The sequence below is a fragment of the Salmo trutta genome, unplaced genomic scaffold (assembly GCF_901001165.1).
Source record: "Salmo trutta unplaced genomic scaffold, fSalTru1.1, whole genome shotgun sequence".
Taxonomy (NCBI): Eukaryota; Metazoa; Chordata; class Actinopteri; order Salmoniformes; family Salmonidae; genus Salmo; species Salmo trutta.
In genome coordinates, this window is record NW_021823412.1 from 264,145 (window position 1) to 333,898 (window position 69,754).

At 45.1% G+C, this 69,754-nt stretch overlaps 5 protein-coding genes and 2 non-coding genes across 9 annotated transcripts in view; 4 read left to right on the forward strand and 3 right to left on the reverse strand.

Moving 5' to 3' along the window:
• Positions 1–1,099: 1,099 nt before the first annotated feature.
• Positions 1,100–19,654, forward strand: LOC115190836 (protein NLRC3-like). The gene is made up of 11 exons (XM_029748895.1): positions 1,100–1,162; positions 7,665–7,836; positions 12,159–12,325; positions 12,428–14,228; positions 14,312–14,485; positions 14,565–14,738; positions 16,271–16,444; positions 16,964–17,010; positions 17,139–17,685; positions 19,163–19,198; positions 19,648–19,654. Exons 2-11 carry the CDS (start codon positions 7,718–7,720, stop codon positions 19,652–19,654), a joined length of 3,246 nt encoding a protein of 1,081 aa, XP_029604755.1. The 5' UTR covers positions 1,100–1,162; positions 7,665–7,717.
• A 3,251-nt stretch (positions 19,655–22,905) lies between these two features.
• LOC115190790 (NACHT, LRR and PYD domains-containing protein 1b allele 3-like) lies at positions 22,906–27,931 on the forward strand. 2 transcript variants are annotated; one of them, XM_029748867.1, is made up of 9 exons: positions 22,906–22,933; positions 23,032–23,069; positions 24,520–24,584; positions 24,717–24,931; positions 25,120–25,376; positions 25,533–25,658; positions 25,839–25,971; positions 26,060–26,089; positions 27,566–27,931. In XM_029748867.1, the coding sequence occupies exons 1-9, from the start codon at positions 22,921–22,923 to the stop codon at positions 27,898–27,900; spliced, it is 1,212 nt and encodes a 403-aa protein (XP_029604727.1). In that variant the 5' UTR covers positions 22,906–22,920; the 3' UTR covers positions 27,901–27,931. The 2 variants fall into 2 exon arrangements, with proteins under 2 accessions (XP_029604727.1, XP_029604726.1); XM_029748866.1 differs by lacking the exons at positions 22,906–22,933; positions 23,032–23,069 and having other exon boundaries at positions 24,195–24,584.
• Positions 27,932–36,169: 8,238 nt separating this feature from the next.
• Positions 36,170–38,895, reverse strand: LOC115190806 (cysteine-rich hydrophobic domain-containing protein 2). The gene is made up of 6 exons (XM_029748889.1): positions 38,554–38,895; positions 38,109–38,163; positions 37,444–37,599; positions 37,247–37,303; positions 37,092–37,151; positions 36,170–36,997 (listed from the first exon to the last, which is right to left on the reverse strand). The coding sequence occupies exons 1-6, from the start codon at positions 38,688–38,690 to the stop codon at positions 36,947–36,949; spliced, it is 516 nt and encodes a 171-aa protein (XP_029604749.1). The 5' UTR covers positions 38,691–38,895; the 3' UTR covers positions 36,170–36,946.
• Positions 38,896–41,852: 2,957 nt separating this feature from the next.
• LOC115190797 (OCIA domain-containing protein 1-like) lies at positions 41,853–52,984 on the reverse strand. Of its 2 annotated transcripts, none has more exons than XM_029748878.1 (9): positions 52,718–52,984; positions 52,356–52,440; positions 52,124–52,177; positions 51,755–51,802; positions 51,527–51,653; positions 51,329–51,416; positions 44,839–44,932; positions 43,098–43,262; positions 41,853–42,354 (listed from the first exon to the last, which is right to left on the reverse strand). In XM_029748878.1, the coding sequence occupies exons 1-9, from the start codon at positions 52,766–52,768 to the stop codon at positions 42,317–42,319; spliced, it is 750 nt and encodes a 249-aa protein (XP_029604738.1). In that variant the 5' UTR covers positions 52,769–52,984; the 3' UTR covers positions 41,853–42,316. The 2 variants fall into 2 exon arrangements, with proteins under 2 accessions (XP_029604738.1, XP_029604737.1); XM_029748877.1 differs by having other exon boundaries at positions 41,853–42,357.
• A 1,255-nt stretch (positions 52,985–54,239) lies between these two features.
• LOC115190873 (U1 spliceosomal RNA) lies at positions 54,240–54,403 on the forward strand. Its single transcript, XR_003877455.1, has one exon. It is a non-coding gene; the product is annotated as a U1 spliceosomal RNA (small nuclear RNA).
• Positions 54,404–60,558: 6,155 nt separating this feature from the next.
• On the forward strand, positions 60,559–60,722 carry LOC115190868 (U1 spliceosomal RNA). The gene has a single exon (XR_003877451.1). It is a non-coding gene; the product is annotated as a U1 spliceosomal RNA (small nuclear RNA).
• An 8,599-nt stretch (positions 60,723–69,321) lies between these two features.
• Positions 69,322–69,754, reverse strand: part of LOC115190795 (NACHT, LRR and PYD domains-containing protein 1b allele 3-like) — a 10,323-nt gene continuing 9,890 nt past the window's right edge. The window contains exon 9 of the mRNA XM_029748873.1: positions 69,322–69,696. Coding sequence (XP_029604733.1) covers positions 69,362–69,696 — 335 coding nt within the window. The 3' untranslated portion in view covers positions 69,322–69,361. The remainder of the gene's footprint in view (positions 69,697–69,754) is intronic.

The following is a 69,754-nucleotide window of genomic DNA, read 5'->3' on the forward strand; positions in this document are numbered from 1 at the left end:
GTGTGTGTCCCCGTCTCTCTCTCTCTCTCTCTCTGTCTGTGTGTGTGAATTGTTGAGATAATAAATAATGAGTTAATTTGTATCACATTGTTCTAGGTCAGTTTATTCCGAACCTCTCCTCTGGGACCCCCAAGGAGCTGTATATTTTAGTTGTCCTTTAGAACAACTGATTCTGATTCTACTAATGAAGTCATCATCAAGCCTTTTGATTGGTAGAATCAGGTGTGTAAGTGTTAGGGGGGCAACAATAAGTTTAGCTAGCTGGCTAAATCTGTCACATTTACAGAAATGTTGATTGATACGCAGTATCCCTGTCAAATACATTTTCGATGAATGGAATGTATTTATGTGTGTGTGTTTCTGTGAATGTGTGTCGGTCTGTGTGTGTGTCTACCTGTGAATGAGAGTCAGTCGGTGTGTGTGTGTCGGTTTGTGAATGTGTGTCGGTCTGTGTGTGTCTATCTGTGAATTTGTGTTGGTCTGTGTGTGTGTGTGTGTCTGTCTGTGAATGTGTGTCGGTCTGCGTGTGAATGTGTGTCGGTCTGTGTGTGTGTGTGTGTGTCTATCTGTGAATTTGTGTTGGTCTGTGTGTGTGTGTGTCTATCTGTGAATGTGTGTCGGTGTGTGTGTGTGTGTGTGTGTGTGTGTGTGTGTGTGTGTGTCTATTTGTGAATGTGTGTCGGTCTGTGTGTGGTAATGTGTTTTTGATAAGTGTGATTAGTTCACTGTAACTTCACATTATAAATAGTATATTTTTAACTTCATATGCTATATATTATAATACATATTTTTGGGGGTTTGCAGAATCATTGTATATCGTTGGTTACCCAACCTATCATGTTACCATAACAACACAGATATGACCGTCTAGCGTCCTTCTGCCAAACCTGGTTGTTGTCCCACTGCCCTCTGCTGGTAGCACTGCAAAACATCACCCAACCAAATCCTGAAATAAAATCTAAATTCACTTTTACCAGAAATTCATATTATATGGGCTGAATACGTACATGAAGTGTATGGAGACTTTACATAACATAAATATGAATATATAATATAAACTTATACGTGTTGAACCCGCCTACCGTGTTGAAACAGGAAGTACATTTATAAGGAAGTAGAAGAAGCACTGGACACCATCGGTCGTAAGAAAAATGTTTCTGAGGTTTGTAGCGTTCTTTTACAATGTTATGTAGAAACGTGTTTTGGAGAAGTTAGGCCATCGCAGAGAAAGGTGATTTAGGGGGTAAGACATCGGCAGAATTCTTATATTATAACATGACTGATTTCAACTTTCAATAATGATATTTTTAGGCTTCCTTACATTGATGCAGATTCATATTGATCAGCCTCGTCAATGTTATATTATAGTCTACAGGGTTATGAGGTAAGGTATGGGGTTATATTATAGTCTACAGGGCTATGAGGTAGGGTATGGGGTTATATTATAGGCTACAGGGCTATGAGGTAGGGTATGGGGTTATATTATAGTCTACAGGGTTATGAGGTAGGGTATGGGGTTATATTATAGTCTACAGGGTTATGAGGTAGGGTATGGGGTTATATTATAGTCTACAGGGTTATGAGGTAAGGTATGGGGTTATATTATAGGCTACAGGGCTATGAGGTAGGGTATGGGGTTATATTATAGTCTACAGGGCTATGAGGTAGGGTATGGGGTTATATTATAGTCTACAGGGTTATGAGGTAGGGTATGGGGTTATATTATAGTCTACAGGGCTATGAGGTAGGGTATGGGGTTATATTATAGTCTACAGGGTTATGAGGTAGGGTATGGGGTTATATTATAGTCTACAGGGTTATGAGGTAAGGTATGGGGTTATATTATAGGCTACAGGGCTATGAGGTAGGGTATGGGGTTATATTATAGTCTACAGGGCTATGAGGTAGGGTATGGGGTTATATTATAGTCTACAGGGTTATGAGGTAGGGTATGGGGTTATATTATAGTCTACAGGGCTATGAGGTAGGGTATGGGGTTATATTATAGGCTACAGGGTTATGAGGTGGGGTATGGGGTTATATTATAGTCTACAGGGCTGTGAGGTAGGGTATGGTGCTGTGAGGTAGGGTATGGTGCTGTGAGGTAGGGTATGGTGCTGTGAGGTAGGGTATGGTGCTGTGAGGTAGGGTTTGGGGCTATGAGGTAGGGTATGGGTCTTTGAGGTAGGGTTTGGGGCTATGAGGTAGGGTTTGGGGCTATGAGGTAGGGTATGGGGTTGTGAGGTAGGGTATGGGGCTATGAGGTAGGGTGTGGGGCTATGAGGTAGGGTATGGGGCTATGAGGTAGGGTGTGGGGCTATGAGGTAGGGTGTGGGATGTGAGGTAGGGTATGGTGCTGTGAGGTAGGGTATGGTGCTGTGAGGTAGGGTTTGGGGCTATGAGGTAGGGTATGGGGCTATGAGGTAGGGTTTGGGGCTATGAGGTAGGGTATGGGGCTATGAGGTAGGGTTATGAGGTAGGGTATGGTGCTGTGAGGTAGGGTTTTGGGCTATGAGGTAGGGTATGGTGCTGTGAGGTAGGGTATGGTGCTGTGAGGTAGGGTATGGTGCTGTGAGGTAGGGTATGGGGCTATGAGGTAGGGTTGTGAGGTAGGGTATGGGGCTGTGAGGTAGGGTGTGGGGCTGTGAGGTAGGGTTTGGGGCTATGAGGTAGGGTATGGTGCTGTGAGGTAGGGTGTGGGGCTATGAGGTAGGGTATGGGGCTGTGAGGTAGGGTATGGGGCTATGAGGTAGGGTATGGGGCTGTGAGGTAGTGTATGGGGCTGTGAGGTAGGGTTTGGGGCTATGAGGTAGGGTATGGGGCTATGAGGTAGGGTATGGGGCTGTGAGGTAGTGTATGGGCGATTGACTGCACATGATTGTGATTATCCTTTTTATTTTTTTAGCCTTTTTTTTCTTCCCAATTTTGTGGCATCCAATTGGTAATTAGTCTTGTCTCATCGCTGCGTCTCCCGTGCGGAGTCGTGCGTTCTCCGTAATCACAACCCAGCCAAGCCTGAAATTTCCATCCCTAACTTTAACATTTTCCGACAAGATAGAACTGCCAAAGGGGGCGGAGTTGCAATCTACTGCAGAGATAGCCTGCAGAGTTTTGTCAAACTATCCAGGTCTGTGACCAAACAATTTGAGCTTCTACTTTAAAAAATCCACCTTTTCAGAACAAGTCTCTCACAGTTGCCCCTTGCTATAGACCACCTTCTGCCCCCAGCTGTGCCCTGGACACCATATGTGAAATGATTGCCCCCAATCTATCTTCAGAGCTCATGCTGCTAGGTGACCTAAACTGGGACATGCTTAACACCCCGGCCATCCTACAATCTAAGCTTGATGCCCTCAATCTCACACAAATGATCAATGAACCTACCAGGTACAACCCCAAATCCGTAAACACGGGCACCCTCATAGATATCATCCTAACCAACCTGCCCTCCAAATACACCTCTGCTGTTTTCAACCAGGATCTCAGCGATCAAATCAAATTTTATTTGTCACATACACATGGTTAGCAGATGTTAATGCGAGTGTAGCGAAATGCTTGTGCTTCTAGTTCCGACAATGCAGTAATATCCAACAAGTAATCTAACCTAACAATTTCACAACAATTACCTTATACACACAAGTGTAAAGGAATGAATATGTACATAAAAAAATATATGAATGAGTGACGGTATAGAACGGCATAGGCAAGATGCAGTGGATGGTATAGAGTACAGTATATACATATGAGATGAGTAGTGTAGGATATGTAAACATATAAAAGTGCATTGATTAAAGTGGCTAGTGGTACATTACATCAAGATGGCAAGATGCAGTAGATGGTATAGAGTACAGTATATACATATGGGATGAGTGATGTAGGGTATGTAAACATTCTATGAAGAGGCATTGTTTAAAGTGGCTAGTGGTACATTACATCAAGATGGCAAGATGCAGTAGATGGTATAGAGTACAGTATATACATATGAGATGAGTGATGTAGGGTATGTAAACATTATATGAAGAGGCATTGTTTAAAGTGGCTAGTGATACATTTATTACATCAATTTTTCCATTATTAAAGTGGCTGGAGTTGAGTCAGTATGTTGGCAATAGCCACTCAACGTTAGTGATGGCTGTTTAACAGTCTGGTGGCCTTGAGATAGAAGCTGTTTTTCAGTCTCTCGGTTCCAGCTTTGATGCACCTGTACTGACCTCACCTTCTGGATGATAGCGGGGTGAACAGGCAGTGGCTCGAGTGGTTGCTGTCCTTGATGATCTTTTTGGCCTTCCTGTGACATCGGGTGCTGTAGGTGTCCTGGAGGGCAGGTAGTTTGCACCCGGTGATGCGTTGTGCAGACCTCACTACCCTCTGGAGAGCCTTACGGTTATGGGTGGAGCAGTTGCCGTACCAGGCGGTGATACAGCCCGACAGGATGCTCTCGATTGTGCATCTGTAAAAGTTTGTGAGTGTTTTTGGTGACAAGCCGAATTTCTTCAGCCTCCTGAGGTTGAAGAGGCGCTGCTGCACCTTCTTAACCACGCTGTCTGTGTGGTTGGACCATTTAAGTTTGTCCGTGATGTGTACGCCGAGGAACTTAACTTTCTACCCTCTCCACTACTGTCCCGTCGATGTGGATAGGGGGGTGCTCCCTCTGCTGTTTCCTGAAGTCCACGATCACCCACTTTGTTTTGTTGACGTTGAGTGTGAGGTTATTTTCCTGACACCACACTCCGAGGGCCCTTACCTCCTCCCTGTAGGCCGTCGCGTCGTTGTTGGTAATCAAGCCTACCACTGTAGTGTCATCTGCAAACTTGATGATTGAGTTGGAGGCGTGCATGGCCACACAGTTGTGGGTGAACAGGGAGTACAGGAGAGGGCTGAGAACACACCCTTGTGGGGCCCCAGTATTGAGGATCAGCGGGGTGGAGATGTTGTTACCTACCCTCACCACCTGGGGGTGGCCCGTCAGGAAGTCCAGAACCCAGTTGCACAGGGCGGGGTCTCGAGCTTGATGACGAGTTTGGAGGGTACTATGGTGTTAAATGCTGAGCTGTAGTCGATGAACAGCATTCTCACATAGGTATTCCTCTTGTCCAGATGGGTTAGGGCAGTGTGCAGTGTGATTGCGTCATCTGTGGACCTATTGGGGCGGTAAGCAAATTGGAGTGGGTCTAGGGTGTCAGGTAGGGTGGAGGTGATATGGTCCTTGACTAGTCTCTCAAAGCACTTCATGATGACGGAAGTGAGTGCTACGGGGCGGTAGTCATTTAGCTCAGTTACCTTAGCTTTCTTGGGAACAGGAACAATGGTGGCCCTCTTGAAGCATGTGGGGACAGCAGACTGGGATACGGATTGATTGAATATGTCTGTAAACACACCAGCCAGCTGGTCTGCGCATGCTCTGAGGACGTGGCTGGGGATGCCGTCTGGGCCTGCAGCCTTGCGAGGGTTGACACGTGTAAATGTTTTGCTCACGTCGGCTGCAGTGAAGGAGAGCCCGCAGGTTTTGGTAGTGGGCTGTGTCAGTGGCACTGTATTGTCCTCAAAGCGAGCAAAGTAGTTGTTTAGTCTGTCTGGGAGCAAGACATCCTGGTCCGCAACAGGGCTGGTTTTCCTTTTATAGTCCGTGATTGACTGTAGACCCTGCCACATACCTCTCGTGTCTGAGCCTCTGAATTGCGACTACTTTGTCTCTATACTGACGCTTAGCTTGTTTGATTGCCTTGCGGAGGGAATAGCTACGCTGTTTGTATTCGATCATATTTCCGGTCACCTTGCCCTGATTGAAAGCAGTGGTTCGCGCTTTCAGTTTTGCGTGAATGCTGCCATTAATCCACGGTTTCTGGTTTGGGAATGTTTTAATAGACGCTGTGGGTACGACATCGCCGATGCACTTGCTAATAAACCCGCTCACCGAATCAGCGTATTCATCAATGGTGTTGTTCGCCGCAATGCAGAACAGATCCCAGTCCACGTGATCGAAGCAATCTTGAAGCGTGGACTCCGATTGGTCGGACCAACGTTGAACAGACCTGAGCGCGGGAGCTTCCTGTTTTAGTTTCTGTCTATAGGCTGGAAGCAACAAAATGGAGTCGTGGTCAGCTTTTCCGAAAGGAGGGAGGGGGAGGGCCTTATATGCGCCGCAGAAGTTAGAATAACAATAATCTAGGGTTTTGCCAGCCCTGCAGTGCAATCGATATGCTGATAGAATTTAGGGAGCCTTGTTTTCAGATTAGCCTTGTTAAAATCCCCAGCTACAATAAATGCAGCCTCAGAATATGTGGTTTCCAGTTTACATAGTCAAAGGAAGTTCGTTCAGGGCCATCGATGTGTCTGCTTGGGGGGATATATACGGCTGTGATTATAATCAAAGAGAATTCTCTAGGTAGATAATGCTGTCGGCATTTGATTGTGAGGAATTCTAAGTCAGGTGAACAGAAGGACTTGAGTTCCTGTATGTTGTTATGATCAGACCACGTCTCATTAATCATAAGGCATACACCCCCGCCCTTCTTCTTACCAGAAATATACTTGTTTCTGTCAGCGCAATGCGTGAAGAAACCAGGTGGCTGTACCGACTCCGAAAGCGTGTCTCGAGTGAGCCATATTTCCGTGAAACAAAGAACGTTAGTCTCTGATGTCTCTCTGGAAGGCTACCCTTGCACGGATTTCGTCTACCTTGTTGTCAAGAGACTGGACATTGGCGAGTAGTATGCCCGGGAGCGGTGAGCGATGTGCCCGTCTACGGAACCTGACCAGAAGACCGCTCCGTCTGCCCCTTCTACGGCGTCATTGTTTTGGGTCGCCGGCTGGGATCCGATCCATTGTCCTGGGTGGTGGGCAAAACAGAGGATCCGCTTCGGGAAAGTTGTATTCCTGGTCGTAATGTTGGTGAGTTGACGCTGCTATTATATCCAATAGTTCCTCCCGACCGTATGTAATAAAACCTAAGATTTCCTGGGGTAACATTATAAGAAATAACACATAAACTAAATACTGCATAGTTTCCTAGGAAAGCGAAGCGAGGTGACCATCTCTGTCGGTGCCTCATTGCCTGCGTCCGTAATGGGTCTGCGGTCAAACGACCACCCCTCATTACTGTCAAACGCTCCCTAAAACACTTCAGCAAGCAGGTCTTTCTAATCGACCTGGCCCGGGTATCTTGGAAGGACATTGATCTCATTCCGTCAGTAGAGGATGCCTGGTTATTCTTTAAAAGTGCTTTCCTCACCATCTTAAATAAGCATGCCCCATTCAAAAAAATGTTGAACCAAGAACAGATAGCCCTTGGTTCACTCCAGACCTGACTGCCCTTGACCAGCACAAAAACATCCTGTGGCGTACTGCATTAGCATCGAATAGCCCCCGCGATATGCAACTTTTCAGGGAAGTTAGGAACCAATACACACAGACAGTTAGGAAAGCTTAGCTTTTTCAAACAGAAATTTGCATCCTGTAGCACAAACTCCAAAAACTTGTGGGACACTAAAGTCCATGGAGAACAAGAGCACCTCCTCCCAGCTGCCCACTGCTCTGAGGCTAGGAAACACTGTCACCACCGATAAATCCGTGATAATTGAGAATTTCAATAAGCATTTTTTCTACGGCTGCCCAAGTCTAGCAACTTGCCCAAGCCTCCCCATTTCTCCTTCACCCAAATCCAGATAGCTGATGAGTCTCTCTGGGGAGAGAGAGGAGGGGGACCACTGCCTCTGAAATGAGTCTCTCTGGGGAGAGCGAGAAGAGAGGCACTGCCTCTAAGAGGAAGTATTCTGACCGAGAGGAGGGGGCCACACCCTCTAAAAAGAGTCTGCCTCAAGACACCAGTTCTAAGAGGTAAGAGATCAATTGTAAATATAGTTATTTTAAAGATATACAACAAATTTTAAGAGAAGTGTTTCCAAATTACATAACATGTAGGCCTATATCATTAAGTTAAAAAATCCTAGGACCACCTGCAAACACAAGCTAGGTTTCTTTCCAGCTGGTGAAACATATTTTAATGTCAATATTCTAAAATCAGCAGAAAAATTACATAAATATTTTCCCACCAGGGATGTAGACTCCCTACGTGATGACATTCCTGTTATGGTGCAGGTAGACTACCTACATTAATAGATTCCTGTTATGGTGCAGGTAGACTACCAACATTAATAGATTCCTGTTATGGTGCAGGTAGACTACCTACATTAATAGATTCCTGTTATGGTGCAGGTAGACTACCTACATGATGACATTCCTATTATGGTGCAGGTAGACTACCTACATTAATAGATTCCTGTTATGGTGCAGGTAGACTACCAACATTAATAGATTCCTGTTATGGTGCAGGTAGACTACCTACATTAATAGATTCCTGTTATGGTGCAGGTAGACTACCTACATTAATAGATTCCTGTTATGGTGCAGGTAGACTACCTACATTAATAGATTCCTGTTATGGTGCAGGTAGACTACCTACATTAATAGATTCCTGTTATGGTGCAGGTAGACTACCTACATTAATAGATTCCTGTTATGGTGCAGGTAGACTACCTACGTGATGACATTCCTGTTATGGTGCAGGTGGACTACCTACATTCCTGTTGTAGAAACAAGAGGAATATAATTTTTGGGGTCAAACAGCAGCCAAGCATCGATCTTTGTGGGATAATAATGATGACAAAACCCTGTGAGTTTGAATCTTGTGGTCACACATTGAGATTCTTGGTTGCAAGTACGATTCACAAATCTGTCATTTGTATCATGTTGTGTTGTTTTTTTACCCCTTTTTCGTGGTTTCCAATTGGTAGTTACAGTCTTGCCTCATCGCTGCAACTCCCGTACGGACTCGGGAGAGGTCGAAGGCCGAGAGTCGTGCGTCCTCCGATACCCAGCCAAGCCGCACTGCTTCTTGACACAACGCCCACTTAACCCGGAAGCCAGCCGCACCAACATGTCGGAGGAAACACCGTACACCTGGCGACCGTGTCAACGTGCACTGCGCCCACCCCGCCAAACAGGAGTCGCTAGTGTGCAATGGGACACCTGCTGGCCAAACCCTGCCTAACCTGGACGACGCTGAGCCAATTGTACGCCCCATGGGTCTCCCGGTCGTGGCCGGCTGCGACCAGGCCTGGACTCGAACCCAGAATCTCTAGTAGCACAGCTAGAACTGCGATGCTAGGGAGTTCTTGTTGTCGGGAGTCCTTGTTGTGTGAAATTGAATAATGGTGGCAAACTTATAACTTGACATTTTAATACATTCAATACGATTTGCAAGAATTATTTATTTTCAGAATTATTACAGGCCCATTTACTACTATTAACATTCTGCTGTGAATCAAAAATACACTTGCAGATGTTTTATCTGTGCACGCTCAGAGTTCTGTCAGTGTCACGTTACCAAGAGATTTGTAAACTTGTAAACAGTTTAGTAAGTTTATAGAAAGAGATTTCTATTAAAAAAAAAAACGGTTTCAGCTGCTTTGGGGGCAGGATCTTTTTACTCCTGACCAATCAGCCAAAACCACAGCTGCCTATTGTTGCAACCATTGGCTGGATTGTTCCATCAATCAAATCTCAGGAAGTAGCGAAGAGGAATCGTACTTGTAACGATGAATCTCAATGTGCTACCATGAGATTCAGAATACAAACTCACAGGGATCTGTCATTATTATAATCCCATAGATTATTAATGTATGTGTGTGTGTGTATGTATATATATATATATATATATATACATTTGCATTTACATTTTAGTCATTTAGCAGACGCTCTTATCCAGAGCGACTTACAGTAGTGAATGCATACATTTCATTTCATGCCTTTCTTTTTTTTTTTTTTTACATATACATATATATGTATGTGTGTGTGTATTTAACTAGGCAAGTCAGTTAAGAACAAATTCTTATTTACAATGACTCCCAATTGTGCACTGCCCTATGGGATTCCCAATCACGGCCGGTTATGATACAGCCTGGAATCGAACCAGGGTCTGAATGCCAAGAGTGTGCAAAGCTGTCATCAAGGCAAAGGTTGGCTATTTGAAGAATCTCAAATATAAAATATATTTTGATTTGTTTAACACTTTTTGGGTTACTACATGATTCCATATGTGTTATTTCATAGTTTTGATGTCTTCACTGTTATTCTACAATGTAGAAAATAGTAAAAATAAAGAAAAACCCTTGAATGAGTAGGTGTTCTAAAACCTTTGACCAGTACTGTATATTGGGTTCTGTAGAATACTATCAGTATGTGATCTTGTAGATATTGATTGAGATCTAACTTTCATTTTTTAACATTCATCACTGAAATCACCAGAGTGGTCTGTTCTCTGGGCAGTGAATTAGAGCAGAGACTATGTAAAGTAGAGATCCCAGACATGTGCAGGAGCTTCAGATTGTTTTGCTATCTGGAAAAGGCTTCCAGAGGATTCAGAACAGCAGCCACTCAGTTTTAAGGACTTGAGATCAGCCATGCAGTTGTTGTTTAACATGCAAAATATACAGTTCTCTTAAACCTGTTAGGGATAGGGGGCAGTATTTTCACGTTCGGATGAAAAGCATGCCCAGAGTAAACTACCTGCTACTCAGGCCCAGAGTCAAATATTTGCATTTTATTAGTAGATTTGGATAGAAAACACTCTGAAGTTTCTAAAACTGTTTGAATGATGTCTGTGAGTATAACAGAAGTCATATGGCAGGCAAAAACCTGAGAAGAATCCAACCAGGAAGTGGGAAATCTGAGGCTTGTAGTTTTTCTTTCTAATCCCTATCGAAACTACAGTGTCTGTGGGGTCACATTGCACTTCCTAAGGCTTCCATTGGCTGTCAACAGCCTTTAGAAACTTGTTTAATCCGTCTACTGTTACTGGGCAGAGAATAGGAGCTCAGTCAATCAGTGGACTGCCTGGGAGCAGTAAGTTGTTTACTGCACGGGCACACTTGGCGTGCCGCTCCTTATTTTTCATCTGTAATGAATATGCTATTGACCGGTTGGAATTTTATCAAAGGTGTATGTTAAAAAGACCCTAAGGATTGGTTGTAGACATCGTTTGACATGTTTCTAAGAATGGTAATGGAATTTTTGACTTTTTGTCTCTGGTTTTACGCTCGTGCATTTTGCCTTTGGATAGTGATCTGAACGCGCGAACAAAAGGAGGTATTTGGACATAAATATGGAGTATTTCGAACAAAAATAACATTTGTGGAAGTGGGTGTCCTAGGAGTGCATTCCGACGAAGATCAGCAAAGGTAAGGGAAGATTTATAATACTAATTCTGATTTTAGTTGACTCCAGAACTTGGCGGGTAACTGTATAGCTTGCTTTGGTGGCTGAGCTCTGTACTCAGAACATTGAAAAATGTGCTTTCGCTGTAAAGCTATTTTCAAATCTGACACAGCGGTTGCATTAAGGAGTAGTATATCTATAATTCTTTCAATAACTGTTTTAAAGTTTATCAACATTTATGATGAGTATTTTTGTAAATTGATGTGCTCATTCACCGGAAGTTTTAGGTGGCAACACATTTTCTGAACATCACGCGCCAATGTAAAATGTTTTTTTTTTTATATAAATATTAACTTTATCTAACAAAACATACATGTATTGTGTAACATTGAGTCCTGGGAGTGTCATCTGATGAAGATCGTCAAAGGTTAGTGATTCATTTTAGCTGTATTTCTGGTTTTTGTGATACCTCTCCTTGCTTGGAAAATGGCTGTGTGGTTTTTCTTGTGAAGTTGATGTCCTAACATAATCTAATGTTTTGCTTTCGCCGTAAAGCCTTTTTGAAATCGGACCATGTGGTTGGATAAACGAGAAGATTATCTTTAAAAGGGTGTATAATAGTTCTATGTTTGAGAAAATTGAATTATGAGATTTTTGCTGTTTTGTATTTCGCGCCCTGCTATTACATTGGCTGTTGGCGTCCATAACATGTTTTAAAGATATGAAACTAAAGAGAAACGTGTTCCCAAATTACATGAAATGTAGGTCTACATCATTCATTTAAAAGTCCCCAAATCGATTTACCAATAGCAGACTGTAGTTTTAAAACTAACTTCAGGACTTCTATGAGTTCCATTATACAGTTGTTAACATGAAGTAGATGAGGTATTGATGAGATATTGATGAGATATTGATGAGGTGATCTGTCTCCCTGTTTTGTTCAGTGTGCAGAAGCCCAGAGCAGAGTCACCTACAACCAGCCTGCTATCAATGAAGAGCGATCAGCCACCTGCTTTCAGCCAGGAACCATTACCAGATGACAATAAGGAAGTGGAGAGTTTGGACAGTGAGGATGTATTAAAGATCACATACAACCTTCTGGACAGAAGAAGTAAGACTGTGTTTCATACAATATCACAAAGAATGGTACAAAGGCCCTTTATAAAACACACACATTAACTGATGAGTCCCAACTCTCATTGTTTTCCTACAGGTCAAACTCTGCTGACAGTCCAACAAGACATCAAGGCTAAACTGAAACACAAGTATCAACACATATCTGAAGGAATTGGACACCATGGAAACCAAAGTCTGTTAAAGGACATCTACACAGAGCTCTACATCACAGAGGGTGGAAGTGGAGGGCTCAATAATGAACATGAGGTTAGACAGATAGAGATGGCATCCAAGAAACAAACCACACAAGAGACACCAATCAAATGCAACGACATCTTCAAGCCTTTACCTGGACAAGACAAACCTATCAGAACTGTGCTGACAAAAGGTATCGCTGGCATTGGAAAAACAGTCTCTGTGCAGAAGTTCCTCCTTGACTGGGCAGAGGGAAAAGCAAATCAGGACGTTCATTTCATGTTTCCTCTTCCTTTCCGTGATCTGAACCTGAAAAAGGACCAATACAGTCTGATGCAACTTCTTTCTCACTACTTCCCAGAGCTGAAAGAGATTGACAGCATTGAAGATGGTGAAACCAAAACTGTTTTCATTTTTGATGGTCTGGATGAGTGTCGACTTCCTCTAGACTTCAAAGACAATGAGAAGTGCTGTGATGTCACGAAGCCAACCTCAGTGGACGTGCTGCTGACAAACCTCATCGAGGGGAATCTACTTCCCTCTGCTCTCCTCTGGATAACCTCACGACCTGCAGCAGCCAATCAGATCCCTGCTGAGTGTGTTGACCAGGTGACAGAGGTACGAGGGTTCAATGATCCACAGAAGGACGAGTACTTCAGGAAGAAAATCCCAGATCAGAATCTGGCCAATGAAATCATCACCCAAATAAAAACATCAAGGAGCCTCCACATCATGTGCCACATACCAATCTTCTGTTGGATATCAGCCAGTGTCCTTGAGATGATACTGAAAGAGGCAGAGAAGGATGAAGTCCCCAAAACTCTGACCCAGATGTACTCACACTTCATTCTCATCCAAATCATTGTGAAGAACAGGAAGTACAACAAAGCCACAGAAACAAACCCAAAGGAACTGTCTCAGTCAGACAAAGAGATGATCCTGAAACTGGCCAAGCTGGCTTTCCAACAGCTGCAGAAGGGCAACCTGATCTTCTATGAGGAGGACCTGAGAGAGTGTGGCCTTGATGTCACAGAGGCATCAGAGTACTCAGCATTGTGTACAGAGATCTTTAAAGAAGAATCTGGGCTGTACCAAGACAAGGTCTACAGCTTTGTGCATCTGAGCATTCAGGAGTTTCTAGCAGCAGTGCATGTTTTAGAATCATGTCTGGACAAGAAGGAAAATGTTTTCTCCTCCACTAGTGATGATGAAGAGGAGGAGTCAATCCAGTTGTCTGACTTCCACAGGAGAGCAGTGGACCAGGCCTTGAAGAGTGAGAATGGACACCTGGACCTGTTCCTCCGCTTCCTTCTGGGCCTCTCACTGGAGTCCAATCAGCATCTGTTACAGGGCCTTCTGACACAGACAGGAAGTACAACACAGAGCAATGAGGAAACCGTTAAGAGAACAGTCAGGTACCTTTCAGACAAGATCAAGTACGAATCCTCACCAGAAAGGGTCATCAACTTGTTCCACTGTTTGAATGAACTTGGTGCCAACTCTCTAGTTGAAGACATGCAGACCTCCCTGCGATCAGGAACTCTTTCAGAAACAAGACTAAAACCTGACCAATGTTCAGCCCTGGCCTACCTGTTACTGATGTCAGAGGAGGTGCTGGAGGAGTTTGAACTGAAGACATACAACACATCAGAGGAAGGTTATCAGAGGTTGCTGCCGGTAGTGAAAACCTGCAAGAGAGCACTGTAAGTTCTGTTATTGTGTTGATGTATACAGTATCATTATAATGAAGGATTTGCATAGCTAACAGATTATCTCCTCTCTGCAGACTGAATGGCTGTTACCTCACATATGAATCCTGTGAGACTCTGGCCTCAGCTCTGCGGACACCAAACTCCTCCCTGAGAGAACTGGACCTCAGCTACAATGACCTGGAAGACAGAGGAGTGGAGCTGCTCTGTGTTGGACTAACCAGTCCACTCTGCAACATACAGACACTAGTGTGAGTTAAATATCTTTAGTATTAGTTATTATGTGGATGTTTTAAACATGTGTTAATCATGTGATCTTCTGCCCTCTAGTCTAGGTCAGTGTGGTCTGACAGAGGGTTGCTGTTCAGTTCTGGCCTCAGTCCTGAGTTCACCCAACTCACAACTGAAACAACTGGAGCTGAGAGACAATGACCTGCAGGACTCAGGAGTTACACTGCTGTCTGCTGGACTGGAGGATCCAGACTGTAAACTACACACACTGGGGTAAGTACATCTGTTTCAGTCAGGTCGGTACTCAAATCCAATTGTATTTGTCATATGCGCCGAATACAACAGGTGTAGACCTTACAGTGAAATGCTTACTTACAAGCCCTTAACCAACAATGCAGTTCAATAAATAGTTAAGACAATATTTACGAAGTAAAAAGTAAAACAATAAAATGACTTAACAATAATGAGGCTATATACAGGGGGTACTGGTACCGAGTCAATGTGTGGGGGTACAGGTTAGTAATGAGGCTATATACAGGGGGTACCGGTACCGAGTCAATGTGTGGGGGTACAGGTTAGTAATGAGGCTATATACAGGGGGTACCGGTACCGAGTCAATGTGTGGAGGTACAGGTTAGTAATGAGGCTATATACAGGGGGGTACCGGTACCGAGTCAATGTGTGGGGGTACAGGTTAGTAATGAGGCTATATACAGGGGGTACCGGTACCGAGTCAATGTGTGGGGGTACAGGTTAGTAATGAGGCTATATACAGGGGGTACCGGTACCGAGTCAATGTGTGGAGGTACAGGTTAGTAATGAGGCTATATACAGGGGGTACCGGTACCGAGTCAGTGTGTGGGGGTACAGGTTAGTAATGAGGCTATATACAGGGGGTACCGGTACCGAGTCAGTGTGTGGGGGTACAGGTTAGTAATGAGGCTATATACAGGGGGTACCGGTACCGAGTCAATGTGTGGGGGTACAGGTTAGTAATGAGGCTATATACAGGGGGGTACCGGTACCGAGTCAATGTGTGGAGGTACAGGTTAGTAATGAGGCTATATACAGGGGGTACCGGTACCGAGTCAGTGTGCGGGGGTACAGGTTAGTAATGAGGCTATATACAGGGGGTACCGGTACCGAGTCAGTGTGTGGGGGTACAGATTAGTAATGAGGCTATATACAGGGGGTACCGGTACCGAGTCAATGTGTGGGGGTACAGGTTAGTAATGAGGCTATATACAGGGGGTACCGGTACCGAGTCAATGTGTGGGGGTACAGGTTAGTAATGAGGCTATATACAGGGGGTACCGGTACCGAGTCAATGTGTGGGGGTACAGGTTAGTAATGAGGCTATATACAGGGGGTACCGGTACCGAGTCAATGTGTGGGGGTACAGGTTAGTAATGAGGCTATATACAGGGGGTACCGGTACCGAGTCAATGTGTGGGGGTACAGGTTAGTAATGAGGCTATATACAGGGGGTACCGGTACCGAGTCAGTGTGTGGGGGTACAGGTTAGTCGAGGTAATTTGGGGGTAAAGTGATAAATAATAAACAGTGAGTAGCAGCAGTGTAAAAACAAAGGGGGGGGTCAATGTAAATAGTCCAGGTGGCCATTTGGCTAATTGTTCAGCAGTCTGATGGCTTGGGGGTAGAAGCTGTACTGAGCTTAGTAAAACAAATACTCTGAAAATCTGATGTTTCATGACATTGTTTGTGTCATGGACAAATGTATTGGTGTCCTACAAGATGATTGACACCAGTACACCAACCTAGACAGCTGTTGTGTCTCTCTGTAGGCTGTCTGGCTGTCTGGTCAAAGAGGAGGGCTGTGCTGCTCTGTCTTCAGCTCTGAGGTCAAACCCCTCCCACCTGAAAGAGCTGGACCTGAGCTACAATCACCCAGGAGACTCTGCAGGGGGACTGCTTTCAGCTGCTCTGGTGGATCCCACATATAAACTGATGAAGCTGAAGTAAGTCAGAATAGATGTCCTAATAGTGTGAGCAGCGGTTGTGTCATATGTAGTGTAGTAGGGTCAGTAACATGAGGTCATGATGGTAGAATTAAGGGGAAGTTTACCCAGCAGGCTGAGCACTCCAACACAGCATACATCATCACCACATGAATACTCTTCTTCTGCATCTCTGATATCCTGTTGGAGCTGTACTCCGTTCTGAATGCAGTGGGTAGGATAGAATACCTGTATGTCTCTAGTAATGAATTGTACTCCGTTCTGAATGCAGTAGGTAGGATAGAATACCTGTATGTATCTAGTAATGAATTGTACTCCGTTCTGTATGCAGTAGGTAGGATAGAATACCTGTATGTCTCTAGTAATGAATTGTACTCCGTTCTGTATGCAGTAGGTAGGATAGAATACCTGTATGTCTCTAGTAATGAACTTGGATAGTGCACCAGAACACAACAATATTGTTTAAATGTTGACTGCTTTATTAGGTCTTTGTCAGTCAATAACCTGTTTCTCCTACAGTGTGGATCATGGTGGAGAGTGCAGGCTGAAATCAGGGCCGAGGAAATGTAAGTCTCTGCAATCCTAATTAACTGCATATTGAGAACTATAGTAACTAATCAATACTTGTTCTGTATCTACAAAACAACATTTTATATCAAGATGTGGTTTGCTTAAGCTCTCCTTTTGTCTACAGATGCCTGTCATCTCACCCTCGACCCAAATACAGCAAACCCAAACCTGATTCTGTCTGAGGGGAACAGGAAGGTGACATGTGTGGAAGAGAGGCAGCATTATGAAGACCATCCAGACAGATTTGACTGTCTTTACCAAGTTCTCTGCAGAGAAGGCTTATCTGGATCTCGTTATTACTGGGAGGTGGAGAGGGATGGTAGCATGGCTGATATTGGTGTGGTGTACAAAGGAATGAAGAGGAAGGGAGAGGAAGATGACAGTTGGATTGGAGGCAATAGGATGTCCTGGTGTTTAGCCTGCTCTGATAGAGGCTATCACATTAACCATGCTGGAGTCAACAGATCCATCCCTGGTCCTGTTTCTAACAGAGTTGGAGTGTATCTGGACTGGCCAGCTGGTACTTTGTCCTTCTATAGTGTGTCCTCCTCTGGTACACTGACACACCTTTACACAGAACACACCACATTCACTGAACCCCTCTATCCTGGGTTTGGGGTTTCCTCCTCCTCAGTGACCCTGTGTCAGATAGATGACCAACACATTCAGAGGTGAGTCGTATAGCAATGTTTATTATTTGTTTTCCTCTGGAATAATTTCTATAATTACATTAGTAGTAGTGGTGTGTTTTAATGTGTTCTGTTGGACCTACAGACAGTTAGATTAGTAGTAGTGGTGTGTTTTAATGTGTTCTGTTGGACCTACAGACAGTTAGATTAGTAGTAGTGGTGTGTTTTAATGTGTTCTGTTGGACCTACAGACAGTTAGATTAGTAGTAGTGGTGTGTTTTAATGTGTTCTGTTGGACCTACAGACAGTTAGATTAGTAGTAGTGGTGTGTTTTAATGTGTTCTGTTGGACCTACAGACAGTTAGATTAGTAGTGGTGGTGTGTTTTAATGTGTTCTGTTGGACCTACAGACAGTTAGATTAGTAGTAGTGGTGTGTTTTAATGTGTTCTGTTGGACCTACAGACAGTTAGATTAGTAGTAGTGGTGTGTTTTAATGTGTTCTGTTGGACCTACAGACAGTTAGATTAGTAGTAGTGGTGTGTTTTAATGTGTTCTGTTGGACCTACGGACAGTTAGATTAGTAGTAGTGGTGTGTTTTAATGTGTTCTGTTGGACCTACAGACAGTTAGATTAGTAGTAGTGTGTTTTAATGTGTTCTGTTGGACCTACAGACAGTTAGATTAGTAGTAGTGTGTTTTAATGTGTTCTGTTGGACCTACAGACAGTTAGATTAGTAGTGGTGTGTTTTAATGTGTTCTGTTGGACCTACAGACAGTTAGATTAGTAGTAGTGGTGTGTTTTAATGTGTTCTGTTGGACCTACAGACAGTTAGGTTAGTAGTAGTGGTGTGTTTTAATGTGTTCTGTTGGACCTACAGACAGTTAGATTAGTAGTAGTGGTGTGTTAATGTGTTCTGTTGGACCTACAGACAGTTAGATTAGTAGTAGTGGTGTGTTTTAATGTGTTCTGTTGGACCTACAGACAGTTAGATTAGTAGTAGTGGTGTGTTTTAATGTGTTCTGTTGGACCTACAGACAGTTAGATTAGTAGTAGTAGTGGTGTGTTTTAATTTGTTCTGTTGGACCTACAGACAGTTAGATTAGTAGTAGTGGTGACTTCACATCTCTAGGGGGGGTATGTAACTCATGATACCTGGTGACTTCACATCTCTAGGGGCTTTCCTCAAGATATGCAATGTCACATGTAATGTCACCATCAGTATTGATTTTATCAAAGTTGACATAGGGGGTTATGTCACATTTACATAATTCGACTCCCAACCCACAACCCTAACATTGCAAGCACCATGCTCTTCCAACTGAGCTACACAGGACCACATTTTGAAGTTGACATAGTATGTTATGTTACATTTGACAATGCACTCTACATAGGGAGCTGTTCTGTCATCATTTATACACATTTTGTATTGCTTATGAAGACTGTATGTATGCTATATAAAGCCTTTATAAGTTGTATATAGTTTAATCACAGTCTATCCTTCTGCTTTACCAACACCAGAGACCATGGTGGAGAGAGTTGTATCAAGCCTGGACCTGAGAACACCAGAGACCATGGTGGAGAGAGTTGTATCAAGCCTGGACCTGAGAAATGTGAGTTAACTGATAATTGTTTTTAAGTCAAAATATGATTAAAGCGTTCATCATAGTTGAGTCCCAGACAAGGAACACAATCCACAATCGTGATCTATTTGGTCAAAACAAACTTAAAGGTAGAGTCAGCAATATGACGTAGATGCACAAAGTAAACACCATAGTGCAGGGGTTCTTAAACTTTTTCTGCCTGGGACCCAAATTACAAATGTTGTGTTTTCCTGGGACCCAAGCTTAGGAAAATATGCAACTATAAGTAAATATCGGTACATTTCATTGACCTTATGCCTAAAACAGATGCAATATAGACAAAAACAAAAAACAATGAAATTAAATAAATATATATTAATGTTCATTTTCCCCCATTAAAAACACTCTTACATATCTGTGTAGGATGTAACTGTTGCTGCTAAAATACAATAAATCATTTTCATCCTTAACTGGAATAAAGTGATTGATCACATCACACAGATGTAGACTAGAAAACACAGTCCTAATGAGAGGTGTGTGTGTGGCTGGTTGAAGTCTTCAACGAGCAGGTCTATTCTGGGCTCCGTGTTTAACAATGCAACACTGAGGTCATACTCAGCCTTGTTTCTGTACTTGTTTTAAGTATGTCAGAGTTGAGAACCCTGACTCACATGGGTATGTGGAACCAAACTGGATCAGAACATCTACTGCTTTCTCAGTCAGACAGGAGACCGCTTCCTGCTGTAGATGAGTGTTTGCCTTTCTCAGTCAGACAGGAGACCGCTTCCTGCTGTAGATGAGTGTTTACCTTTCTCAGTCAGACAGGAGATCGCTTCCTGCTGTAGATGAGTGTTTACCTTTCTCAGTCAGACAGGAGACCGCTTCCTGCTGTAGATGAGTGTTTGCCTTTCTCAGTCAGACAGGAGACCGCTTCCTGCTGTAGATGAGTGTTTGCCTTTCTCAGTCAGACAGGAGACCGCTTCCTGCTGTAGATGAGTGTTTGCCTTTCTCAGTCAGACAGGAGACCACTTCCTGCTGTAGATGAGTGTTTGCCTTTCTCAGTCAGACAGGAGACCCCTTCCTGCTGTAGATGAGTGTTTGCCTTTCTCAGTCAGACAGGAGACCGCTTCCTGCTGTAGATGAGTGTTTGCCTTTCTCAGTCAGACAGGAGACCGCTTCCTGCTGTAGATGAGTGTTTGCCTTTCTCAGTCAGACAGGAGACCGCTTCCTGCTGTAGATGAGTGTTTGCCTTTCTCAGTCAGACAGGAGACCGCTTCCTGCTGTAGATGAGTGTTTGCCTTTCTCAGTCAGACAGGAGACCGCTTCGTGCTGTAGATGAGTGTTTGCCTTTCTCAGTCAGACAGGAGACCACTTCCTGCTGTAGATGAGTGTTTACCTTTCTCAGTCAGACAGGAGACCGCTTCCTGCTGTAGATGAGTGTTTGCCTTTCTCAGTCAGACAGGAGACCGCTTCGTGCTGTAGATGAGTGTTTGCCTTTCTCAGTCAGACAGGAGACCACTTCCTGCTGTAGATGAGTGTTTACCTTTCTCAGTCAGACAGGAGACCACTTCCTGCTGTAGATGAGTGTTTGCCTTTCTCAGTCAGACAGGAGACCGCTTCCTGCTGTAGATGAGTGTTTGCCTTTCTCAGTCAGACAGGAGACCGCTTCCTGCTGTAGATGAGTGTTTGCCTTTCTCAGTCAGACAGGAGACCGCTTCCTGCTGTAGATGAGTGTTTGCCTTTCTCAGTCAGACAGGAGACCGCTCCCTGCTGTAGATGAGTGTTTGCCTTTCTCAGTCAGACAGGAGACCGCTTCCTGCTGTAGATGAGTGTTTACCTTTCTCAGTCAGACAGGAGACCACTTCCTGCTGTAGATGAGTGTTTGCCTTTCTCAGTCAGACAGGAGACCGCTTCCTGCTGTAGATGAGTGTTTGCCTTTCTCAGTCAGACAGGAGACCGCTTCCTGCTGTAGATGAGTGTTTACCTTTCTCAGTCAGACAGGAGACCGCTTCCTGCTGTAGATGAGTGTTTGCCTTTCTCAGTCAGACAGGAGACCGCTTCCTGCTGTAGATGAGTGTTTGCCTTTCTCAGTCAGACAGGAGACCGCTTCCTGCTGTAGATGAGTGTTTGCCTTTCTCAGTCAGACAGGAGACCGCTTCCTGCTGTAGATGAGTGTTTGCCTTTCTCAGTCAGACAGGAGACCGCTTCCTGCTGTAGATGAGTGTTTACCTTTCTCAGTCAGACAGGAGACCGCTTCCTGCTGTAGATGAGTGTTTGCCTTTCTCAGTCAGACAGGAGACCGCTTCCTGCTGTAGATGAGTGTTTGCCTTTCTCAGTCAGACAGGAGACCGCTTCCTGCTGTAGATGAGTGTTTGCCTTTCTCAGTCAGACAGGAGACCGCTTCCTGCTGTAGATGAGTGTTTGCCTTTCTCAGTCAGACAGGAGACCACTTCCTGCTGTAGATGAGTGTTTGCCTTTCTCAGTCAGACAGGAGACCGCTTCCTGCTGTAGATGAGTGTTTACCTCAAATCAACTTGCTTCAATAAGTTTATTCCAGTTCAGAATACTAATTTATTACTTGTATTTAAACAGCAACAGTTCCAACCTAGACTAGGTTTCAACAATAATATCTACAGGCCTGATCATTTTTTATATTCATCTGTACTGTTACTAAGGGTTGCACCATCAGTAACTAGCTAGCTTGCTTTGGCTAATTTGAGCTAATAGCTGTGTACAAGGCCAGGGGATTGTTTGAAAGAGAAACTCACTTCTACTACAATGAGAGTTAGTACTCCCTTATTTCTGCTTATCATCGCCTGTTATAAAATGACAACAATGCCTTGCTAGCTGACTTGAAGCATCCTGAAGCATTCTGCCTTGTTCTGAAAGACCTCCCTGGGTTCACCATCATGTTGTGGATGGGTTTACCATCCACAACATTACTACCGTTAAACACGTCCCCGCACAAAACACACAGTGGGCGCTCCTCGTTATTTCTCCGTTTGTATGAAAGAGAGAGCAACTCATCCCTGTATTTGCGTTTTATGACAATTGAGCTCATTCAGAACTTGTGGCTAGCATGAGTCCATTTGATGATAGCGGTGAGTGATGTTGAGTGGGAATGACAAGTCAGTGGCTGACAGGGCATCATCTGCTGCTGAACGATGTGTCCTTCAAGAAAACTGCAGAAAAAATATCCGGTGAACCGCGAAGCACACGGGCATCTCCCTCTCCCACTCACGCAGCTGCCAAACGGAGCAGAGACCGCTGTTAAAAGGCAGAGAGCGCAGATGCACTTGGCCGAATCAATTCCAGTAATTAATGAAATAATTATACATTTACTCTGACACGTCGTGACCCACCATTAACAGGTCCGTATAGTGGGTCAATTTCTACAACTAAGAGCGTTGTACCGCAAGGCTAGACGACTGTTTTGTTTCCGTGGTTACCACGCTGTGAGAGAGTGAAGAGAACCTTTCCACATGGGCAGGTACTGTGTGTGACTGTGTGAGAGAGAAGTCAGGCATCTTGCTCATCACAATATCTGTGGTGCTGCTCATACAACATCATTTAGCTGACTCTACCTTTAAGCTCTCATCCTAGGATCTACCAGAAATCAGACCCCCAACATCTACAAAACATGGACCAGAACGATGTTGTTTCCTGCCTCCACAAACATTCATTAATATAACACTAATGTCAGATTATGGTATGCTAATGAGTGTACATTCTGAGACTGTTGATCACTTATATTTATTTTTATTACAATAAGATTCTGTTTTAAATAACAACTACTTTTGACTTTAGTGATTCCTCAGAGCTGTAAGACTTGTGACCATGTTGAGGTAAGTCAAAGTCAATTCTTACTTTTACATCAAATCAAATGTATTTATAAAGCCCTTCTTACATCAGCTGATATCTCAAAGTGCTGTACAGAAACCCAGCCTAAAACCCCAAACAGCAAGCAATGCAGGTGTAGAAGCACGGTGGCTAGGAAAAACTCCCTAGAAAGGCCAGAACCTAGGAAGAAACCTAGAGAGGAACCAGGCTATGAGTGGTGGCCAGTCCTCTTCTGGCTGTGCCGGGTGGAGATTATAACAGTACATGGCCAAGATGTTCGAATGTTCATAGATGACCAGCAGGGTCAAATAATAATAATCACAGTGGATGTCGAGGGTGCAACAGGTCAGCACCTCAGGAGGAAATGTCAGTTGGATTTTCATTGCCGATCATTCAGAGTATCTCTACCGCTCCTGCTGTCTCTAGAGAGTTGAAAACAGCAGGAGTCAGGCACAGTCTCAAAGCCAGGTGTGTACTGACCAACCATTCATACTGGGATTTAGACAGTCCTGTGTTCTGCTTTAGTAATATAAACAGTCTCAAAGCCAGGTGTGTACTGACCAACCATTCATACTGGGATATAGACAGTCCTGTGTTCTGCTTTAGTAATATAAACACAGTCTCAAAGCCAGGTGTGTACTGACCAACCATTCATACTGGGATATAGACAGTCCTGTGTTCTGCTTTAGTAATATAAACACAGTCTCAAAGCCAGGTGTGTACTGACCAACCATTCATACTGGGATATAGACAGTCCTGTGTTCTGCTTTAGTAATATAAACACAGTCTCAAAGCCAGGTGTGTACTGACTAACCATTCATACTGGGATATAGACAGTCCTGTGTTCAGCTTTAGTAATATAAACACAGTCTCAAAGCCAGGTGTGTACTGACCAACCATTCATACTGGGATATAGACAGTCCTGTGTTCTGCTTTAGTAATATAAACACAGTCTCAAAGCCAGGTGTGTACTGACCAACCATTCATACTGGGATATAGACAGTCCTGTGTTCTGCTTTAGTAATATAAACACAGTCTCAAAGCCAGGTGTGTACTGACCAACCATTCATACTGGGATTTAGACAGTCCTGTGTTCTGCTTTAGTAATATAAACACAGTCTCAAAGCCAGGTGTGTACTGACCAACCATTCATACTGGGATATAGACAGTCCTGTGTTCTGCTTGTAGTCATGCAGGATTTTAGCTGATGTTATATTTTGTCAGACAGTTGAATTGATAAATCACCAGCATTCCATGTAACATTGAATAAATACATTAGATTAGTTACTTTGGTTAATGGGCCAGTTTCCTAGACACAGATTAAGTCTAGTCCTGGACCTTAAAGAACTTTCTATTGAAACTTCCATTGAGCGTGCTTTAAGTCCAGCACTAGACTCAATCTGTGTCCAGGAAACAGGCCCCATATGTATTACTGACATGCTTGTCCTTGTTCAGGACTCCACACACTGGATTCAGATTGAGCCCTTGACTTCCACTGTCCAGGGAGTGACAATGTTCAGGTAAAATAACTACTTTTAACATTTCATTCCACCTGCTAGTGTATTTCCCCATTACCTTTGGGAATAGTCTTCTAATCCAACCTCTCCATTTGACCATTGACCCTCTCTACCATATATTGTTGTTGCCCTCAGACACAGGACACCCAAAGGGAGTTATGAGTGCACAGTGTCTGGGCTCCGCTGGCTGTGTGAGAGAGATGTCATTCTGAAGTATCACTTCAGGAACTGGGATCCCTACAGTCAACTTCTGAAAGACATGCAGTACACACAAGGTGGTCCATTGCTGGACATCACTATGGAGTTAGGTGAACTGGAGGAAGTTCATCTGCCACACTGTGTCTGTTTAGGTAAAACCATATAGAAATAGTATTCAGAAAGACATTTCCATGTAACTGAGTTTCACTTCCTGAATGAATGAATGAGCTATTCTGGGAGTTTGAGTTTACTGTGATCTGGTACTGCATATTCTTTGTGTTTTAGTTGGATGAATAATACAATATTTGTCTTTCTGTCTCCTTTTTATTGTGTTGTTCAGGGACCAACCCTTCCCTGAGGAATGAGATGAAGATTCTTCATGTAGAGGAACATGGAGTATCTTTAGAGGAAGTGCATGAGGTCACCAGATTCCATGCTAAGATTCTCCATCCGAAGTTCTCACCTATCGGTCCGATACTGAGATTACTGTCTTGGGACGTAGATGTCCACTGTGAGCTGATGCTCTATCTGACAGTGAAAAGGGAAACATTAATTTCTCGCCTATACCTGTTCCCCTGGAACCCCAGCCAAATACAGGTGAGGGACCATTATTATAGAGGTGACCTTAACTAACCAGTGGTGCAGTTTATGTTGACACTCATTAAATGAAGAGAATAGTGTGTTGCTAGTTTTCTGAATGTTTGAATAAGACTATACATTGACTGGCTGGGTATTCCATGCCTCGTGTCGCAGGCTGTGGAACAACAGGAAAAGTCTCATGGGTCTTCAAGGTTTCTCATCTCCAGACCAGAGCAGTCCTTCAAACTGAATAGTTCCTTCAGACTGAACATTCCCTGTTCTACCTCCATCAATCCACCGGTACAGTTTCAGTAGAATAAGAACATGAATCTGACATTAAAGTCACATTTCTATCCATTGCTCTCTGTCTGTCTCTCGCTGTTGCCTTCTCACTCTCAATTCAATACAAATGGCTTTATTGGCATGGGAAACATAAGTTTACATTGCCAAAGCAATCTCTCTCTCTCTCTCTCCCTCCAGAGAATTCATTTCATACAAAGAGACACCACACCAAGCTTTTTCAAGGCGATTGTGAAAATGACAGGGGTTGACATTGAGATGGAGTTATTCAGTGATGATGAGAGGACAGTATGGAAAGAAATGGTATCACACGGTAGGAGCACATGTCAATCATCACTTTGTACTTTAGTACCAGATGCTTTTTAGAGTGATATTATAACCTCATGTTGTTTATCTTTCAGATGAATACGTCACTGACACCCGTTCAACAAGTAAGTAAACATGAGTTACAGTGCCTTCAGAAAGTATTCAGGCCACTTGACTCCTGAGCACTCTGGAGCAGGTTTTCATCAAGGATCTCAGTACTTTTCTCCGTTCATCTTTCCCTCAATCCTGACTAGTCTCCCAGTCCCTGCCGCTGAAAAACATCCCCACGGCATGATGCTGCCACCACCATGCTTCACCATAGGGATGGTGCCAGGTTGGCATTCAGGCCAAAGAGTTCAATCTTGGTTTCATCATACCAGAGAATTTTGTTTTTTTAGGTGCCTTTTGGCAAACTAAGCAGGCTGTCATGTGCCTTTTACTGAGGAGTGGCTTCCGTCTGGCCACTCTTCCATAAAGGCCTGATTGGTGGAGTGCTGCAGAGATGGTTGTCCCATCTCCACAGAGGAACACTCACCTCCCTGACCGAGGCCCTTCTCCACCGATTGGTCAGTTTGGCCGTGCAGCCAGGAAGTTTGGTGGTTCCAAACTTCTTCCATTTCAGAATGATGGAGGCCACTGTGTTCGTGGGGACCTTCAATGCAGCAGAAATGTTTCGGTACCCTTCCCCAGATCTGGGCCTCGACACAATCCTGTCTCAGAGCTCTACGGACAATTCCTTCGACCTCATGGCTTGGTTTTTGCTCTGACATGCATTGTCAACTGTGGGACCTTTATATAGACAGGTGTGTGCCTTTCCAAACACGTGAATTTACCACAGGTGCACTCCAATCAAGTTGTTAACATCAAGGATGATCAATGGAAACAGGATGCACCTGAGCTGAATTTCGAGTCTCATAGTAAAGGGTCTAAGTACTTATGTAAATAAGGTATATTTATTTTTAATACATTTGTAAACGTCTAAAAACCTGTTTTCAATTTGTCATTATGGGGTATTGTGTATGTAGATTGAGGGAAAAACACTTAATCAATTTTAGAATAAGGCTGTAACGTAACAAAATGTGGGAAAAGTCAAGGGGTCTGAATACTTTCCAAATGCACTGTACAAACCAATGACATGAGGGCCAGTCAACATGGTTTACTGTAGGACCTGGACTAGTCCTGATTTTAAAAGACTGTCTTCAAGAACAATGACATCTCCTCCAGGACTTGATGTAGATTAGCCTGGTTCTGAATGACCCAATGACATCTCCTCCAGGACTTGATGTAGATTAGCCTGGTTCTGAATGACCCAATGACATCTCCTCCAGGACTTGATGTAGATTAGCCTGGTTCTGAATGACCCAATGACATCTCCTCCAGGACTTGATGTAGATTAGCCTGGTTCTGAATGACCCAATGACATCTCCTCCAGGACTTGATGTAGATTAGCCTGGTTCTGAATGACCCAGCCTGTTGTTCTGTCAGTGAAACCGGCCTTAAATATGTTCACTGATGCAGGTCGTTATTGTTAAAAAAAAAAAACATTTCTCGATACTTGTTATTTTAGGTCGCTTTTTTAAAAATGTTGTAACCTCTCTCAGGTGCTGTGTCGGGGGCAGGGCGTCCGGCTGAGAGCAGTCTGACTGGTTCTCCAGAGCAGCAGCTGCGTTCTGTACGGACAGAGTTTGTGAAACGAGTATCAGGACCTGTCCTGAATGAACTGCTGGACAGACTCCTGCAACACACAGTCATCAACCAGGAGGAAATGGAGTCAGTGAAAGTGATAGCTGAGAGGACAGAGAAGGCACGTGACATCATCGACATGGTGTTGAGAAAAGGAACTGAGTCATGTTCCAGGATGATCAACCTTCTTGGGGAGTTGGACCACTGTCTTTACACAGAGCTTCAGATCAACAGTGTTGGGGTAGCAACCTAATGGTAGAATGGATAGTAACAGTGTTGGGGTACCAACCTAATGGTAGAATGGATAGTAACAGTGTTGGGGTACCAACCTAATGGTAGAATGGATAGTAACAGTGTTGGGGTGCCAACCTAATGGTAGAATGGATAGTAACAGTGTTGGGGTACCAACCTAATGGTAGAATGGATAGTAACCCTCCTATTCAACACCATGGGGTGTATTCACTAGGAAACAGACCTGATCCTAGATCAGGACTACTACTCAACCAACATGAATTTGTCCAAAATAAACACTTTTTTTTTTGCAAAACGTTATGCTACGGTGGGCAACTAATAAATACACCCCTGATCTGACTGGGCTGTAATTCTTTGTCAATAAATGTTTGTTTCTGGGTAGTTTACTGTCCATACACCTGTCCATATGCCTCATATATATATACACACACACACACACACGTCTGCTACGATCAGAACACACCTGTTCAGAAATACTATACAAATATAAAAGGGGTGACCAAGATCCAATCATGGACTGAGATAACAGTTAAACTACACACACAGGAAATCTGCTTATGGAATTAAACTTGCTTTATACAGTTGAAGTCTGAAGTTTACATACACTTAGGTTGGAGTCAAAACTCGTTTTTCAACCACTCCACAAATTTCTTGTTAACAAACTATAGTTTTGGCAAGTCGGTTATGACATCTTCTTTGTGCATGATAAGTAATTTTTCCAACAAATGTTAAGACAGATTATTTCACTTATTCACTGTATCACAATTCCAGTGGGTCAGAAGTTTACATACACTAAGTTGACTGTGCCTTTAAACAGCTTGGAAAATTCCAGAAAATGTCATGGCATTAGAAGCTTCTGATAGGCTAATAGACATAATTTGATCAATTGGAGGTGTACCTGTGGATATATTTCAAGACCTACCTTCAAAATCAGTGCCTCTTTGCTTGACATCATGGGAAAATCAAAATAAATCAGCCAAGACCTCAGAAAAACAATCGTAGACCTCCCAAGGATGAACCAGAGTTGTGGAGAACTGTCCAAATGCCTGAAGGTACCACGTTCATCTGTACAAACAATAGTACGCAAGTATAAACATCATGGGACCACACAGCCGTCATACCGCTCAGGAAGGAGACGCTTTCTGTCTTCTAGAAATGAACGTACTTTGGTGCAAAAAGTGCAAATCAATCCCAGAACAACAGCAAAGGACCTTGTGAAGATGCTAGAAGAAACAGGTACAAAAGTATCTATATCCACAGTAAAACGAGTCCCTATATTGACGTAACCTGAAAGGCCGCTCAGCAAGGAAGAAGCCACTGCTCCACAACCGCCATAAAAGAGCCAGACTACAGTTTGCAACTGCACATGGCAACAAAGATCGTAAAAATAGAACTGTTTGGCCATACTGACCATCGTTATGTTTGGAGGAAAAAGGGGGATGCTTGCAAGCTGAAGAACACCATCCCAACCGTGAAGCATGGGGGTGGCAGTATCATGTTGTGGGGGTGCTTTGTTGCAGGACGGACTGGTGCACTTCACAAAATAGATGGCATCATGAGGAGAGAAGCAACATCTCAATACATCAGTCAGGAAGTTAAAGCTTGGTGGCAAATGGGTCTTCCAAATGGACAATGACTCCAAGCATACTTCCAAAGTTGTGGCAAAATGGCTTAAGGACAACAAAGTCAAGGTATTGAAATGGCCATCACAAAGCCCTGACCTCAATCCTATAGAAAATTTGTGGGCAGAACTGAAAAAGCGTGTGCGAGCAAGGAGGCCTACAAACGTGACTCAGTTACACCAGCTCTGTCAGGAGGAACGGGCCAAAATTCACCCAACTTATTGTAGGAAGCTTGTGGAAGGTTACCCGAAACGTTTGACCCAAGTTAAACAATTTAAAGGCAATGCTACCAAATACTAATTGAGTGTATGTAAACTTCTGACCCACTGGGAATGTGATGAAAGAAATAAAATCACTACTATTATTCTGACATTTCACATTCTTAAAATAAAGTGTTGATCCTAACTGACCTAAGACAGGGAATTTCTACTAGGATTAAATGGCAGGAATTGTGAAAAACTGAGTTTTAATGTATTTGGCTAAGGAGTATGTAAACTTCCGACTTCAACTGTATGTGAGGTAACCAATCAGAAAGCTAGTTGATGGCCGGTAAACCAATCAGAAAGCCAGTTGATTCCGTATGAACCTAAGTGGTCTTGGTGATACCAACCCTCCTCCCAGAGAGCTACTGGGTCTGCAGGCTTTTGCTTCAGCCCTGCTCTAACACACCTCATTCTGCCAGTCAAGGTTCTGATTAGACTGATTAGTAGAATCAGGTGTTAGAGCAGGGTCGGAGCAAAATCCTGCACTGCCAGTAGTAGGTTTGGCCGTCCTGTTTTAATTCTACATGGTAACCCCTTGAGCATGACCCTCGACCTTTACTGATCAGCCAATGCTGTACCAAATGACATCCTATTCCCTATACAGAGCCCTATAGGCCCTGGTCTAAAGTAGTGCACTACATAGGGAATAGAGTACCATTTGGGACAGACAGAGACTCAAGGCTGAGTGTATAACAGTAAAAAGAGATTGAGAAATGACAACAGAGAAGTATGTTAAAAGTAGGGAGAGCACCAGTGATTAAAGACTAACCAAAACCCAGCCATTAGTGATAAAGACTAACCAAAACCCAGCCATTAGTGATTAAAGACTAACCAAAACCCAGCCATTAGTGATAAAGACTAACCAAAACCCAGCCATTAGTGATTCAAGACTAACCAAAACCCAGCCATTAGTGATTAAAGACTAACCAAAACCCAGCCATTAGTGATTAAAGACTAACCAAAACCCAGCCATTAGTGATAAAGACTAACCAAAACCCAGCCATTAGTGATTAAAGACTAACCAAAACCCAGCCATTAGTGATTCAAGACTAACCAAAACCCAGCCATTAGTGATTAAAGACTAACCAAAACCCAGCCATTAGTGATTCAAGACTAACCAAAACCCAGCCATTAGTGATTAAAGACTAACCAAAACCCAGCCATTAGTGATAAAGACTAACCAAAACCCAGCCATTAGTGATAAAGACTAACCAAAACCCAGCCATTAGTGATAAGACTAAAGACTAACCAAAACCCAGCCATTAGTGATAAAGACTAACCAAAACCCAGCCATTAGTGATAAAGACTAACCAAAACCCAGCCATTAGTGATAAAGACTAACCAAAACCCAGCCATTAGTGATAAAGACTAACCAAAACCCAGCCATTAGTGATAAAGACTAACCAAAACCCAGCCATTAGTGATAAAGACTAACCAAAACCCAGCCATTAGTGATAAAGACTAACCAAAACCCAGCCATTAGTGATTCAAGACTAACCAAAACCCAGCCATTAGTGATTCAAGACTAACCAAAACCCAGCCATTAGTGATTCAAGACTAACCAAAACCCAGCCATTAGTGATTCAAGACTAACCAAAACCCAGCCATTAGTGATTCAAGACTAACCAAAACCCAGCCATTAGTGATTAAAGACTAACCAAAACCCAGCCATTAGTGATTAAAGACTAACCAAAACCCAGCCATTAGTGATTAAAGACTAACCAAAACCCAGCCATTAGTGATTAAAGACTAACCAAAACCCAGCCATTAGTGATTAAAGACTAACCAAAACCCAGCCATTAGTGATTAAAGACTAACCAAAACCCAGCCATTAGTGATTAAAGACTAACCAAAACCCAGCCATTAGTGATTAAAGACTAACCAAAACCCAGCCATTAGTGATTAAAGACTAACCAAAACCCAGCCATTAGTGATTAAAGACTAACCAAAACCCAGCCATTAGTGATTAAAGACTAACCAAAACCCAGCCATTAGTGATTAAAGACTAACCAAAACCCAGCCATTAGTGATTAAAGACTAACCAAAACCCAGCCATTAGTGATTAAAGACTAACCAAAACCCAGCCATTAGTGATTAAAGACTAACCAAAACCCAGCCATTAGTGATTAAAGACTAACCAAAACCCAGCCATTAGTGATTAAAGACTAACCAAAACCCAGCCATTAGTGATTAAAGACTAACCAAAACCCAGCCATTAGTGATTAAAGACTAACCAAAACCCAGCCATTAGTGATTAAAGACTAACCAAAACCCAGCCATTAGTGATTAAAGACTAACCAAAACCCAGCCATTAGTGATTAAAGACTAACCAAAACCCAGCCATTAGTGATTAAAGACTAACCAAAACCCAGCCATTAGTGATTAAAGACTAACCAAAACCCAGCCATTAGTGATTAAAGACTAACCAAAACCCAGCCATTAGTGATAAAGACTAACCAAAACCCAGCCATTAGTGATTAAAGACTAACCAAAACCCAGCCATTAGTGATAAAGACTAACCAAAACCCAGCCATTAGTGATTAAAGACTAACCAAAAACCAGCCATTAGTGATAAAGACTAACCAAAACCCAGCCATTAATGATTAAAGACTAACCAAACCCAGCCATTAGTGTTTGAGCAACAACAAGGGTCATGAGGAGTGTAGCTTGGTTTGACTTCCAAATGGCCCCCTAGTCACGATCTAGTGTATTACTGGTCAAAGGTAGTCCACTACACAGGGTACCATTTAGGACGTCGCCTTTAACTCAGGTGAGTATTAATCCACCACGGTTATGTCTGTTCACCACTGGTTGGCTGGGAAGCCTGTTAGCATTCATCTAATATACACACATTCAAAATGAGACGAACACACACACGCACATACACACACTGAGAGCAGTAACGCAGAAACATCCACTGCCCCTTGTCGCAGAACAGACAAAACAAAACAAGGTGTAGAAAAACAATCAGTTGCCTTCCTTCTGCATCGCTGATCATCAGTCCTCTAGGCCTGTCGCTAGGCAACGGTTGCTAGGCTGAAACTACAACCCAGCGTCATGGATACAGGAAACCGGCCCATGTCCATGTGTGTAGCATACGGGTCCATACAAATAGGCTCTAATCCCAACTGGCACCTTGTTCCCTATGAAGTGCACTACTTTAGACCAGAACCAAAATGGTGCCGGAAGAAATGGCAGCAGTTTTATGGGCGTCCAACCAATTTTGCTCTGCTGCTACTCTCTGTTTATCATATATGCATAGTCACTTTAATTATACATTCATGTACATACTACCTCAATTGGGCCGACCAACCAGTGCTCCCGCACATTGGCTAACCGGGCTATCTGCGTTGTGTCCCGCCACCCGCCAACCCCTCTTTTACGCTACTGCTACTCTGTTCATCATATATGCATAGTCACTTTAACCATATCTACATACTACCTCAATCAGCCTGACTAACCGGTGTCTGTATATAACCTCTCTACTGTATATAGCCTCTCTACTGTATATAGCCTGTATTTTTACTTCTTTACTTACCTATTGTTCACCTAATACCTTTTTTGCACTATTGGTTTGAGCCTGTAAGTAAACATTTCACTGTAAGGTTGTATTCCTGTTGTATTTGGCGCACTTGACAAATACATTTTGATTTGTTTTGAGCTGTGGGGGAAGTAGTAGCAGTACACTATATAAGGAGAAGGGTTACCATTTGAGGGTACGACCATAGAGGACAGTCAGACAGTTTGTGTGATTGTCTCTGGTTTAGAGGTGACAGTCTAGTGTGCAGAGATGAGGAGAGTCTAGGATTACCATCTGAAATGACATCCTATTGGAGGAGATGAGGAGAGTCTAGGATTACCATCTGAAATGACATCCTATTGGAGGAGATGAGGAGAGTCTAGGATTACCATCTGAAATGACATCCTATTGGAGGAGATGAGGAGAGTCTAGGATTACCATCTGAAATGACACCCTATTGGAGGAGATGAGAGTCTAGGACCACCATCTGAAATGACACCCTATTGGAGGAGATGAGGAGAGTCTAGGATTACCATCTGAAATGACACCCTATTGGAGGAGATGAGGAGAGTCTAGGATTACCATCTGAAATGACACCCTATTGGAGGAGATGAGGAGAGTCTAGGATTACCATCTGAAATGACACCCTATTGGAGGAGATGAGGAGAGTCTAGGATTACCATCTGAAATGACATCCTATTGGAGGAGATGAGGAGAGTCTAGGATTACCATCTGAAATGACATCCTATTGGAGGAGATGAGGAGAGTCTAGGATTACCATCTGAAATGACACCCTATTGGAGGAGATGAGGAGAGTCTAGGACCACCATCTGAAATGACATCCTATTGGAGGAGATGAGGAGAGTCTAGGACCACCATCTGAAATGACATCCTATTGGAGGAGATGAGGAGAGTCTAGGATTACCATCTGAAATGACATCCTATTGGAGGAGATGAGGAGAGTCTAGGATTACCATCTGAAATGACACCCTATTGGAGGAGATGAGGAGAGTCTAGGACTACCATCTGAAATGACACCCTATTGGAGGAGATGAGGAGAGTCTAGGACTACCATCTGAAATGACATCCTATTGGAGGAGATGAGGAGAGTCTAGGACTACCATCTGAAATGACATCCTATTGGAGGAGATGAGGAGAGTCTATGACTACCATCTGAAATGACATCCTATTGGAGGAGATGAGGAGAGTCTAGGACTACCATCTGAAATGACATCCTATTGGAGGAGATGAGGAAAGTCTAGGACTACCATCTGAAATGACACCCTATTGGAGGAGATGAGGAGAGTCTAGGACTACCATCTGAAATGACATCCTATTGGAGGAGATGAGGAGAGTCTAGGACTACCATCTGAAATGACACCCTATTGGAGATGAGGAGAGTCTAGGACCACCATCTGAAATGACACCCTATTGGAGGAGATGAGGAGAGTCTAGGACTACCATCTGAAATGACATCCTATTGGAGGAGATGAGGAGAGTCTAGGATTACCATCTGAAATGACACCCTATTGGAGATGAGGAGAGTCTAGGACTACCATCTGAAATAGCAGTCTATTCTCTAGTCTAGATAGTACCCTAATTTTGGCCAGACCCTGTTAGGTAATAGGGTACCATTGCAGACGTAGCCCCTAGGAGGGGGGAGGAACAGGGCGCCATTTGGGATGAAGACTAGTTTGAGTGGATGCAGAGAGATTCAGGGGTTTCATGTAGCTGATCCACTGCGGTTAGTTTGGCTGTTCTCTCTACTGATCCACTGCGGTTAGTTTGGCTGTTCTCTCTACTGATCCACTGCGGTTAGTTTGGCTGTTCTCTCTACTGATCCACTGCGGTTAGTTTGGCTGTTCTCTCTACTGATCCACTGCGGTTAGTTTGGCTGTTCTCTCTACTGATCCACTGCGGTTAGTTTGGCTGTTCTCTCTACTGATCCACTGCGGTTAGTTTGGCTGTTCTCTCTACTGATCCACTGCGGTTAGTTTGGCTGTTCTCTCTACTGATCCACTGCGGTTAGTGTGGCTGTTCTCTCTACTGATCCACTGCGGTTAGTGTGGCTGTTCTCTCTACTGATCCACTGCGGTTAGTTTGGCTGTTCTCTCTACTGATCCACTGCGGTTAGTTTGGCTGTTCTCTCTACTGATCCACTGCGGTTAGTTTGGCTGTTCTCTCTACTGATCCACTGCGGTTAGTGTGGCTGTTCTCTCTACTGATCCACTGCTGTTAGTTTGGCTGTTCTCTCTACTGATCCACTGCGGTTAGTTTGGCTGTTCTCTCTACTGATCCACTGCGGTTAGTTTGGCTGTTCTCTCTACTGATCCACTGCTGTTAGTTTGGCTGTTCTCTCTACTGATCCACTGCGGTTAGTTTGGCTGTTCTCTCTACTGATCCACTGCGGTTAGTTTGGCTGTTCTCTCTACTGATCCACTGCTGTTAGTTTGGCTGTTCTCTCTACTGATCCACTGCTGTTAGTTTGGCTGTTCTCTCTACTGATCCACTGCGGTTAGTTTGGCTGTTCTCTCTACTGATCCACTGCTGTTAGTTTGGCTGTTCTCTACTGATACTATGACCAGTCAAAGGCAGATGATGCTGCAAGTTCCACAACTGTTCTACCAATGTTCCATTTTTATTTAACCTTTATTTAACTAGGCAAGTCATTTAAGAACAAATTATTATTTACAATGACGGCCTACCCCGGCCAAACCCGGACGACGCTGGGCCAATTGTGCGCCGCCCTATGGGACTCCCAATCACGGCCAGATGTGATGCAGCCTAATTTGAACCAGGTACTGCAGTGACGCCTCTTGCACTGAAATGCAGTGTCTTAGACGGCTGCGCCACTCGGGAGCCCAATGATGTTCCGTTGGGAGTTCCATAGATGTTCTAATGATGTTCTGTCAGTTCCATAGCTGTTCTAATTATGTTCTGTCAGTTCCACAGCTGTTCTAATGATGCTCTGTCAGATCCATAGCTGTTCCGTTGCTAATCCATTGAAGTTCTGTCAATGTTCTATATTAGTTCCATTGAAGTTCTGTAGAAGTTCCGTAGCTAATCCATTGATTGTTACCTCAGCGGTTCCATAGAGGTTCTAGAACAGCGTATAATATCAACTGTTCCAACAGCACAGAGTGTCTCATAGTTCAGGTTGGGGTACAATATAGGGGGGTATAAATCTGAGTAAAGATTGTGCCTCGTGTACAGGGAAGGGCTGTGAAGAGGAGGTTCATCTTTGCAGGTCCAAAATTAGGAGTCCACTTTCTCCAGTTCCACAGTTCTATGGTACCGTTACACCCTTTCTGAGCTGGGTCTCCCATGATGACCCACAGACCGATGACAGTCAACGTGGCCACCCCAGAGGGTCAAAAGGTCACGGCTCCTCCAACAGATCAGGGGTCAAAGGTTGATATCAGAGAAGGGGAGGGGAGGGGCTTTAGGGTGTAAACAGGTGTTTTCTGGGTATATAGAGGGGCTAGATAGAGAAGTTAGATAATGTCCAGTAAACACTAAATGGTGGTGTAGTTTTAGGGGTATGGGCCTGGTTAGGGGAGGAAAGAGGAGGCCATTTTGGAGAGGTGACTGGGCCGAGTGAAGAGAGGCACCATGGGAGGATGTGTGTGGGGCCGCGGAGAGCTAGTCCGGTCTGAAGATGGGGATCTTGGGTAGGAACTCTATCAGGATTACCTGAGGGGGGAAGAGAGAGAGGTTATTCAAAGTGTGTGTGTGTGTGTGTGTGCGTTACTCAAGTACTCCATCATGTGTGTGTGTGTGTTCTCACATATTCCATCATGTTGTTGGTTTCACACTTCCTCTTGCTCAGCCTCCAATGCAAACATAGCTGAGAGAGAGAGAGAGAGAGAGAGAGAGAGAGAGAAAAAGAGAGATCAGTCAAACTTAACTACCTCTCCCAGCCCTCCTCCAACCCCTACACACCTTGTGGTACAGTCTGCTGTTCTCCCAATCCAACAGCTTCTCCATGGATCTCTGTGTCTGAGGAGGAGAAAGACAGGTAACCTTGAGTATAGTACGCAGAGGGATGGTCTGTGTGTGTGTGTGTGTGTGTGTGTGTATCTCAGTGTGTGTGTGTGTGTGTGTGTGTGTGTGTGTGTGTGTGTGTGTGTGTCTCCCACCCTCTTGCTCAGACAGATGACGGGCCAGAGACTGAAGCCCAGTGTACAGCAGCAACAGAGACAGCCACACAGCAGCCAACGCACATTCACTGGCAGCGTCTTCTTCAGACAGCCGTTAACACGGTTTATACTGGCCTTGAACTCCTCTGGCGCCACCTAGGAACACAGAGGACAGACAAAGGAAATACTCAAATCAGGTCATATTCATGAAACAAGTAGGGAGAGTGAGCTTGTCCGAGGATGGAATCAAACACACAAGATTCTGCTGGGGAGACCTGCACACTTTCAACGTCTCCAGGAAAGCTAGTTAGCTGTCCTGGCAGAGTCAATATTACTTGCTAATAAACATGATTATTACAATGAATTCAGGTGGATCTTTATATTTTAAAGCGGCAAATACAATACTACAAAGTTACAATATTGTAAAAGTGCCGTTTGCAAGGTATTCTCTCAGTCTGTAGCTAGCTGGAAATGCAGGGTTGCCAGGTATGATAGTTGTTCCCAACAAATGTACCTCAACGCTATCCCAACACAAATAATATATACAATCATGATTGATGCACACCTGGCAACCGCCCTGACCACCTGCACTCGTTAAAACTCTGAGGGACACACGTCGAAAATGGCAGATTTACAGGAAATGTATGTACTTTCCGTCGACTCACCTTCCCTGTAAGTGCCGATGGGAACTCTGACTCAAACTTGTTACTGAGTCCAAACCTTCGGGGACAAGAACATGGTAAGTAAATGCATTATTTCATGCACACAACACTAGATAGATCGTCACTCAAGGGATATGAGGCTATTTAACTGTTTGACTAGACCACATATGGAAAGTATATTTAGTTAACCAGGTAACGTTAGTCACGGTGTGTATAGTCATTTTATGGCTAGTTAATAGCTACGTTGACATGCTAATAGGCTAGCTTCTTGGCCCTGTTATCGTAAATACACCGACCTGATTACGTTAGCTAGCTTTCCGCTAACAAGCTAGTTAATGCCGTAGTGTAACTTTCGTTATCTAGTTAGCGTTATTTTATGACAACCGGCCACCTACGGGTGCTCGGGTCTTTCCCCCCAACCCCCCCTTGAGCCCTGCCGGTTTCTTACACAGTGACGTGGCCAGATCCTCGGACGACCACCGGGTCTGGAGCGTACTTTAGCAGCTGTTCCTCCGCGGCCCTCTCCTCGTCCTCCTCCTCGTCCTCTTCCTCCTCCTCGTAGATCTCGTCGAAGTCCTCCATCATCGCACGACTCGGCCTCGCGCTTCCCCGGTGAGGCGCCGGGAGAGACACGGTGCCGTCGTTGGGGAGTGGATCCTTCCCTGGTTGAAAACGATTTAAAAACGTCAGACAACAACAAACAACAACAAAAAAACTCCGACAACGACGAAGGCTCGCTAGCTAGCTCTGGTTGTGGTCTCCAAAACAGAATATCAACATCCGCCGCAGTGCCTGACGAAACCGGAAGGGGAGAGACGTTCTTTCGTCACCGATTCAGGAATTCCACAGAAAGTATTCTGTATTCAAATTGGCATTATATTCTACTTATAAATATCTCAACATATTTATCCGACAGTAACTAGCTATCGTATGTTCTTGGTTAAACTATGTAGCTATTTGTAATTTATTTCTGGTTGCGGTAAAGAACAGACATGTGATTCAGTTGAGATTATTTGGCCAACTTGTACCGTGATCACACATGAGCTAAACCTCTTCCTTCTGTCCAAACCACTAAAGCTGTATTATATGAAACAACCGTATATATAGGAAAGCAATCGTTTCCATTAGTTGTACCTACTGAGCTAATGTGGCTTTTAATGGTTTCCTGAGTGGCGCAGCGATCTAAGGCATTGCAGTGCTAGTGGCGTCTCTACAGACCCTGGTTCGTTCCCAGGCTGTTTCACAACCGGCCGTGATCGGGAGTCCCATAGGGCGAAGCACAATTGGGCCAGCATCGTCCGGGGTAGGAGAGGGTTTGTCCAGGGTGGTAGGCCGTAATTGTAAATAAGAATTTATTCTTAACTGACTTACCTAGTTAAAAAATATATATATGCATATTTTTGGTGCCATTTGAAAGTAAACAATTTGAAGTTTGTGGAAATGTGAAATGAATGTAGGATAATATAACACGTTAGATCTGGTAAAAGATAATACAAAGAAAAAAACATGTTTTCTATTTTTTATTTTTTTCATCATCTTTAAAATCCAAGAGAAAGGCCATACAGTCAGACAGTGTAGTTGTAATTTAGAGTTTGGCCACCAGACAGCAGCAGTGTGTGTGCAAAGTTTCAGACTGATCCAGTGAAGCATTTCATTTTCTACACAATATTTTGTATCAGGTCTGCCAGGAGTTTGCTCAAATGTGCCGAATTGGCCAATTGATACATTTTCAAGTACATAACTATAGGGAACATACAAAAATGCTATGGTAATAATTTTTTTTTAAAGTTTACACACCCCCATGGATAATTAGCTTCCCTACAGAAAAAACACTAACCTTCACACATCTAGATGGCCGAGCGGGGTGGTTGTGGGGCCAGAGACAGCAGGGGTTCAAACTGTAGAACCCAGTTCCTATATTTGAATATAAAAATTCATTTTATCAAACAAAACCATGCTACATTTTATCTCTGGAACCCTCATGATGACAAATCAGAGCAAGACTACTGAATGTAAGTACATTATTTACCTTCAGAGGTGAATGTATCAAACCAGTGTCTGTGATAAGTGTTTTGTGTTTAGCTACTGTAAATTGGACACTGTAGGTGGATTAACTAGAATTGAAGCTTTCTGCCTATATAAGACATGTCAATGTCCTGGAAAGTTGGCTGTTACTTACGTCATTCTAGTCACATTAGGGCCAGTTTAGGGACACTGATCCCATAGAGGTTAAATAAAAATGTGCAGTTAAAAACGACACATTTCAATCCATACTGTTTATTGGTTTATTGACCCTAGGTCGGCAGTTTGCAGCCATATAGATAGAGGACTTATCTTGTGCCATTATTGCTTCTGTGGCAGCACTATTGAGGCCATCTCATTTTTGTTTGTAGATTTTCTTCACGATTGGCTGATCCATCCTGATGACGCGGTTGGACATGACTCCTACAGGGTCACCAGGTGTCAGTTGATAATATTCCTACAAAATAATCTGCTTTTTATAGACAAGTATTCTTAGCGTGGTTAATATATACAAAAAAATTCCCCTCATAGGTATTTCATTTGGAACAATACAGATATTTCATATAGAAACAAGTCTTTCTTTTTTAAGAACTGGTTCAATAATCACATCCTGCTGATGAGTCAGCTTTTTAATGCAGCAGGATTGTTACTCAGTTATGAGGAATTTTTATTTTGTTACAATATCCTTTACACACCTAGAGAATTCGTCATAGTCTTTGATGCTATTCCATCTGGAACTCTCATGTTGTTTAGAGGTGTAACCAGATTTCACCTTCTTGACCTACCCCCAATTAATCCAGTTGACTCTCCAATAGGAAAAATGTGTTTCTCCTTGCTCCCTCAGAACGGGATATTTTGAATCCATTCCTTATGTCACAACTTACTGGAATACATTCGTCAATAATGTCTGTTGGGGAAAAAAAGTCTGGTTATTACCACACATACCTGCTTGTTAACAAGGTGAAAGAGGTCTCTTTCAGAATGATCCATCAGTATGACCCTGTGAATCACTACCCGCAGAAACTAAAAAAAAGACATTAACATGAACCGTGTTTTTGTGTTGAGCATCCAGAAACAGTTATTATTGCATTGTCTACATGTAAAGAAATGGCAACATTAGTTTTTGATTACTTTTGGGGGGGGGGGGGGTTTAATGGGAGAATGTGCTGCTCGGTATCCTTAACTATAATAAGGAAAAACTATTTTACCTCAAATCTAATTGTGCTAATGGCAAAATATCATAAAATTCACTAATAACAAACCACACATCCATATTTTCTAGAAGGAATTCGAGCAGTACATTAAGGCCATTCTACATTCTTCTGATAAGAAATCTGTTAAAACAATCAATGTGTATCTTTTAAGGTGTTTGTATAATTTGTTGTACCCCCCCAGCACATGTTATCATTGTGTTTGTATGTGTAATTTGTTGTACCCCCCCAGCACATGTTATCATTGTGTTTGTATAATGTGTAATCTGTTGTACCCCCCCAGCACGTTATCATTGTGTTTGTATAATGTGTCATTTGTTGTACCCCCCCAGCACATGTTATCATTGTGTTTGTATAATGTGTAATTTGTTGTACCCCCCCAGCACATGTTATCATTGTCTGTTTGTATACTGATTTTTCTGCAATAAAAAACAGGTGTTTGAGGTGGAAAGGCCATTTGGTCACTAGAGGCCTCTATCATTCTCTAATTGACAGACACACAAAGACAACGTTATTCAATTTCAAAACCAATTGGGTTTATTGACATGTTTTTTTCAAAAGACAGAATCAGACAGACAATGGGAGAATCTCAATTACATTTCCTTGAATCCTCGGGGGGGGGGCTAATTTTTAAAATATATTTGAGTAATTATCGAGAGCAACTTACAGGAGGGTTAAATGCCTTGCTCAAGGGCACATCGGCAGATTTTTCACCTAGTCGGTTCAGGGATTTGAACCAGCGACCTTTCGGTTACTGGCCCAATGCTCTTAACCACTAGGCTACCTGCCTACCCCTCTGACCTTCTCATCCAATGGGTTTTGAGAAGACGAGGAGAGAGGACGCAAGGCATCAAGGAAATGCAATAGAGATTATCCCATACATTCATAAATTGAGACATAAATAAAAGCAAAGCAACCACCGGGGTTTGTGGGTATTGTAGTCCAATCAGCACTGTCAGTGATAACAGATGGAGAGACTCACTCCTCCAAGCTGTCTCCGTAGACATTCTTCTTCCCTGCTAAAAGAAAGGAGAGGAGAGGATGAAGGGATGATAAACACCATTATTATTTCTGTAACATTACACCCTAATGAACATGACCCTATTGGCTTGATTATCAGCTGTTGTCAGACAAGTGGGTCTGATCTTCTCTTTCTCAGTAATGTGCAGCCAATCAGACTTCCCTTCCTCAGTAACGTGCAGCCAATCAGACTTCTCTTCCTCAGTAACGTGCAGCCAATTCATACTAGATGAAAAGCCGGAATGAGTATGACATACTGGCATTTAAAATATAATAATTATAAACTGGGTGGTTCAAGCCCTGAATTCTGATTGGCTGACAGCCGTGGTATATCAGACCGCATACCACTTGTATTTATTTTTAATTCTCTAACTACGTTGGTAACTAGTCTATAATAGCAATTAGGCACCTCAGGGTTTTGTGGTATATGGCCAATATACCCCGGCTAAGGGCTGTATCTAGGCACTCCACGATGCATCGTGCCTAAGAACAGCCCTTAAATGTGGTATATTGGCCATATACCACACCCCCTCTGGCCTTATTGCTTAATTATAATACACATACTAGGAAACATTCTATTCTCACACATAAGACAAGGATCAGAAGAAATGGCACACAGAAGCCTATAGGCTCTGGTCTAAAGTAGTGCACTATATAGGGAATAACCATAGGGCTCTGGTCTAAAGTAGTGCACTATATAGGGAATAGGGTGCCATTTGGGACACATCCACTGACTCACCGTCCTTCTTGGGGGCGGTTCTCCCTGGCCGGTCAGACTCTGGTTTGAGCAGCGTCTCAGCCTTCTGGGTAAGCGTGACCTCATAGGTTTCTCGGTTCTTGTTCCTTAGGTCCTCGTACATGATGGGCTTCCTCCTGGGCTCCTCGTCATCCAGGAACGACTGGGCTGGAGGGGGCAGAGGTTAAAGGGTAAAGGTTAGAAGTCCTCGTACATGATTGGCTTCCTCCTGGGCTCCTCGTCATATTGGAACAACTGGGCTTCAGGGGTCAGAGGTGACGGGTCAGGAAAAAGAACACAAGCACTTTTTACTTGACAAATTCAGGTAGGCCCATCCCAGTTTGCACAATTGTATTTTATGGATGGCAATCTGAATGCACAGAGATACCGTGACGAGATCCTGAGGCCCGTTGTCGTGCCATTCATCCACCGCCATCACCTCATGTTTCAGCATGATAAAGAACTGCCCCATGGCACAAAGATCTGTAAACAATTCTTGGAAGCTGAACATGTCCCAGTTCCATGACCTGCGTACACCATACATTGAGCATGTTTAGAATGCTCTGGAAAGACCGTGTACGACAGTCGTGTGTTGCAGTTCCCGCCAATTTCCAGCAACTTTGCACAGCCATTGAAGAGGCAAATGGTGGTCACACCAGAGTGGTTTTCTGATATAAGGTATCTGTATTCCCAGTCATGTGAAATCCATAGATTAGGGCCAAATGAATTTATATCAACTGACTGATTTCCTTACAGGAACTGTAACTCAGAAATTGTTGCATGTTGCTTTTTTAAAATATTTTTGTTCAGTGTAGATAGATATCTACTTGGAAATAACTTGTTTTAACATGGACATTGTCATTGAGGACTTCCACCATTCTAAAGAGGTCAACTGAGTGGGACTTCCTATGAGTTAGTTAAAGGAAAGATAACACCATTCCATCCAGGTCATCAGGAGGGATCAGCCAATGAATTATCTACTTGTGAATAAACATTCCATAACTCCAGGGGGCAGTAAATCACCAACCTTGACTTTATACCTGTTCAGACAACATCCTCCTGGGGGCAGTAAATCACCAACCTTGTCTTTATACCTGTTCAGACAACATCCTCCTGGGGGCAGTAAATCACCAACCTTGTCTTTATACCTGTTCAAACAACATCCCCCAGGGGGCAGTAAATCACCAACCTTGACTTTATACCTGTTCAAACAACATCCTCCAGGGGGCAGTAAATCACCAACCTTGACTTTATACCTGTTCAGACAACACCCTCCAGGGGGCAGTAAATCACCAACCTTGACTTTGAAGAAAGATGGACTACTTCAATCTGGAGATGACCTTTAATGGTCCTGCTCGTGCCCTCAGACGCCACAATGGGACAGATACAAATGATGTCATCTATCTAAGTCTATCGTGCAGCTCTAGGATCAGCTTCTCCGTCCCCCCCAATGGTAACTTTAACCACTAGTGGGGGGGGGAGAGAATGCAACTGACCTGAGATCAGTGTCTAGGGGCAACTTAACCCTGCACCCTTCCGCTCGGTTCCTAGTGAAAACGACCCTGGGCTGCAGGGGACAGACATCCAAGAAATACAGGTTAGAGGTCAGAGGTTGGGCTGCAGGAGAGGTGGAGGGGGGGGGGGGTCAGACTGAGGTTAAATCAGGCAGTTAACTAGGAGGATACCGTTGGAGGGTTGTCATGGTTAACGCTGTAGTTAGGTTACTACTTGCTGTCACGGTTACCTGGCATGTTGTAGTCGATGTCTGCAGCGGTGCGGCTGGTCTGTGCTGCGGTGGGGGCGTCACTGTATCCATAGTCTCTGGCGTGGGGTGGGACCTGACACACAGAATCAAACGGGAACACAGAACACATGGTGTTGGAATGAATGGAGATCAGGTGGACACGGACTGATATGCAAACTGAGCCAGTGACTGCCTTGGATGCAGTTGTGGCAGACTGCAGTGTTGTTGTAGAAGCTCATCCTACAACCAGGACAACACTCCTCGGTATCACACGGATGCAGCTGCTACAACACTAGACTGGCCTGAGGCTGCTCTGGACTGACCACTCTGTCTCCCAGCTACTACAACACTAGTACTGACCACTCTGTCCCCCAGCTACTACAACACTAGACTGGCCTGAGGCTGCTCTGGACTGTACTGACCACTCGGTCTCCCAGCTACTACAACACTAGACTGGCCTGAGGCTGCTCTGGACTGTACTGTCCACTCTGTCTCCCAGCTACTACAACACTAGACTGGCCTGAGGCTGCTCTGGACTGACCACTCTGTCTCCCAGCTACTACAACACTAGTACTGACCACTCTGTCTCCCAGCTACTACAACACTAGACTGGCCTGAGGCTGCTCTGGACTGTACTGACCACTCGGTCTCCCAGCTACTACAACACTAGACTGGCCTGAGGCTGCTCTGGACTGACCACTCTGTCTCCCAGCTACTACAACACTAGTACTGACCACTCTGTCTCCCAGCTACTACAACACTAGACTGGCCTGAGGCTGCTCTGGACTGTACTGTCCACTCTGTCTCCCAGCTACTACAACAATCTAGCACTCTGCAAACCATGACCCATTTGTATTCTACATGAGTCAAATGTAATGCCCATGTTGTGAATGGTTGCTGTTCATACAAGGATTTGTACATTGCTAGACATGACCTCCTTGTTGACCTGATAGCCAGCGAGGTCGGACCGGTAGTCTCACCAACGGCACACATTTTGATTTAACTAGGCAAGTCAGTTAAGAACAAATTCTTATTTACAATGACAGCTTAGGAACAGTGGGTTAACTGCCTTGTTCAGGGGCAGAACGACAGAGATTTTTACCTTGTCAGCTTGGGGATTCAATCTAGCAACCTTTCGGTTACTGACCCAACACTCTAACCACTAGGCTAGCTGCCGCCCCACATCCATTAACAGTCTTGTGTAATAGGAAGCTGGTTTGATGATGATGTCTTTTCCTGTGTGTCAAATACACCATATTTTGTTGTTGTGTGGAGAGGCCAGGAGGGCCAGAGAGAACAGGGGGGCCAGGGAGAACAGGAGGGCCAGGGAGAACAGGGGGGCCAGGGAGAACAGGGGGGCCAGGGAGAACAGGGGGGCCAGGGAGAACAGGGGGGCCAGGGAGAACAGGGGGGCCAGGGAGAACAGGGAGGCCAGGGAGAACAGGGGGGCCAGGGAGAACAGGGAGAACAGGGGGGCCAGAGAGAACAGGGGGGCCAGAGAGAACAGGGGGGCCAGGGAGAACAGGGGGGCCAGAGAGAACAGGGAGGCCAGGGAGAACAGGGGGGCCAGGGAGAACAGGGGGGCCAGGGAGAACAGGGGGGCCAGGGAGAACAGGGGGGCCAGAGAGAACAGGGGGGCCAGGGAGAACAGGGAGGCCAGGGAGAACAGGGGGGCCAGGGAGAACAGGAGGGCCAGGGAGAACAGGGGGGCCAGAGAGAACAGGAGGGCCAGGGAGAACAGGGGGGCCAGAGAGAACAGGAGGGCCAGGGAGAACAGGGGGGCCAGAGAGAACAGGGGGGCCAGGGAGAACAGGGGGGCCAGAGAGAACAGGAGGGCCAGGGAGAACAGGGGGGCCAGAGAGAACAGGGGGGCCAGAGAGAACAGGGGGGCCAGGGAGAACAGGGGGGCCAGGGAGAACAGGGGGGCCAGGGAGAACAGGGGGGCCAGAGAGAACAGGGGGGCCAGGGAGAACAGGGGGGCCAGGGAGAACAGGGGGGCCAGGGAGAACAGGGGGGCCAGGGAGAACAGGGGGGCCAGAGAGAACAGGAGGGCCAGGGAGAACAGGGGGGCCAGGGAGAACAGGGGGGCCAGAGAGAACAGGGGGGCCAGGGAGAACAGGGGGGCCAGGGAGAACAGGGAGGCCAGGGAGAACAGGGGGGCCAGAGAGAACAGGGGGGCCAGGGAGAACAGGGGGGCCAGGGAGAACAGGGGGGCCAGGGAGAACAGGGAGGCCAGGGAGAACAGGGGGGCCAGGGAGAACAGGGAGGCCAGGGAGAACAGGGAGGCCAGGGAGAACAGGGGGGCCAGAGAGAACAGGGAGGCCAGGGAGAACAGGGAGAACAGGGGGGCCAGAGAGAACAGGGGGGCCAGGGAGAACAGGGAGGCCAGGGAGAACAGGGGGGCCAGGGAGAACAGGGGGGCCAGGGAGAACAGGGAGGCCAGGGAGAACAGGGGGGCCAGAGAGAACAGGGAGGCCAGAGAGAACAGGGGGGCCAGGGAGAACAGGGGGGCCAGAGAGGCCAGGGAGGCCAGGGAGAACAGGGAGAACAGGGGGGCCAGGGAGAACAGGGGGGCCAGAGAGAACAGGGGGGCCAGGGAGAACAGGGGGGCCAGGGAGAACAGGGGGGCCAGGGAGAACAGGGGGGCCAGGGAGAACAGGGGGGCCAGGGAGAACAGGGGGGCCAGGGAGAACAGGGGGGCCAGGGCGAGGTGACGATAACCTTGGCAGACCAGTTGGCTAGGTACCGCTCTGTTTCAGCTGTCGTGGGCAGCCTAGCTGTTTGGTGAAGGAGACCAGTTGGCTAGGTACCGCTCTGTTTCAGCTGTCGTGAGCAGCCTAGCTGTTTGGAGAAGGAGACCAGTTGGCTAGGTACTGCTCTGTTTCAGCTGTCGTGGGCAGCCTAGCTGTTTGGAGAAGGAGACCAGTTGGCTAGGTACTGCTCTGTTTCAGCTGTCGTGGGCAGCCTAGCTGTTTGGAGAAGGAGACCAGTTGGCTAGGTACTGCTCTGTTTCAGCTGTCGTGGGCAGCCTGGCTGTTTGGAGAAGGAGACCAGTTGGCTAGGTACTGCTCTGTTTCAGCTGTCGTGGGCAGCCTAGCTGTTTGGAGAAGGAGACCAGTTGGCTAGGTACCGCTCTGTTTCAGCTGTCGTGGGCAGCCTAGCTGTTTGGAGAAGGAGACCAGTTGTCTAGGTACCGCTCTGTTTCAGCTGTCGTGGGCAGCCTAGCTGTTTGGAGGAGACCAGTTGGCTTGGTACTGCTCTGTTTCAGCTGTCGTGGGCAGCCTAGCTGTTTGGAGAAGGAGACCAGTTGGCTAGGTACTGCTCTGTTTCAGCTGTCGTGGGCAGCCTAGCTGTTTGGTGAAGGAGACCAGTTGGCTTGGTACTGCTCTGTTTCAGCTGTCGTGGGCAGCCTGGCTGTTTGGAGAAGGAGACCAGTTGGCTAGGTACTGCTCTGTTTCAGCTGTCGTGGGCAGCCTAGCTGTTTGGAGAAGGAGACCAGTTGGCTAGGTACTGGTCTGTTTCAGCTGTCGTGGGCAGCCTGGCTGTTTGGAGAAGGAGACCAGTTGGCTAGGTACTGCTCTGTTTCAGCTGTCGTGGGCAGCCTAGCTGTTTGGAGAAGGAGACCAGTTGGCTTGGTACTGCTCTGTTTCAGCTGTCGTGGGCAGCCTAGCTGTTTGGTGAAGGAGACCAGTTGGCTAGGTACTGCTCTGTTTCAGCTGTCGTGGGCAGCCTAGCTGTTTGGTGAAGGAGACCAGTTGGCTAGGTACTGCTCTGTTTCAGCTGTCGTGGGCAGCCTAGCTGTTTGGAGAAGGAGACCAGTTGTCTAGGTACCGCTCTGTTTCAGCTGTCGTGGGCAGCCTGGCTGTTTGGAGAAGGAGACCAGTTGGCTAGGTACCGCTCTGTTTCAGCTGTCGTGGGCAGCCTAGCTGTTTGGTGAAGGAGACCAGTTGGCTAGGTACTGCTCTGTTTCAGCTGTCGTGGGCAGCCTAGCTGTTTGGAGAAGGAGACCAGTTGGCTAGGTACTGCTCTGTTTCAGCTGTCGTGGGCAGCCTAGCTGTTTGGAGAAGGAGACCAGTTGGCTAGGTACTGCTCTGTTTCAGCTGTCGTGGGCAGCCTAGCTGTTTGGTGAAGGAGACCAGTTGGCTAGGTACTGCTCTGTTTCAGCTGTCGTGGGCAGCCTAGCTGTTTGGTGAAGGAGACCAGTTGGCTAGGTACCGCTCTGTTTCAGCTGTCGTGGGCAGCCTAGCTGTTTGGAGAAGGAGACCAGTTGGCTAGGTACTGCTCTGTTTCAGCTGTCGTGGGCAGCCTGGCTGTTTGGAGAAGGAGACCAGTTGGCTAGGTACTGCTCTGTTTCAGCTGTCGTGGGCAGCCTAGCTGTTTGGAGAAGGAGACCAGTTGGCTAGGTACTGCTCTGTTTCAGCTGTCGTGGGCAGCCTAGCTGTTTGGAGAAGGAGACCAGTTGGCTTGGTACTGCTCTGTTTCAGCTGTCGTGGGCAGCCTAGCTGTTTGGTGAAGGAGACCAGTTGGCTAGGTACTGCTCTGTTTCAGCTGTCGTGGGCAGCCTAGCTGTTTGGAGAAGGAGACCAGTTGGCTAGGTACTGCTCTGTTTCAGCTGTCGTGGGCAGCCTAGCTGTTTGGAGAAGGAGACCAGTTGGCTAGGTACTGCTCTGTTTCAGCTGTCGTGGGCAGCCTAGCTGTTTGGTGAAGGAGACCAGTTGGCTAGGTACTGCTCTGTTTCAGCTGTCGTGGGCAGCCTGGCTGTTTGGAGAAGGAGACCAGTTGGCTAGGTACTGCTCTGTTTCAGCTGTCGTGGGCAGCCTAGCTGTTTGGAGAAGGAGACCAGTTGGCTAGGTACCGCTCTGTTTCAGCTGTCGTGGGCAGCCTAGCTGTTCGGAGAAGGAGACCAGTTGGCTAGGTACCGCTCTGTTTCAGCTGTCGTGGGCAGCCTAGCTGTTCGGAGAAGGAGACCAGTTGGCTAGGTACTGGTCTGTTTCAGCTGTCGTGGGCAGCCTAGCTGTTTGGAGAAGGAGACCAGTTGGCTAGGTACTGGTCTGTTTCAGCTGTCGTGGGCAGCCTAGCTGTTTGGAGAAGGAGACCAGTTGGCTAGGTACTGCTCTGTTTCAGCTGTCGTGGGCAGCCTAGCTGTTTGGAGAAGGAGACCAGTTGGCTAGGTACTGGTCTGTTTCAGCTGTCGTGGGCAGCCTAGCTGTTTGGAGAAGGAGACCAGTTGGCTAGGTACTGGTCTGTTTCAGCTGTCGTGGGCAGCCTAGCTGTTTGGAGAAGGAGACCAGTTGGCTAGGTACTGCTCTGTTTCAGCTGTCGTGGGCAGCCTAGCTGTTTGGAGAAGGAGACCAGTTGGCTAGGTACTGGTCTGTTTCAGCTGTCGTGGGCAGCCTAGCTGTTTGGAGAAGGAGACCAGTTGGCTAGGTACTGGTCTGTTTCAGCTGTCGTGGGCAGCCTAGCTGTTTGGAGAAGGAGACCAGTTGGCTAGGTACTGCTCTGTTTCAGCTGTCGTGGGCAGCCTAGCTGTTTGGAGAAGGAGACCAGTTGGCTAGGTACTGCTCTGTTTCAGCTGTCGTGGGCAGCCTAGCTGTTTGGAGAAGGAGACCAGTTGGCTAGGTACTGCTCTGTTTCAGCTGTCGTGGGCAGCCTGGCTGTTTGGAGAAGGAGACCAGTTGGCTAGGTACTGCTCTGTTTCAGCTGTCGTGGGCAGCCTAGCTGTTTGGAGAAGGAGACCAGTTGGCTAGGTACTGGTCTGTTTCAGCTGTCGTGGGCAGCCTAGCTGTTTGGAGAAGGAGACCAGTTGGCTAGGTACTGGTCTGTTTCAGCTGTCGTGGGCAGCCTAGCTGTTTGGAGAAGGAGACCAGTTGGCTAGGTACTGCTCTGTTTCAGCTGTCGTGGGCAGCCTAGCTGTTTGGAGAAGGAGACCAGTTGGCTAGGTACTGCTCTGTTTCAGCTGTCGTGGGCAGCCTAGCTGTTTGGAGAAGGAGACCAGTTGGCTAGGTACTGCTCTGTTTCAGCTGTCGTGGGCAGCCTAGCTGTTTGGAGAAGGAGACCAGTTGTCTAGGTACCGCTCTGTTTCAGCTGTCGTGGGCAGCCTAGCTGTTTGGAGAAGGAGACCAGTTGGCTAGGTACTGCTCTGTTTCAGCTGTCGTGGGCAGCCTAGCTGTTTGGAGAAGGAGACCAGTTGGCTAGGTACCGCTCTGTTTCAGCTGTCGTGGGCAGCCTGGCTGTTTGGAGAAGGAGACCAGTTGGCTAGGTACTGCTCTGTTTCAGCTGTCGTGGGCAGCCTAGCTGTTTGGAGAAGGAGACCAGTTGGCTAGGTACCGCTCTGTTTCAGCTGTCGTGGGCAGCCTGGCTGATTGGAGAAGGAGGTGCTTCCTGTACTATTGGTTGCCATGCATACAGGGACCTTTGAAATGTTTGGTTCCATTTTCTATGTACATTTGATGGGTGGATTCAAAGAAAGTATTTAAACGTGTGTTTGTACCTGGCTCTGGGGGTCAGAGGCCTGGAACATGGGGTCAAAGGTCACCTGGTCGGGGTCACTCATCTCTGACTGGGGGCCCTGAGACGACCTGAGAAAGAAGAAGAAGAAGGTGAGTGAATGTATGTACGTACGTACGTACGTACGTATGTATGTATGTATGTATGTATGTATGTATGTATGTATGTATGTGTTACTGACTGTGCGTTGGGTCTGGTCCTCTGTCTCAGCGCTTCTCCTAGAGGGGAGTGCTCCAGCCTCTTGAACTTCTCCTGACAATGCTTCATGTACGATATCTTCCCTGCCAGGTAGCCACACAGCCCCGCAACTGGACACACATCTGTATTACATTCTCATAATAACAATGCGCACACACTTTATACACAAACACACACTTTATACACAAACATCTGGGTTCAGTGAACTCACAGGCCACTTTAGGGAGAGATCCAAACTTGGATGACGACGTCAGAGCTCCTAAAACACAGGAAGGAACACAGAAGAGTCAGTCTTGATGTCACTAGTCCAATTCATGGTAGAAAAGGCAAGTGTCGACCAGGTGGGTTGCAGACACTCAAATGTATAGGTGTGATACATCTGCAGCCCTCTGCAGCAAACACCTTCATCTATTTGGCTGCTTTCTATGAAGTTTCATCTTGGACGGCACTTGTCATTAAGGTATCTCTAACTGGAAGCTACTATTCTATATCAGAGTATTGAGATGCTCCCTTGGATGCGCTCCTAGATCATACATGTACACTAAGATATAGTGATGATGGAAATGGGAGGTGGGCCTACCTCTATGGATGAGGCCTTGAGTGACAAGCATGCTGACCACTGAGAAGGGCACGGCTGTAGGAAGGGAGGGGAGAAACAAGGTTAGAATCACATGCGCACCAATACCTGTACATAGAATGAATGATATATTGAGCATGAACCTGACTCCTGTAAAATACAGACTTCTGTAAAATACAGACTTCTGTCAAATCTATTGCTATTTTGTTAGTCTGTGTTACCCATGGTAACTTACATCTGTACCAGAAACTCTCCTGGTTGCATTCTCTGAAGACTCTCCTCTCATCTTCTGTGGGGATGTAATCCATTCCTACAGGACTCTATACACACACACACACACACACACACACACACACACACACACACACACACACACACAGGTTAGCTGTCCCAAAAACTAACCTCCATTGATTTTATCAATACATATCAATTGAAGTAACCGGTTTGTGGGTTTTTTTGTCAAGAATTCGAGTGCATAGAAAACGTTAACTAGCTAGCCTACAGCAAGCATGCTAACTGACTGCAAGTGACAGGTGAGGCTAGCTAGGGTACAGTAGCTTAGTTAGTTACTGTAGCAGCTTACTGTTATGTGTTTACCTGTGCTTCGCCCTGTCGCTCTTCAGTGAATCCCGTAGACATTGGTGTCATATTGTAAAACTATGTCGGTCAACTTTGTCTTTCAGAGCACGTATAGCAACAACGTGCACAGACACACTCCCCGTATTGATTTCGTAAATAGCGGGTACAAATTCATAGCATGTATAGCAAAAACGTGCACAGACACACTCCCCGTATTGATTTCGAAAATATTTGGTTACAATGTCATTGCATGGAGCGAAGCTGACCCGGAAGTAGTAGTAGCCATGGAACGGGAAGTTTGACGAGGACTTTTAATTTTGAATGTTTTCCTTAGCAGTAAAATCGCATTCACAGAGGAACAACATTATATGAGGAAATGTATTCCAGCTCTTTAAAAAAAAACATCTAAATCCATTTATTGAATTATTAACCCCAAGGGGTGTGGTATATGGCCAATATACCACGGCTAATGGCTGTTCTTATGCACGACACAACATGCGAGGTCAATTTTCCTGGCATGTTTTTGGTCTGCCTGTTGCTATGATACAAACCACACGACGAGGACGTTTGCTATCAATGTGCATAATATCTCACAAGCGGTAAAGGCTTGGGAACAAAGATGAAACGCTAATGCGTATTCTGACTGAGTCATAGCAAATTTAGCTGCACACACACACACACACACACACCTCAGTGCGCTGCTCCGAATCTGCAGTTTTTTTTGCAGTGAGAATGTGAAGTGAGGTATTTTGCAAAAATGTATTTAGGCATATTAAAACACTTCAGTTTATCCCCGATCACGAGTATCATCCTGTCAATTTACAATTACACGTCACTGTACATAGATTACATGTCACTGTAAATATATCTTTCTATTTTTATTTTCTATTGTGTTATTGACTGTACGTTTGACTGTACATTTGATACTGCCATCCCAAATTGTTTATGAAAATGTATAACACTCCAAAATATACCGTAACCCTAAAGATCTTTATTTATTAAATGCATTTAAGTTATTATGTCTCCTTGTTCTCAACTGGCCTACCTGGTTAAATAAAGGTGAAATAAAATATAAACAACACCCCTAATAGCTACTACTATGTCTTGTTGTTGATGAAGTAGTAGGCGACTGTTTCTCCTCCATATCTGGGGTCGTATGTGATGAAACTATTCCTACAATGTCTGGAACGCTACAAAACACCAGAAATAGTTGGTGTCTTTCGGTTGGCTGTGGGAGCACGAATGTGATTTCAGCATTTTGGTACATCGCCTACTTGTGTGTAATCAGACGGATATTTAGATAAACAGTTCAATGTATATAGAATGTCTACCGTGTTGCATGATGGGAAAATAGTCAGACAGCGATATAATATAATAAAACAAAGTGCATCGCTTTTCCACCGCTTTGTCCGCAACTGTATTAGTAAACGTTATTAGACCCTGGTCGATATGATGTGGTATTGTCAGTAGTAGAAGTGGTAACCGTTAGTCAAACACCTTTGTCCTGGAATGAGTTCCCCTCTACCAATGTGTACAACTCATACTTACCTGGCAAGGGAGACACCGTGATCAAGAAGGCGGTTCACCCAGGGCGAGGCTCAGCCATTGCACTCCGGCTGTGCTGACCCCTGCGAATTTCCCAAATGTGGAAATCTCGATTGCATAATTTCTGGTAGTGGGGGACTGCGTTCGCGCTCTCCCCTGATTTATTTGTGAAAAATAAACACATTTAATATTATTTTCATTGTCTGATGGTCAAGTTGGAGTGTTTCTGCAGTCACTAGCTGCAGCGATCCGAAAAGAGCAGCGATCTGGGTTCTTTGGGGACCTTTAAAACCTCATGGTGACAGGGGGCAGTATTCGGAAATTCAGATGAATAACGTGCCCAAATTAAACTGCCTGCTACTCGGGCCCAGAAGGTACATATGCATATCATTAGTAGATTTTGATAGAAAACACTCTGAAGTTTCTAAAACTGTTTGAATGATGTCTGTGAGTGTAACAGAACTCATATGGCAGGCAAAAACCTGAGAAAAAAATCCAACCAGGAAGTGGTATGTAGTTTTTCAAGTGATTCCCTATCCAGTATACAGTGTCTGTGGGGTCATGCTAAGGCTTCCACTTGCTAAGGCTTCCACTAGATGTCAACAGTCTTTAGAACGTTGTTTCATGCTTTTACTGTGACTGGGGAGAGAATAAGAGGTCCTAGAGTCAGATGACTGAGAGAATGACATGAGTTCAGTGGCGCGAGCTCCCGTGAGAGTTATCTGTGTTCCTTTTCTTTTTTGAAGACAAAGGAATCGTCCGGTTGGAACTTTACTGAAGATTTATGATAAAAACATCCTAAAGATTGATGCTATACATCGTTTGACATGTTTCTACGAACGTAAATATAACTTTTTTAGACTTTTCGTCGTGACATTTTGCGCTCGCTTCCTGCATTTGGAATAGTGGACTAAACGCGTGAACAAAAAGGAGGTATTTGGACATAAATTATGGACTTTATCGAACAAAACAAACATTTATTGTGGAACTAGGATTCCTGGGAGTGCATTCTGATGAAGATCATCAAAGGTAAGTGAATATTTATAATGCTATTTATGATTTTAGTTGACTCCAAAATGGCGGGTGTCTGTATTGCTTGTTGTTGTTGCCTGAGCGCTGTACTCAGATTATTTCAAAGTGTGCTTTCGCTGTAAATTTTTTTTTTAATCTGACACAGCAGTTGCATTAAGGAGAAGTGTATCTATAATTCATTGAATAACAGTTTAATATTTTATCAACGTTTATGATGAGTATTTCTGTAAATTGATGTGCTCATTCACCGGAAGTTTTGGGAGACAAAACATTTCTGAACATTACACGCTAATGTAAAATGGGGTTTTTGGATATAAATATGAACTTTATTGAGCAAAACATACACGTATTGTGTAACATGAAGTCCTATGAGTGCCATCTGATGAAGATCATCAAAGGTTACTGATTCATTTTAGCTGTATTTCTGGTTTTTGTGACGTCACTCCTTGCTTGGAAAATGGCTGTGTGGTTTTTCTTGTCTCAGCGCTGTCCTAACATAATCTAATGTTATGCTTTCGCCGTAAAGCCTTTTTGAAATCGGACAATGTGGTTGGATTAACGAGAAATGTACCTTTTAAAATGGGATATAAAGTTGTATTTTTGAGAAATTTGAATTATGAGATTTTTGTGGTTTTGAATTTGCCGCCCTGCTATTTCACTGGCTGTTGAATAGTGTGTCCCGCGGGTGGGACGCTAGCGTCCCACATTTCCCAGAGAGGTTAACAGAATGTGACTGGCAGAACGGGTGTTGTATGTGGAGGATGAGGGCTGCAGTAGGTATCTCAGATAGGGAGGTGTGAGGCCTAAAAGGGTTTTATAAATAAGCATCAAACAGTGTGAACTAAGGCCTTACAGATACATTTTGTCTTCTGATAGCGGGGTGAACAGGCAGTGGCTCGAGTGGTTGTTGTCCTTGATGATCTTTTTGGCCTTCCTGTGACATCAGGTGCTGTAGGTGTCCTGTAGGGTGGGTAGTTTACCCCCGGCATTGGGTAGACAACACCACCCTCTGAAGAGCCATGCTGTTGCGGGCACTGCAGTTGCCATACCAGGCGGTGATACAGCCCGACATGATGCTTTCGATTGTGCATCTGTAAAAGTTTGAGGGTTTTAGGTGACAAGCCAATTTTCTTTAGCCTCCTGAGTTTGAAGAGGCTCTGTTGCGCCTTCTTCACCACGCTGGTAGCGAAACGAGTAGAGACCACCCCCCAGGCAGTGGCCATGGTAGCCACGGAAGCCCTGGGGTGGTACAGAAGAAAAGAGGCCTCCACCTCAAACGAAGGATCCCCCACAACACCCAAGGTCCCGGCGGCCACGGCCTGACAGTGCTGCTGCGCCTAGGGGAGGGATCTCCTCTGGGCCCCGAAGGACAGGACGGTTATTGATTCAGAAGAGCAGGAAGAGGCGAGCTTGATAAGGACTCACCCTGTTCCTGTACAAAGGACAGAAGACAGCTTTTTAACAGTTACTTTTTAACATGTTTTCATGTCTTAAAAATATTTTACTTTTGTTAACTTCTTATGGGCAGGTGGGACGGTGGCGTCTGTCATGATGTTGCCCTCTGAGTACAGCGAGCACAGTTGACCCCCTCCCCCTCTACCATCCCCCTACTTCTGCACCATCTCCCTCTGTCTCCTACACCCAGGCTGCTGTGGTCAGAAGGCGGTCGTAAATTCCAAAGGGAATGTCCTGCCTCATGGCCCCAGTTTTGAGACAGAGTGGTTTCATAGGGAGACAAAGGAATTCTTCCACCGCACAGGACGGGGGAACCGAACGACATTTATGTTCTGGAGAAGGTATAAAAGATTGGTGAAGAATCCAGCTACGAACTGGTCCGTTTGGTACAATGTTGTGAAACTCATGAGAGACAATACGGCCATATTACCATAATAATGTTTATATGATAGCCTCAGCTATGAGACTTACATCTAAATGGTTGTATAAAATTAATGAATAAGGATAAACCTATTTGGAATATGTTGGGATGCTTGTAAGATATTAGTGAGAGAATTGTATTTTTTACTTAAAGTTTTACCAAGTCACCGGCACGCCCCCAGGGACACAGACAGGACAAGGCGTCATGTGACAGCCTTTTCTACGTTCAGTATATGAACCCCCACCCAGGGTTTCTTTCTTTAGACCAGGCCTCCACTCCATTACGAGTTGGCCAATAGGTTTGACCATGCATCCCTCTACTGAACTTTAACCATACCACGTGGTTAACTTTTTAGACTATCGATACCGACAGAATAATAACAAGTCTTTGATATTAATTACTAGTCTGCAGCTAGGAATTCGGTATCATTGAACGCGAAGACCGACGAAACATGCATTCTATAACGACATGAACAAATGTTGCTTTGAAAGATCCATTCTAACAGAGAAAGAGAGAGAGAGAGAGAGAACTCTCCAACAGAACAGAACTCTCCAACAGAACAGAACTCTCCAACAAAGATCCCGACGACACACTGAGCGTAAATATATATATTGATAGCAATTGTTCCCGAATGAGTGAGCGTTCATGTGCAAAGGACTAGCATTTCAATTGTTAATATTTATCAACTCTGTAGTGTCTTCTCCGCTGCGCGCCCCCCCCCCTTTGTTTAACAAGCCGCCATGCCGGTTTAGCCCACTAGGGACCATTCCTCTACCATTTCTTTGTAAGAATACCTACTGTTTTGTATGCTTTCTGTGAATTACTTAGTTTAGTAAATAAATGATTTTAAGACAATTGATGTATGGATGACTTAGTGAAGACTGGGTTCGTGCAGATAACAACGTTTACGACGTTTGGAATGAGACTGACGCGAGGTAAAAATACATCATTAAATCAGAAGATAATCGATCAGATATTATGATATCTGGAAAGTTATATTAGGAAAATTATCACTTTGTAATCTGAATATTTTCCTTGGTGCCCCGAACTTCTAGTTAATTACAGTTACATGATTAATCAGTTTAATTGCGTAATAATAATTACAGAGAGTTATTTGCTAAACATGTCTTCAGTTTAATGATGCCCAAAGACACGACACGTCCCACCTGGCCAACATCCGGTGAAATTGCAGAGCGCGAAATTCAAAAATACTAAATTCAAATATTTAACATTCTTGAAAATATATGTTATACATCAAAATAAAGTTTATCTTCTTGTTAATCCAGCCGCTGTGTCAGATTTCAAAAAGGCTTTACGGCGAAAGCACACCATGCGATTATCTGAGGACAGTGCCACGCATACAAACACATGAAAATAATTTTTCAACCAGGCAGGTGCGACACAAAAGTCAGAAATAGCGATATAATTAATGCCTTACCTTTGACGATCTTCTTCTGTTGGCACTCCAAAATGTCCCAGAAACATCACAAACGGTCCTTTTTTTCGATAATGTCCTTCTTTATGTCCCAAAAGGTCAATTTATTTGGCGTGTTTGATTCAGAAATACACCGGTTTCAACTCGCCCAACATGCCTACAAAGTATCTAATAAGTTACCTGTAAACTTGGTCCAAACATTTCAAACAACGTTCCTAATCCAACCTCAGGTACCCTAAAACGTAAATAATCGATCAAATTTAAGACAGAATAAACTGTTTCTAATACCGGATAAAAACAACGTGGAACGAGCTCCTGTTCACGCGCACCAAAACAGTAGCGTCCACCTGGAGTGACACTTACAATGAATAGGACTACTTCTTCATTCCTCAAAAGAAAAACGGGGTTCCGTGGCTACCATGGCCACTGCCTGGGAGGTGTGGTCTCTACTCGTTTCGCTACCAGCGTGGTGAAGAAGGCGCAACAGAGCCTCTTCAAACTCAGGAGGCTAAAGAAAATTGGCTTGTCACCTAAAACCCTCAAACTTTTACAGATGCACAATCGAAAGCATCATGTCGGGCTGTATCACTAGTGGTTAGAGAGTTGGGCCAGTAACCGAAAGGTTGCAAGTTCAAATCCCTGAGCTGACAAGGTACAAATCTGTTATTCTGCCCCTGAACAAGGTAGTTAACCCGCTGTTCCTAGGCCGTCATTGAAAATAAGAATTTGTTCTTAACAGACTTGCCTAGTTAAATAAAGACAAAAAAAAAAACATTGAAGAATTTCTAAAGACTGTTGACGTCTAGTGGAAGCCATAGGCACTGCAACCGGGTTCCTAATAATAAGGGTATCCCAGAGAAAACATTGGAAAATCCTATGACCTCAATATTTTCCCCCCTGGATGGTTTGTCCTCGGGGTTTCACCTGCCAAATCAGTTCTGTTATACTCACAGACATTATTAGAAACTTTAGAGTGTTTTCTATCCAAATCTACCAATTATATGCATATCCTAGCATCTGGGCCTGAGTAACAGGCAGTGTTACTTTGGTCACGCTTTTCATCCGGATGTCAAAATACTGCCCCCTACCCAAGAGAGGATAACCCACTTTGACATGATAACCCACTTTGACATGATAACCTTGCAACCTTTACTCTTATGAGCAGTTCTCCTCTCAGCAGCATCTTGTGGTGCAGAATATCTCACTAGCAGGTAAAGGGTAGGGAATAAAGTTGAGATGCTAATGCGTATTCTGACTGAGTGACAGCAAACGTGGCTGTGCGCACACACACACACACACGCACGCACACACGCACGTACGTACGCACACGCACGCACGCACACACACACACACACACACACGCCGCACACCTCAGCGCGCTGCTCATAATCACCAGGTTTGTTTTTGCAGTGAGAATTTGCAGGAAGTTATTTTGCCAACATCTATTTAGGCATATTAAAAACGACTATCAACTGTCAATTTACAGATACAATTACAAATACGAGTATGTCCATGTGAGCACACCCCGAGTAGCTGCTATGTCTTGTTGTTGATGAAGTAGTAGGCGACTGTTTCTCCTTTATATCTGGGGTCGTATGTGATGAAAATATTCCTACAATGTCTGGAACGCTACAAAACACCAGAAATAGTTGGTGTCTTTCGTGGGAGCACGAATGGGATTTCAGCATTTTGGTACATCGCCTACTTGTGTGTAATCAGACGGACATTTAGACAAACAGTTCAATGTGTGTAGAATGTCTACCGTGTTGCATGATGGGAAAATAGTCAGACAGCGATATAATATAATAAAACAAAGTGCATCGCTTTTCCACCGCTTTGTCCGCAACTATATTAGTAAACGTTATTAGACCCTGGTCGATATGATGTGGTATTGTCAGTAGTAGAAGTGGTAACCGTTAGTCAAACACCTTTGTCCTGGAATGAGTGCCCCTCTACCAATGTGTACAACTCATACTTACCTGGCAAGGGAGACACCGTGATCAAGAAGGTGGTTCACCCAGGGCGAGGCTCAGCCATTGCACTCCGGCTGTGCTGACCCCTGCGAATTTCCCAAATGTGGAAATCTCGATTGCATAATTTCTGGTAGTGGGGGACTGCGTTCGCGCTCTCCCCTGATCTTGATGTTAAAGTAATATTCAGAGGTTTAATTATTGAATTATATTTAGTTTTTCGTCGAAAAATAAGTTTATTTACATTTTCTTATCAGGTGAATGGTGTTAGAATGTAGGATCAATTTAAAAGCTTAGTAAGGCCTGAAACAGTCATTTTGTCTTTTAAAAACCCCAATGTTTGAGATCTGTTATTGTAGCACTGGTGATTATGCCTGTCAATGCAACCACACGTTGATAAAGCATTTACAATCATCGAGAATGACACAAAAATATGTTTGAAAACATATTTCCATTGTGGTCCTCTTAAATGTTTTTCTAGTCATAGTAGACCTCGGCTCCACACAACACAATACAAAGGACAGGAGGACATTGTCATAGCGTAGAGCCTTACATACTGACATGGAATATAAACCATCATTAGTCAGCTTTACACATGATTTAAATGAAGTTATGCTCGGCATGGAGTTACTGTGGTAGTTTGTTCCACTCAACAGCGCCGGTAAATAAAAAGTGTTCTTACCAGATAGACTCTTCCATTTAAAACAGGCGGTATCAGAGTCTCTGGTTCTGATGCTTTATTGGTGGACAGCTGTAATATAAATTTAATTATTAGATGGGTACCTGGGGGCTAATCTAATCTCACAATTCGACAACAAGAATAATAATAAATAATACACACAAATCTAAGGGATGGAATAAGAATATATACATATAAAGATATGGATGAGCGATGACCGAGCGGCATAGGCAAGATGCAATATATATATATATATATATATGGTATAAAATACAGTATATACATATGAGATGAGTAATGCGAGATATGTAAACATTATTAAAGTGACTAGTGATCCATTTATTAAAGTGGCCAATGATTTTAAGTCTGTATGTTGGCAGCAGCCTCTCTGTGTTAGTGATGGCTGTTTAACAGTCTGATGGCCTTGAGATAGAAGCTGTTTTTCAGTCTCTCGGTCCCAGCATTGATGCACCTGTACTGACCTCGCCTTCTGGATGGTAGCGGGGTGAACAGGCAGTGGCTCGGGTGGTTGTTGTCCTTGATGATCTTTTTGGCCTTCCTGTAACATCGGGTGCTGTAGGTGTCCTGGAAGGCAGGTAGTTTGCCCCGGGTGATGCGTTGTGCAGACCTCACTACCCTCTGGGGAGCCCTGCGGTTGCGGGCGGTGCAGTTGCTGTACCAGGTGGTGATACAGCCCGACAGGATGCTCTCAATTGTGCATCTGTAAAAGTTTGTGAGGGATTTAGGTGACAAGCCATATTTCTTCAGCCTCCTGAGTTTGAAGAGGCGCCACCCTGGGAGGAAGCTGCACCCGGTACACAACCTCCCCTACCCTCTCCAGGACGCTGCAGGGCCCCACCCAGTGGCTGTCCAACTTGGGGCATCTGCCTATCTTTCCCAGACCAGCTCCCCAGCCACAAAGTGCCTTCCCCGGGTGTGCACGTCATAGTTCCTCTTCTGCCTCACATCTGCATTCACCAGCTGCTCTCTGGCGAAGGTGTGGGCTGTCTCCAGGCGGTCCTGGAGTCTCCGGGCATACTCCGGCCCCGGGGGAACAGGAGGGCTATGCAGGGGCCGACCAAACGCCATCTCTGCAGGGGTGCGGATCTCTCTGGAGGCATGCCGGCGTACTGGAGGCATGCCATGAGGACTATGGGCAGGTGCTTGTCCCAGTCACGCTGGTGTTTGGCAGAGATGATGGCCAGCTGCTTTCCAAGCGTTTTGTTGAAGCGCTCCACAAGGCCATCACTTTGAGGATGGAGAGGAGTTTCCACTGTCTGTGGTGGGGAACGGTCCAACTACATCCACTCCCACCCTCCTCATGGGAGCCAGAACTGGGAACTGTCGGAGCTGAGCATGAGAGCGGCCTGGAGGGCGCTTTCTCGCTGTGCAGTTGTCACAGCGGCGGCAAAAGTCCTCCACATCCCTCTTGTGCTGCCCCAGTAAAAGCCCTGATGGAGGCAGCAGAGGGTTTTTGTGACCCCAAAGCGTCCAGTCCCCAACCCCCAATGAGTACTCTGGAGCACTGCCTCCCACAGTGCTTTTGGGACCACCACCTGCCACCTCTCCTCTCCCGTAATTGGCTCCTTCCATGCCCGCTGTAGCACGCCATCAGCCAGCCGCAGTCTCTCAAACTTTGACCGCAACCCTTTGGTCGCGAGTGAGAGCGCTGTCACCTCTTCCCACGGTGGACTCAGCTGCACCTCTACCCACTGTAGCACTGGCTGTAGGTCTGTGTCCCGTCCCTGCTGCTGCCCCCATTCAGCCACGTCGACAGTCTGCAGCTCACAGCAGACCGGCCCGCTCTCCCGCTCACAGTGGCGGCAGCCGTCTACAGTACAGGGCCGACGGGACATGGCGTTGGAGTGGCGTGCCCCTGCCCTGTGCACCACGTTGAAATTGTATAGCTGAAGCTCCTCCAACCAGCAAGCCACCTGCCCCTCTGGCTCTCTGAAAGACATGAGCCACTGGAGAGCAGAGTGGTCAGTCCTTACAGTAAAGGGCAGGTCACCCAGGTAGTACTTGAAGTGTTTGATGGAAGCCACGACAACGAGGTGCTCCCGCCGGAAGACACAGTAGCGGCGCTCATGTTTGTTGAATGTTTTTCTGAAGTACGCCCTCTCTCCCCCTCTGGCCCCAGCTGGGCCAGCACCCCACCCATGCCCATATTGCTCCCCTCTCTCCCCCTCTGGCCCCACCTGGGCCAGCACCCCACCCATGCCCACATTGCTCCTCTCTCTCCCCTTCTGACCCCACCTGGGCCAGCACCCCACCCATGCCCACATTGCTCACGTCTGTGTCCAGGATAAAGGGCAAGGTGAGGTCAGGGGGAGAGGGCGAGCTTGCCCTTTATCCTGGACACAGACGAGATCAGTGCACGTTTGAGGGTGTTGAAGGCCTCCTCACACTCCACTGTTCAGGTGAAGGCCTCCTCACACTCCACTGTCCAGGTGAAGGCCTCCCACTCCACTGTCCAGGTGAAGGCCTCCTCCCACTCCACTGTTCAGGTGAAGGCCTTGTCCTTTGGCAGCAGGTGGTTCAGGGGAGCAGCGACGCTTGAGAAGCCCCGTACAAACCTCCTGTGGTACGAGGCCAGGCCCAGGAAGCCCCGTACAAACCTCCTGTCGTACGAGGCCAGGCCCAGGAAGCCCCGTACAAACCTCCTGTTAGTACGAGGCCAGGCCCAGGAAGCCCCGTACAAACCTCCTGTAGTACGAGGCCAGGCCCAAGAAGCCCCGTACAAACCTCCTGTAGTACGAGGCCAGGCCCAGGAAGCTCTTCAGCTGTTGCTGATCGTTGGGGGTGGGCCAGTCTCGGACAGCTGTGCTGATACCCTCCTCCCCCACTTGGTGGCCCAAGAAGGACACCTCTCTCCTCATGAAGTGTCACTTCTCGGGGTGGAGCTTCAGGCCTGTGGCAGCCACCCTCTCCATCACACACCGTAGCGCCCCCAGGGCTGACTGGAAGGAGCTGCCATGAGCCATGACTTTTAATGCTGTTAACAAATGTCAAAGCTATAATATTATTTGTGATATAAATACGATGGACTTTTTTGCTTTTTTTCATGCATTCTAAGTCTGCTAATATTTCCTCATAAAATGTTATGAATTTCAGTTTGAAAAAAATCACACTCATCATTTTGGGACTTTTATTTTGAAGGGATATCTCTGAGGCCACGGGCCTTATTCTTGCTAGGTCTTCTTACTGGCAGAACGGAGGTGAAGCGAAGTAGCGGCACCATTGATCTATAATAAGAGAGACCCTTTCCTCTGCTTCCTTATAAATGGACTTCCTGTTTCAACACAGTTGGCGGATTCAACACCTATAGGTTTATTTGTTGATATTTATGTCATGCAAAGTCTTCATACACTTAATACCAGTATTCAGCCTATAAATTAAGATTCTATCTCGTAAAAGTGCAGTTACATTTTTTATTTAACTTTTTGCTTTAATTAGGTGATGTTTTGCAGTGCTACCAGGAGGGGGCAGTGTGACACAACAACCAGGTTTGGCTGATGGACTCCAGACCAGTGGTTCTCAACCTGTGGTCCCTGGGGGTGGTGCAGCTGGTCCACAATTATTTTTAGATTGTAGTATTTTATTATTAAAAAATAATAGCAGTATGGAGTATTAATGGTATTATAATCTATTTTACGTTATTTTTCACAATGCAAATAGTTTATTATAATAATAATAATAATAACAATAATAATAATAATAGGCCTGTACAGGCCTTGTTACATTCACATGTATTGATAGGATTTGACCATCAATATAATCAGCGACTCTGTGAATGGTTGTCCTCAAGAGCTTTTGACGGTGATTTGATGGTCTCCAGAATGGAAAAGTTTGGGAACCGCTGAGCTAGACAGTCACATCTGTGTGGTAACATGATAGGATGGGTAACCAGTGATATACACTGCTCAAAAAAATAAAGGGAACACTTAAACAACACAATGTAACTCCAAGTCAATCACACTTCTGTGAAATCAAACTGTCCACTTAGGAAGCAACACTGATTGACAATAAATTTCACATGCTGTTGTGCAAATGGAATAGACAACAGGTGGAAATTATAGGCAATAAGCAAGACACCCCCAATAAAGGAGTGGTTCAGCAGGTGGTGACCACAGACCACTTCTCAGTTCCTATGCTTCCTGGCTGATGTTTTGGTCACTTTTGAATGCTGGCGGTGCTTTCACTCTAGTGGTAGCATGAGACGGAGTCTACAACCCACACAAGTGGCTCAGGTAGTGCAGCTCATCCAGGATGGCACATCAATGCGAGCTGTGGCAAGAAGGTTTGCTGTGTCTGTCAGCGTAGTGTCCAGAGCATGGAGGTGCTACCAGGAGACAGGCCAGCACATCAGGAGATGTGGAGGAGGCCGTAGGAGGGCAACAAACCAGCAGCAGGACCGCTACCAGCAGCAGGAGGAGCACTGCCAGAGCCCTGCAAAATGACCTCCAGCAGTCCACAAATGTGCATGTGTCTGCTCAAACGGTCAGAAACAGACTCCATGAGGGTGGTATATGAGGGCCCGACGTCCACAGGTGGGGGTTGTGCTTACAGCCCAACACCGTGCAGGACGTTTGGCATTTGCCAGAGAACACCAAGATTGGCAAATTCGCCACTGGCGCCCTGTGCTCTTCACAGATGAAAGCAGGTTCACACTGAGCACGTGACAGACGTGACAGTCTGGAGACGCCGTGGAGAACATTCTGCTGCCTGCAACATCCTCCAGCATGACCGGTTTGGCGGTGGGTCAGTCATGGTGTAGGCTAGCATTTCTTTGGGGGGCCGCACAGCCCTCCATGTGCTCGCCAGAGGTAGCCTGACTGCCATTAGGTACCGAGATGAGATCCTCAGACCCCTTGTGAGACCATATGCTGGTGCGGTTGGCCCTGGGTTCCTCCTAATGCAAGACAATGCTAGACCTCATGTGTCTGGAGTGTGTCAGCAGTTCCTGCAAGAGGAAGGCATTGATGCTATGGACTGGCCCGCCCATTCCCCAGACCTGAATCCAATTGAGCACATCTGGGACATCATGTCTCGCTCCATCCACCAACGCCACGTTGCACCACAGACTGTCCAGGAGTTGGCGGATGCTTTAGTCCAGGTCTGGGAGGAGATCCCTCAGGAGACCATCCGCCACCTCATCAGGAGCATGCCCAGGCGTTGTAGGGAGGTCATACAGGCACGTGGAGGCCACACACACTACTGAGCCTCATTTTGACTTGTTTTAAGGACATTACATCAAAGTTGGATCAGCCTGTAGTGTGGTTTTCCACTTTAATTTTGAGTGTGACTCCAAATCCAGACCTCCATGGGTTGATAAATTGGATTTCCATTGATTATTTTTGTGTGATTTTGTTGTCAGCACGTTCAACTATGTAAAGAAAAAATTATTTAATAAGATTATTTCATTCATTCAGATCTAGGATGTGTTGTTTAAGTGTTCCCTTTATTTTTTTGAGCAGTGCACAATGATTCTGCAGCCCCAAAACAGACTGATTAGAATGTATAGTATATGATGTTACATTGAACTAATCACAGTAATCAGATACCAACTCACATGCACAGATAGACACATACAGACAGACACACACACCGTATATACAAAGACACACACACACACACACATTCCATTTAATTGACATGTACTACATGTATATGACAGGGATTCTACTACGTGATTCCACATGTTATTTCATAGTTTGATGTCTTCACTATTATTCTACAATGTAGAAAATAGCAAAAAATAAAGAAAAACTCTTGAATGAGTAGGTGTGTGCAAACTTTTGACTGGGACTGTATATAATTCACAACACATTCAGTACCAATCAAAAGTACTCTCTCTCTCCATCAGTGCTCTCCCTACTTTTAACCTACTTCTCTGTTGTCATTTCTCAAACTCTTTTACTGTTAAACACTCAGCCTTGAGTCTCTGTCTGTCCCAAATGGCACCCTATTCCCTATGTAGTGCACTACTTTAGACCAGGGCCCATAGGGCTCTGTATAGGGAATAGGATGCCATTTGGGACAGCTTTGGCTGATCAGTAAAGGTCGATGGTCATGCTCAGGGGGTTACTATGGAGATAGAGGAATATGTAGAGTTAAAACAGGATGGCCAATCCTGCTCCTGGAGAGATACTACTGGCAGTGCAGGCTTTTGCTCTGACCCTGCTCTAACACACCTGATTCTACTAATCAGTCTAATCAGAACCTTGACTGGCAGAATGAGGTGTGTTAGAGCAGGGCTGAAGAAAAAGCCTGCAGACCCAGTAGCTCTCTGGGAGGAGGGTTGGTATCACCAAGATCACTTAGGTTCATACCTCATCAACTAGCTTTCTGATTGGTTACCTCACATATAAAGCAAGTTTAATGCCATAAGCAGATTTCCTGTGTGGGTAGTGATGTTGTCAACTGGAATCTGATTGGATCTTGGTCACCCCTTTTATATTCTTTGGTGTGTGTGTAGTCAGTAGCGTGAGTGGATGTGTTCATAGATGATGATGATAATGATGGGTGTTGAGGGGTGCCAAAATAAATGAACACAAAGAAGCCCCAAAATGCCAAAACCAACAGTGTGTCTGCATTGAGTCTCCTCGATGTATGGGGGGAGCCCAGTGTCTTTGGCATCATTAAAACTGAAGACATATTTATAACTCTCTGTAATTATTATTACGCGATTAACTGATTAATCGTGTAACTGTAATTAACTAGGAAGTCGGGGCACCAAGGAAAATATTCAGATTACAAAGTTATAATTTTCCTAATATAACTTTCAGATATTTTTAATATCTGATCAATTAGACTTCTGATTAATGACGTATTCTTTACCTCGTCAGTCTCATTCCAAACGTCGTAAATTGTTGGTTATCTGCACGAACCCAGTCTTCACTATGAGTCATCCATACATCAATTGTCTTAAAATTATTTATTTACTAACTAAGTAATTCACAGAAATGCATAACAAATGGTAGATATGTTTACAAAGAAATGCTAGAGGAATGTGCCCTAGTGGGCTAAACCGGAATGCCGGCTTGTTAGACAAAAGGGAGTGGGGGTCAGCTGAGAAGGCACTACAGAGTTGATAATTATAACAATTGAAATGCTAATCCTTTGCACATGAACGCTCACTCATTCGGGAACAATTGCAATCAATATATATCTCTCAAATTAACATCATTACATAGCATCCCATCATATCACAAATAGCTTTATCCTTATTCATTCATTTTATACAACCATTAGATGTAAGTCTCACAACATTAGGCTATTATATAAACAGCGCCATGGTAATGTGGCTGTATTGTCTCTCATGAGTTTCACAAAATTGTACCAAACGGACCAGTTCGTAGCTGGATTCTTCACCGATCTTTTATACCTTCTCCAGAACATAGATGTCGTTCGGTTCTCCAGTTCTGTGAGGTGGAAGAACTCCTTTGTTCTCTATGAAAACCACTCTGTCTCTATACTGTGGCCATGAGGAGAGATTCTCCTCATGGGAATTTACGACCTCTTCTGACCACAGCAGCCTGGGTCAGGAGTATAGAGGTCGGGGGATGGTACATAGAAAAGGCTGGTGCAGAGGGAGGGGGGGTCAACTGTGCTCGCTGTACCCAAAGAGGGCAACGTCATGACACCAGATGTCCCATTTCGCTGACGACCCTCCCAGCTCCGCCCACCATCATCCTATTAAGGAAAACAAGAGCGAAGAGAAAGAATTCTGCAAAGTGGGAGGGTCGTCACAGTAACAGAGTGTGTGACAGAGTTTGTTGACTCTGTTACTGTCCATTCTAGCATTAGGTTGGTACCCCAACACTGTTACTATCCATTCTACCATTAGGTTGGTACCCCAACACTGTTACTATCCATTCTACCATTAGGTTGGTACCCCAACACTGTTACTATCCATTCTACCATTAGGTTGGTACCCCGACACTGTTACTATCCATTCTACCATTAGGTTGGTACCCCAACACTGTTACTATCCATTCTACTATTAGGTTGGTACCCCGACACTGTTACTATCCATTCTACCATTAGGTTGGTACCCCAACACTGTTACTATCCATTCTACCATTAGGTTGGTACTCCAACACTGTTACTATCCATTCTACCATTAGGTTGGTACTCCAACAGTGTTGATCTGAAGCAGTGAACAAAGACAGGGGTCCAGCTCCACAAGAAGGTTGATCATCCTGGAACATGACTCAGTTCCTTTTCTCAACACCATGTCGATGATGTCACGTGCCTTCTCTGTCCTCTCAGCTATCACCTTCACTGACTCCATTTCCTCCTGGTTTATGACTGTGTGTTGCAGTAGTCCGTCCAGCAGTTCATTCAGGACAGGTCCTGACACTCGTTTCACAAACTCTGTCCGTACAGAACGCAGCTGCTGCTCTGCAGAACCAGTCAGACTGCTCTCAGCCGGACCTCCTGCCCCCAACACAGCACCTGAGAGTCAGGTTACAAAATAACTACATTTGTACATTTACATTTCAGTCATTTAGAA

What these genes read in the sequence shown, in the direction of transcription:
- LOC115190836 (XM_029748895.1), top strand. Translation starts at nt 7,718, where the DNA reads ATGAGTCTCTCTGGGGAGAGCGAGAAGAGAGGCACTGCCTCTAAGAGG. An exon ending in CAACCTTCTGGACAGAAGAA is followed by an intron (nt 12,326 to 12,427) that starts GTAAGACTGTGT and finishes GTTTTCCTACAG; the next exon opens with GTCAAACTCTGCTGACAGTC. An exon ending in AAAACCTGCAAGAGAGCACT is followed by an intron (nt 14,229 to 14,311) that starts GTAAGTTCTGTT and finishes TCCTCTCTGCAG; the next exon opens with ACTGAATGGCTGTTACCTCA.
- LOC115190790 (XM_029748866.1), top strand. Translation starts at nt 24,361, where the DNA reads ATGGGCCAGTTTCCTAGACACAGATTAAGTCTAGTCCTGGACCTTAAA. An exon ending in CTACCTCCATCAATCCACCG is followed by an intron (nt 25,659 to 25,838) that starts GTACAGTTTCAG and finishes CTCTCCCTCCAG; the next exon opens with AGAATTCATTTCATACAAAG. An exon ending in GAAAGAAATGGTATCACACG is followed by an intron (nt 25,972 to 26,059) that starts GTAGGAGCACAT and finishes TTTATCTTTCAG; the next exon opens with ATGAATACGTCACTGACACC.
- LOC115190806 (XM_029748889.1), bottom strand. Translation starts at nt 38,690, where the DNA reads ATGATGGAGGACTTCGACGAGATCTACGAGGAGGAGGAAGAGGACGAG. An exon ending in GGATCTGGCCACGTCACTGT is followed by an intron (nt 38,164 to 38,553) that starts GTAAGAAACCGG and finishes TTGTCCCCGAAG; the next exon opens with GTTTGGACTCAGTAACAAGT. An exon ending in ACAGCAGACTGTACCACAAG is followed by an intron (nt 37,152 to 37,246) that starts GTGTGTAGGGGT and finishes TCTCTCTCTCAG; the next exon opens with CTATGTTTGCATTGGAGGCT.
- LOC115190797 (XM_029748877.1), bottom strand. Translation starts at nt 52,768, where the DNA reads ATGACACCAATGTCTACGGGATTCACTGAAGAGCGACAGGGCGAAGCA. An exon ending in ATCTCTCCCTAAAGTGGCCT is followed by an intron (nt 51,654 to 51,754) that starts GTGAGTTCACTG and finishes ATGTGTGTCCAG; the next exon opens with TTGCGGGGCTGTGTGGCTAC. An exon ending in CCTCTGACCCCCAGAGCCAG is followed by an intron (nt 44,933 to 51,328) that starts GTACAAACACAC and finishes TCTGTGTGTCAG; the next exon opens with GTCCCACCCCACGCCAGAGA.